Below are 72,089 nucleotides of genomic sequence, written 5' to 3' on the forward strand. Positions count from 1 at the left end.
CTGTACCTAGGGAAGCATTGAGATATCATGGGGCTGTACCTAGGGGAAGCATTGAGATATCATGGGGCTGTACCTAGGGAAGCATTGAGATATCATGGGGCTGTACCTAGGGAAGCATTGAGATATCATGAGCGCTGTACCTAGAGGAAGCATTGAGATATCATGAGGCTGTACCTAGGGAAGCATTGAGATATCATGGGCTGTACCTAGGGAAGCATTGAGATATCATGGGGCTGTACCTAGGGAAGCATTGAGATATCATTAACCTGTACCTAGGGAATCATTGAGATATCATGAAGCTGTACAAAGGGGAAGCATTGAGATATCATGAGGCTGTACCTAGGGAAGCATTGAGATATCATTAACCTGTACCTAGGGAAGCATTGAGATATCATTAACCTGTACCTAGGGAAGCATTGAGATATCATTAACCTGTACCTAGGGAAGCATTGAGATATCATTAACCTGTACCTAGGGAAGCATTGAGATATCATTAACCTGTACCGAGGAAGCATTGAGAATATCATTAACCTGTACGAGGAAGCATTGAGATATCATGAGGCTGTACCTAGAAGCATTGAATATCATTAACCTGTACCTAGGGAAGCATTGAGATATCATGAGGGCTGTACCGAGGAAGCATTGAGATATCATGGGGCTGTACCTAGGGAAGCATTGAATATCATGGGGCTGTATACCTAGAGAGCATTGAGATATCATTCTGTACCTAGGGAAGCATTGAGCTGTACCTAGAAGCATTGAGATATCATAGGGCTGTACCTAGGGAAGCATTGAGATATCATGAGGCTGTACCTAGGGAAGCATTGAATATCATTAACCTGTACCTAGGGGAAGCATTGAGATATCATTAACCTGTACCTAGGGAAGCATTGAGATATCATTAACCTGTACCAAGGAAGCGTGAGATATCATTAACCTGTACCAAGGAAGCATTGAGATATCATGGGGCTGTACCAAGCATTGAGATATCATAGAGGCTGTACCTAAGGAAAGCATTAGAGATATCATGGGGCTGTACCAGGAAGCATTGAATATCATTAACCTGTACCTCATTAATCATGAGGCTGTACCGAGGAAGCATTGAGATATCATTAACCTGTACCTAGGGAAGCATTGAGATATCATTAACCTGTACCTAGGAAGCATTGAGATATCATTAACCTGTACCTAGGGGAAGCATTGATATCATTCACCAAGGGCATTGAGATATCAAAACACCTAGGGAAGCATTGAGATATCATTAACCTGTACCTAGAAGCATTGAGATATCATTAACCTGTAGAGGGAAGCATTGAGATATCATTAACCTGTACCTAGGGGAAGCGTGAGATATCATTAACCTGTACCTAGGAAGCATTGAGATATCATTAACCACCGAGGAAGCATTGAGATATCATTAACCTGTACCTAGGGAAGCATTGAGATATCATTAACCTGTACCTAGGGGAAGCATTGAGATATCATTAACCTGTACCTAGGGAAGCATTGAGATATCATTAACCTGTACCTAGGGAAGCATTGAGATATCATGGGGCTGTACCTAGGGGAAATTGAGCATTGAGATATCATTAACCTGTACCTAAGGGAAGCATTGAGATATAACAACCTGTACCTAGGGAAGCATTGAGATATCATTAACCTGTACCTAGGGAAGCATTGAGATATCATTAACCTGTACCTAGGGGAAGCATTGAGATATCATGAGGCTGTACCAGGGGAAGCATTGAGATATCATTAACCTGTACCTAGGGAAGCATTGAGATATCATTAACCTGTACCTAGGGGAAGCATTGAGATATCATTAACCTGTACCTAGGGAAGCATTGAGATATCATTAACCTGTACCTAAGGGAAGCATTGAGATATCATTAACCTGTACCTAGGGAAGCGTGAGATATCATTAACCTGTACCTAGGGGAAGCATTGAGATATCATTAACCTGTACCTAGGGAAGCATTGAGATATCATTAACCTGTACCTAGGGAAGCATTGAGATATCATTAACCTGTACCTAAGAAGCATTGAGATATCATTAACCTGTACCTAGGGAAGCATTGAGATATCATTAACCTGTACCGAGGGAAGCATTGAGATATCATGGGGCTGTACCTAGGAAGCATTGAGATATCATTAACCTGTACCTAGGGGAAGCATTGAGATATCATTAACCTGTACCTAGGGGAAGCATTGAAGCATTGAGATATCATTAACCTGTACCTAGGGAAGCATTGAGATATCATTAACCTGTACCTAGGGAAGCATTGAGATATCATGGGGGCTGTACCTAGGGAAGCATTGAGATATCATTAACCTGTACCTAGGGAAGCATTGAGATATCATTAACCTGTACCTTGGGAAGCATTTGAGATATCATGGGGCTGTACCTAGGGAAGCATTGAGATATCATTAACCTGTACCTAGGGGGAAGCATTGAGATATCATTAACCTGTACCTAGGGAAGCATTGAGATATCATGGGGGCTGTACCTAGGGAAGCATTGAGATATCATTAATCATTGAGATATCATTAACCTGTACCCTAGGGAAGCATTGAGATATCATTAACCTGTACCTAGGGAAGCATTGAGATATCATTAACCTGTACCTAGGGGAAGCATTGAGATATCATTAACCTGTACCTAGGGGAAGCATTGAGATATCATTAACCTGTACCTAGGGGAAGCATTGAGATATCATGGGGCTGTACCTAGGGGAAGCATTGAGATATCATTAACCTGTACCTAGGGGAAGCATTGAGATATCATTAACCTGTACCTAGGGGAAGCATTGAGATATCATTAACCTGTACCTAGGGGAAGCATTGAGATATCATTAACCTGTACCTAGGGGAAGCATTGAGATATCATGGGGCTGTACCTAGGGGAAGCATTGAGATATCATTAACCTGTACCTAGGGGAAGCATTGAGATATCATTAACCTGTACCTAGGGAAGCATTGAGATATCATGGGGCTGTACCTAGGGAAGCATTGAGATATCATTAACCTGTACCTAAGGGAAGCATTGAGATATCATTAACCTGTACCTAGGGAAGCATTGAGATATCATTAACCTGTACCTAGGGAAGCATTGAGATATCATTAACCTGTACCTAGGGAAGCATTGAGATATCATTAACCTGTACCAAGGGAAGCATTGAGATATCATGGGCTGTACCTAGGGAAGCATTGAGATATATTCATGGGGCATTGAGATACATTAACCTGTACCGAGGAAGCATTGAGATATCATGGGGCTGTACCTAGGGAAGCATTGAGATATCATTAACCTGTACCTAGGGAAGCATTGAGATATCATTAACCTGTACCTAGGGAAGCATTGAGATATCATTAACCTGTACCTAGGAAGCATTGAATATCATTAACCTGTACCTAGGGAAGCATTGAATATCATTAACCTGTACCTAGGGAAGCATTGAGATATCATTAACCTGTACCTAGGGAAGCATTGAGATATCATTAACCTGTACCTAGGGGAAGCATTGAGATATCATTAACCTGTACCTAGGGGAAGCATTGAGATATCATTAACCTGTACCTAGGGAAGCATTGAGATATCATTAACCTGTGCCTAGGGGAAGCATTGAATATCATTAACCTGTACCTAGGGGAAGCATTGAGATATCATTAACCTGTACCTAGGGAAGCATTGAGATATCATTAACCTGTACCTAGGGGAAGCATTGAGATATCATGGGGCTGTACCTAGGGAAGCATTGAGATATCATTAACTAGGGCTGTACCTAGGGAAGCATTGAGATATCATTAACCTGTACCTAGGGGAAGCATTGAGATATATACAAAGGGAAGCATTGAGATATCATGGGCTGTACCTAGGGGGAAGCATTGAGATATCATTAGGCTGTACCTAGGGGAAGCATTGAGATATCATGGGGCTGTACCTAGGGAAGCATTGAGATATCATTAACCTGTACCTAAGGGGAAGCATTGAGATATCATTAACCTGTACCAGGAAGCATTGAGATATCATTAACCTGTACCTAAGCATTGAGATATCATGGGGCTGTACCTAGGGGAAGCATTGAGATATCATTAACCTGTACCTGGGGAAGCATTGAGATATCATTAACCTGTACCTAGGGAAGCATTGAGATATCATTAACCTGTACCCTAGGGGAAGCATTGAGATATCATTAACCTGTACCTAGGGAAGCATTGAGATATCATTAAGGGCTGTACCTGGGAAGCATTGAGATATCATGGGGCTGTACCGAGGGGAAGCATTGAGATATCATGGGCTGTACCTAGGGGAAGCATTGAGATATCATTAACCTGTACCTAGGGAAGCATTGAGATATCATTAACCTGTACCTAGGGAAGCATTTGAGATATCATTAACCTGTACCTAGGGAAGCATTGAGATATCATTAACCTGTACCTTGGGAAGCATTGAGATATCATTAACCTGTACCTAGAGGAAGCATTGAGATATCATTAACCTGTACCTAGGGGAAGCATTGAGATATCATTAACCTGTACCTAGAAGCATTGAGATATCATTAACCTGTACCTAGGGAAGCATTGAGATATCATTAACCTGTACCTAGGGAAGCATTGAGATATCATTAACCTGTACCTAGGGAAGCATTGAGATATCATTAACCTGTACCTGCATTGAGATATCATTAACCTGTACCTAGGGAAGCATTGAAATATCATTAACCTGTACCTAGAAGCATTGAGATATCATGGGAGCTGTACCTGAGGAAGCATTGAGATATCATTAACCTGTACCTAGGGAAGCATTGAATATCATTAACCTGTACCTAGGGAAGCATTGAGATATCATGGGGCTGTACCTAGGGGAAGCATTGAGATATCATGGGGGCTGTACCTTGGGAAGCATTGAATATCATAGAAACATTGAAGATATCTGTGGGGCTGTACCTAGGGAAGCATTGAGATATCATTAACCTGTACCTAGGGAAGCATTGTGATATCATTAACCTGTACCTAGGGAAGCATTGAGATATCATTAACCTGTACCTAGGGAAGCATTGAGATATCATTAACCTGTACCTAGGGAAGCATTGAGATATCATGGGGCTGTAACCTAGGGGAAGCATTGAGATATCATTAACCTGTCTAGAAGCATTGAGATATCATTAACCTGTACCTAGAAGCATTGAGATATCATTAACCTGTACCTAGGGAAGCATTGAATATCATTAACCTGTACCGAGGGGAAGCATTGAGATATCATGGGGCTGTACCTAGGGAAACATTGAATATCATTAACCTGTACCTAGGGAAGCATTGAGATATCATTAACCTGTACCTAGGGGAAGCATTGAGATATCATTAACCTGTACCTAGGGAAGCATTGAATATCATTAACCTGTACCTAGGGAAGCATTGAGATATCATTAACCTGTACCCATTGAGATATTGGGGAGGAAGCATTGAGATATCATTAACCTGTACCTAGGGAAGCATTGAGATATCATGGGGCTGTACCGAGGGAAGCATTGAGATATCATTAACCTGTACCTAGGGGAAGCATTGAGATATCACCTGTACCGAGGGAAGCATTGGATATCATTAACCTGTACCTAGGGAAGCATTGAATATCATTAACCTGTACCTAGGGAAGCATTGAGATATCATTAACCTGTACCTAGGGAAGCATTGAGATATCATGGGGTTCCATGTTGAACACACATTGTTTTGTTTATTTTCCAAACAAATATTTCCATTTACACTTTCAACAATAATAACTGATATTTATACAAAGGATGTTGTCAAACTGTAAAACTGAACATGCTTCTAAAAGTACATTTGCACATTTTCTTCCACGGTATCGTCGTTCTGAAACATTTTGGGGAAGAAACCCGATTTGGGTCCCTCTTCTATCTCACACTAAGCTTGAAGGTGATGAATGGAGCTGGTTGGTTTATGTACAGACATTACTTCCATACAGCTGATGACCTCTGACCTGTTAATGAACGATTCATTCATTATTCTCCCAAAATGTGGTTGAGATGTTGGCATGAACAAAGGTCCTGGACAATATACAGAAAGAATAACCAGCCTCGTTGTATTGAACTGGACTGTTAGCCCGCTGAGCTCATTCAATGTTTCAGTGAAGCAGGGTTAGGGGTCAATTTTAGCCTTAATCAATTCAGGAGAGGTGGATTCAAACTCAAATCAGGAATAGAAAATTGTTCATTGTTTTCAAAAAACAACTGGATCCTTGAAGAAGTCACAGCACACAGGACAGAAGAGATCCATCCGCCGAGGAGATGGAAGATTTAGAGATTATTCCACTTCCTGATCTGATTGAAGTGAAGAGGAATCGAGCTGTTAACATCAAGTGTTTTCTAGGAGAACAGAATGAAAGCCAAGTAGACTAGAGAAGGATAACAAAGAGATGAAGTCTGTCTCTTCAGGTTACATAATGTCCTCGTGTCATAGCAGACGTTTGTTTGTCATTGGAGCACCCTAATTATTATGTATCAAAGCCATTTGGGTCAAAGGGAACAGGAGAGGAGTAGACCTTACTCCAGCCACTGATGATTTACCAATGATATGTTGTCATGGCTCCCAGATCAGTCAGGTGAAGTGACATCAATATGGTTCTGTCCTAACGTGCACTCTATTCCCTATGGGCCCTTGTCAAAAAGTAGTGCACTACATAGGGAACTAGGGTGCCATTTGGGTCACACTATGTCAACAAATACAACAGGATCGTGGGTTTTATAGAAAACAGCTTCATGACTTCCTCTGCTGGACATGTTTTTAAAAACACAACAAAAACATTAGTTCTCTGTACGGAAACACCGCTAATATATCCCAAAACGCCTCCCACCCCGTCCCCAACCCAGCTCGCCGTCCCCCAGATACAAAAAGACCATACAACATCCTGAAGCAGCCACAGTTATCCAGTGCAGGTAGAAGGCCCTGAAACTACAGGTACCACCTCGGTATTAGGACCTAAACAGAGCAGGTAGAAGGCCCTGAAACTACCAGGTACCACCTCGGTATTAGGACCTAAACAGAGAGCAGGTAGCAGGTAGAAGCCTGAAACTACCAGGTACCACCTCGGTATTAGGACCTAAACAGAGAGCAGGTAGAAGGCCCTGAAACTACCAGGTACCACCTCGGTATTAGGACCTAAACAGAGAGCAGGTAGCAGGTAGAAGCCCTGAAACTACCAGGTACCACCTCGGTATTAGGACCTAAACAGAGAGCAGGTAGAAGGCCTGAAACTACCAGGTACCACCTCGGTATTAGGGACCCTAAACACAGAGAGCAGGTAGCAGGTAGAGGCCCTGAAACACCAGGTACCACCTCGGTATTAGGACCTAAACACAGAGAGCAGGTAGCAGGTAGAAGCCCCCTGAAACTACCAGGTACCACCTCGGTATTAGGACCTAAACACAGAGAGCAGGTAGACAGCCCTGGAGAGAGCGATGTAGAGAGAGAGAGAACATACTCTGACATGTAGAGTAAGGAATCATGACAAATCCATTTCTAGCAGCAGCGTTCAGTATGCAGTGCCCTCCTGGAATTGCAGTGACGTCTCTGTAATGCTTACGAAGAGGTTCTGCATCGCTAGTGACTATATCAGATACATTTATACATACCCCCTATACTAACATGTTACCAACAAATTCACAGACAGAGAGAGAGAGAGAGAGAGAGAGAGAGAGAGAGAGAGAGAGAGAGAGGTGTAGAGAGCGAGAGAGAGAGAGATGTAGAGAGCGAGAGAGAGAGATGTAGAGAGCGAGATGTAGAGATGGAGAGAGGAGAGTGTAGAGAGAGGTGTAGAGAGGCAGTAGAGAGAAAGATATGTAGAGAGATGTAGAGAGAGATGAGATGAGAGAAAGATGTAGAGATAGAGTAGAGAGAGAGAGATGTAGAGAGAGAGAGATGTAGAGAGAGAGAGAGAGATGTAGAGAGATGTAGAGAGAGAGATGTAGAGAGAGAGATGTAGAGAGAGAGAGATGTAGAGAGAGATGTAGAGAGAGATGTAGAGAGAGATGTGGTCTACCCCCAGGTGAACTCCAGGCGGTCTACCCCCAGGTGTACTCCAGGTGGTCTACCCCCCCAGGTGTACTCCAGGTGGTCTACCCCCAGGTGTGCTCCAGGTGGTCTACCCCCAGGTGTGCTCCAGGTGGTCTACCCCCCCCAGGTGTACTCCAGGCGGTCTACCTCCCCAGGTGTACTCCAGGCGGTCTACCCCCAGGTGTACTCCAGGTGGTCTACCCCCTAGGTGTGCTCAGGTGTGCTACCCCCAGGTGTACTCCAGGCGGTCTACCCCCAGGTGTACTTCAGGCTGTCTACCCCCAGGTGTACTCAGGCGGTCTATCCCCCAGGTGTACTCCAGGCGGTCTACCCCCCCAGGTGTACTCCAGGCGGTCTACCCCCCAGGTGTACTCCAGGCGGTCTACCCCCAGGTGTACTCCAGGCGGTCTACCCCCCCAGGTGTACTCCAGGCGGTCTACCCCCCCAGGTGTACTCCAGGCGGTCTACCCCCCCAGGTGTACTCCAGGCGGTCTACCCCCCCAGGTGTACTCCAGGCGGTCTACCCCCCCAGGTGTACTCCAGGCGGTCTACCCCCCCAGGTGTACTCCAGGCGGTCTACCCCCCCAGGTGTACTCCAGGCGGTCTACCCCCCAGGTGTACTCCAGGCGGTCTACCCCCAGGTGTACTCAGGCGGTCTACCCCCAGGTGTACTCCAGGCGGTCTACCCCCCAGGTGTACTTCAGGCGGTCTATCCCCAGGTGTACTCCAGGCGGTCTACCCCCAGGTGTACTCCAGGCGGTCTACCCCCAGGTGTACTCCCAGGCGGTCTACCCCCAGGTGTACTCCAGGCGGTCTACCCCCAGGTGTACTCAGGCGGTCTACCCCCAGGTGTACTCCCAGGCGGTCTACCCCCAGGTGTACTCCAGGCGGTCTACCCCCCAGGTGTACTCAGGCGGTCTACCCCCAGGTGTACTCAGGCGGTCTACCCCCCAGGTGTACTCCAGGCGGTCTACCCCCAGGTGTACTCCAGGCGGTCTACCCCCAGGTGTACTCCAGGCGGTCTACCCCAGGTGTACTCCAGGCGGTCTACCCCCAGGTGTACTCCAGGCGGTCTACCCCCAGGTGTACTCCAGGCGGTCTACCCCCAGGTGTACTCCAGGCGGTCTACCCCCAGGTGTACTCCAGGCGGTCTACCCCCAGGTGTACTCCAGGCGGTCTACCCCCAGGTGTACTCAGGCGGTCTACCCCCAGGTGTACTCCAGGCGGTCTACCCCCAGGTGTACTCCAGGCGGGCTACCCCCAGGTGTACTCCAGGCGGTCTACCCCCAGGTGTACTCCCAGGCCCGGGCTACCCCCAGGTGTACTCCAGGCGGTCTACCCCCGGTGTACTCAGGCGGTCTACCCCCAGGTGTACTCCAGGCGGTCTACCCCCAGGTGTACTCAGGCGGTCTACCCCCAGGTGTACTCCAGGCGGTCTACCCCCCAGGTGTACTCCAGGCAGTCTACCCCCCAGGCGGTCTACCCCCAGGTGTACTCCAGGCAGTCTACCCCCCCAGCCAGTCTACCCCCCAGGTGTACTCCAGGCAGTCTACCCCCCAGCCAGTCTACCCCCCAGGTGTACTCCAGACGGGCTACCCCCAGTGTGTACTCAGGCGGTCTACCCCCAGGTGTACTCCAGGCGGTCTACCCCCAGGTGTACTCCAGGCGGTCTACCCCCCAGGTGTACTCCAGGCAGTCTACCCCCAGGTGTACTCCAGGCGGTCTACCCCCCAGCCAGTCTACCCCCCAGGTGTACTCCAGGCGGTCTACCCCCCCAGGTGTACTCCAGACGGGCTACCCCCAGGTGTACTCAGGCGGTCTACCCCCAGGTGTACTCCAGGCGGTCTACCCCAGGTGTACTCCAGGCGGTCTACTTGTGCTCCTTGGTGGGGGCGAAGTACAGCTCCATGGGTTTGTTCACCTTCCAGTACTTCTCACTGACAAGCTCCAGAGAGAAAGACCCGTTCAGCACCTAGAGGACCGACAGAGAGCAGATGATTGGTTGACAGGGAGCAGATGATTGGTTGACAGAGAGCAGATGATTGGTTGACAGAGAGCAGATGATTGGTTGACAGAGAGCAGATGATTGGTTGACAGAGAGCAGATGATTGGTTGACAGAGAGCAGATGATTGGTTGACAGGGAGCAGATGATTGGTTGACAGAGAGCAGATGATTGGTTGACAGAGAGCAGATGATTGGTTGACAGAGAGCAGATGATTGGTTGACAGAGAGCAGATGATTGGTTGACAGAGAGCAGATGATTGGTTGACAGAGAGCAGATGATTGGTTGACAGAGAGCAGATGATTGTGATAATAGTGGTGATAGTGGCAGTAATAATAGTGGTAGTAATAGTAATAGTGGTAGTAATAGTAGTGGTAGTAATAGTGGTAGTAATAGTGGTGGTAGTAATAGTGGTAGAAATAGTAATAATAGTGGTAGTAATAGTGGTAGTAATAGTAGTGGTAGTAATAGTAATAATAGTGGTAGTAGTAATAGTAGTGGTAGTAATAGTGGTGGTAGTAATAGTGGTGGTAGTAATAGTAGTGGTAGTAATAGTGGTGGTAGTAATAGTAATAGTGGTAGTAGTGGTGGTAGTAATAGTAATAGTGGTAGTAGTAGTAGTGGTAGTAATAGTGGTAGTAATAGTGGTGGTAGTAGTAGTAGTGGAAGTAATAGTGGTAGAAATAGTAATAATAGTGGTAGTAATAGTGGTGGTAGTAATAGTAATAGTGGTAGTAGTGGTAGTGGTGGTAGTAATAGTGGTAGTAATAGTAATAATAGTGGTAGTAATAGTAGTAGTGATAGTGGTAGTAATAGTGGCAGTAATAGTGGTAGTAATAGTGGTAGTAATAGTGGTAGTAATAGTAGTAGTGATAGTGGTAGTAATAGTGGCAGTAATAGTGGTAGTAATAGTACTAGTGGTAGTAATCGTAGTAATAGTGGTAGCAATAGTGGTAGTATTAATAGGGGTAGTGGTAGTGGTAGTATTAATAGGGGTAGTGGTAGTAGTAATAGTGGTAGTAGTAATAGTGGTAGTAGTAATAGTGGTAGTAAATAGTAGTAATAGTGGTAGTAATAGTGGTAGTAATAGTGGTAGTAATAGTGGTGGTAGTAGTAGTGGTGGAAGTAATAGTGGTAGAAATAGTAATAATAGTGGTAGTAATAGTGGTAGTAATAGTAATAGTGGTAGTAATAGTAGTGGTAGTAATAGTGGTAGTAATAGTGGTGGTAGTAGTAGTGGTGGAAGTAATAGTGGTAGAAATAGTAATAATAGTGGTAGTAATAGTAATAGTGGTAATAATAGTGGTAGTAATAGTAGTAGTAATAGTGGTAGTAATAGTGGCAGTAATAGTGGTAGTAATAGTGGTAGTAGTGGTAGTGGTGGGAGTAATAGTGGAGTAATAGTAATAATAGTGGTAGTAATAGTAATAGTGGTAGTAGTGGTGGTAGTAATCGTAGTAATAGTAATAGTGGTAGTAATAGTAATAGTGGTAGTAATAGTGGTGGTAGTAATAGTGGTGGGAGTAATAGTGGAAGTAATAGTAATAATAGTGGTAGTAATAGTGGTAGTAATAGTGGTGGTAGTAATAGTAATAATAGTGGTAGTAATAGTAACAGTAATAGTAATAATAGTGGTAGTAATAGTGGTAGTAGTAGTGATAGTGGTAGTAATAGTGGTAGTAATAGTGGTGGTAGTGGTAGTAATAGTGGTGGTAGTGGTAGTAATAGTGGTAATAGTGGTAGTAATAGTGGTGGTAGTGGTAGTAATAGTGGTGGTAGTGGTAGTAATAGTGGTGGTAGTGGTAGTAATAGTGGTAGTAATAGTGGTAGTAATAGTGGTGGTAGTGGTAGTGGTGGTAGTAGTAGTGGAAGTAATAGTAATAATAGTAGTAGTAATAGTGGTAGTAATAGTGGTAGTAATAGTGGTGGTAGTAATAGTAATAATAGTGGTAGTAGTGGTACGTATAGTAATAATAGTGGTAGTAATAGTGGAGTAATAGTAATAATAGTGGTAGTAATGGTGGAGTAGTAGTAGTGATAGTGGTAGTAATAATGGTAGTAATAGTGGAGTAATAGTAATAGTGGTAGTAATAGTGGAGTAATAGTAATAGTGGTAGTAGTGGTAGTAGTGGTAGTAATAGTAGTAGTAGTAATAGTAATAGTGGTAGTAGTGGTAGTAGTGGTAGTAATAGTGGAAGTAATAGTAATAATAGTGGTAGTAATAGTAATAGTGGTAGTAGTGGTAGTAGTGGTAGTGGTGGTAGTAATAGTGGAAGTAATAGTAATAGTGGTGGTAATAGTAGTGGTAGTAATAGTAATAAGTGGTAGTAGTGGTAGTGGTGGTAGTAATAGTAATAGTGGTAGTAGTGGTAGTGGTGGTAGTAATGGTAGAGTAATAGTAATAGTAGTGGTAGTAATAGTAGTGGTAGTAATAGTAATAGTGGTAGTAGTGGTAGTAATAGTGGAAGTAATAGTAATAATAGTGGTAGTAATAGTAATAGTGGTAGTAGTGGTAGTAGTGGTAGTAATAGTGGAGTAATAGTAATAATAGTGGTAGTAATAGTAGTGGTAGTAATAGTAATAGTGGTAGTAGTGGTAGTGGTGGTAGTAGTGGTGGTGTAGTAGTGGTAGTAGTGGTAGTGGTGGTAGTAATAGTGGTAGTAATAGTAATAATAGTGGTAGTAGTAGTAGTGGTAGTAATAGTAATAGTGGTAGTAGTGGTAGTGGTGGTAGTAATAGTGGAGTAATAGTAATAATAGTGGTAGTAGTAGTGGTAGTAGTAGTGATAGTGGTAGTAATAGTGGCAGTAATAGTGGTAGTAATAGTACTAGTGGTAGTAATCGTAGTAATAGTGGTAGCAATAGTGGTAGTATTAATAGGGGTAGTGGTAGTGGTAGTATTAATAGGGGTAGTGGTAGTAGTAATAGTGGTAGTAGTAATAGTGGTAGTAGTAATAGTGGTAGTAAATGGTAGTAATAGTAGTAATAGTGGTAGTGGTAGTAATAGTAGTATTAGTGGTAGTGGTAGTAATAGTGGTAGTAATAGTAGTACTAGTGGTAATAATAGTGGTAGTGGTAGTAATAGTGGTAGTGGTAGTAGTAATAGTGGTAGTAATAGTGGTGGTAGTAGTAATAGTGGTAGTGGTAGTAATAGTGGTAGTGGTAGTAGTAATAGTGGTAGTAATAGTGGTAGTGGTAGTAATAGTGGTAGTAGTAATAGTAGTACTAGTGGTAGTAATAGTGGTAGTGGTAGTAATAGTGGTAGTAATAGTAGTAATAGTGGTAGTAATAGTGGTGGTAGTAATAGTGGTAAGTGGTAGTAGTAGTGTAGTAGTGGTAGTAGTAATAGTGGTAGTAATAGTGGTAGTGGTAGTAATAGTGGTAGTGTAATAGTAGTAGTAGTGGTAATAATAATAGTGGTAGTGGTAGTAGTAGTGGTAGTGGTAGTAGTAATAGTGGTAGTGGTAGTGGTGGTAGTAGTAGTAGTGGTAGTAGTAGTATGGTAGTGGTAAGTGGTAGTAGTAATAGTGGTAAGTAATAGTGGTAGTGGTAGTAGTAGTGGTAGTAGTAATAGTAGTACTAGTGGTAAGTAGTAATGGTAGTGGTAGTAATAGTGGTAGTAATAGTAGTAATAGTGGTAATAGTGGTAGTAATAGTGGTAGTGGTAGTAGTAATAGTGGTAGTAATAGTAGTAATAGTGGTAATAGTGGTAGTAATAGTAATAGTGGTAGTAGTAATAGTAGTAGTAGTGGTAGTAATAGTGGTAGTGGTAGTAATAGTGGTAGTAATAGTAGTAATAGTAGTATAGTGGTAGTAATAGTGGTAGTGGTAGTAATAAGTGGTAGTAATAGTAAGTAATAGTGGTAATAGTGGTAGTAATAGTGGTAGTGGTAGTAGTAATAGTGGTAGTAGTAAAGTGGCAATAATAGTAGTAGTAGCAGTAAGTAGTAATAGTATTAATAGTAGTGGTAGTGATAGTAGTAATAGTGGTAGTGGTAGTGATAGTAATAATAGTAGTAGTGGTAGTGACAGTAGTAATAGTAGTGGTAGTGATAGTAGTGAGTAGTAAAGTAGTGGTAGTGATGTAGTAATGTAGTAGTAATAGTAGTGGTAGTGGTAGTGGTAGTAGTGATAGTGATAGTAATAGTAGTGGTAGTGATAGTGGTGGTAGTAGTAATAGTAGTGGTAGTGATAGTAGTGACAGTAGTAATAGTAGTGGGTGAGTAGTAATAATAGCAGTAGTAAGTAGTAGTGGTAGTGGTGTAGTAAGTAGTAGTAGTGGTAGTAATAGTAGTGGTAGTGATAGTGGTAATTAGTAGTAGTGATAGTGGTAGTAGTGGTAGTGATAGTAATAGTAGTGGTAGTGGTAGTAGTAATAGCAGTAGTAATAGTAGTGGTAGTGGTAGTGATAGTAGTTTTTATGTAGTAATAGTAGTGGTAGTGATAGTAATAATAGTAGTAGTAATAGGTGGTGGTGGTAGTAGTAATAATAGTAGTAGTAATAGTAGTGGTAGTGATAGTAATAATAGCAGTAGTAATAATAGTGGTAGTGATGAGTGGTAATAGTAAGTAGTAATAGTAGTGGTAGTGATAGTAATGGTAGTGATAGTAATAGTAGTGGTAGTGATAGTAGTATTAGTAGTAGTAATAGTAAGTGGTAGTGATAGTAGTAGTAGTAATGGTGGTGATAGTAGTTAAGTAGTAGTGGTAAGTGGTAGTGATAGTAGTAATAGCAGTAGTAATAGTAGTGGTAGTGTAGTAGTGGTAGTAGTAATAGTAGTGGTAGTGGTAGTAATATAGCAGTAGTAATAGTAGTGGTAGTAATAGTAGTGGTAGTGATAGTAATAATAGTAGTAGTACGGTGGTAGTGGTAGTGATAGTAGTGATAGTAGTAGTAGTGGTGGTGATAGTAGTGGTAGGATGGTAGTAATAGTAGTGGTAGTGTAGTAGTAATAGTAGTGGTAGTGATAGTAGTAATAGTAGTAGTAGTGATGAGTAGTAATAGTAGTGGTAGTGATAGTAGTAATAGTAGTGGTAGTAATAGTAGTAATAGTGAGTGGTAGTAATAGTAGTGGTAGTAATAGTAGTAATAGTAGTGGTAGTGATAGTAGTGGTAGTAGTGAGTGGTAGTTGGTAATAGTGAGTAGTAATGGTAGTGATAGTAGTGATGTAGTGGTAGTGATAGTAGTAATAGTAGTGGTAGTGATAGTAGTAATAGTAGTGGTAGTGATAGTAGTAATAGTAGTGGTAGTGATAGTGTATTAGTAGTGGTAGTGATAGTAGTAATGATGAGTGGTAGTGATAGTAGTAATAGTAGTGGTAGTAATAGTAGTGGTAGTAAGTAGTAGTAATAGTAGTGTTAGTGATAGTAGTGATAGTGATAGTAGTGATAGTAGTGATAGTGATAGTGATAGTAGTAAGTAATCGATAGTGATAATAGTAGTAATGGTAGTAGGTAGTAGTGGTGGTAGTGATAGTAGTAATAGTAGTGGTAGTAATAGTAGTGGTAGTGATAGTAGTAATAGTAGTGGTAGTGATAGTAGTAATAGTAGTGGTAGTGATAGTAATAGTAGTAATAGTAGTGGTAGTGATAGTAGTAATAGTAGTGGTAGTGATAGTAGTAATAGTAGTGGTAGTGATAGTAGTAATAGTAGTGGTAGTGATAGTAGTAATAGTAGTAGTAATAGTAGTAATAGTAGTGGTAGTGATAGTAGTAATAGTAGTGGTAGTGATAGTAGTAGTGGTAGTGATAGTAGTAGTGGTAGTGATAGTAGTGGTAGTGGTAGTGATAGTAGTGGTAGTAGTGGTAGTGATAGTAGTGGTAGTGGTGGTAGTGATAGTAGTAATGGTATGTGGTAGTGATAGTAGTAATAGTAGTAGTAGTAATAGTAGTAATAGTAGTAAGTGATAGTAGTAATAGTAGTGGAAGTGATAGTAGTAATAGTAGTGGTAGTGATGATGATGTAGTAATAGTAGTGTAGTAGTAGTAATAGTAGTGGTAGTAGTGGTAGTGATGGTAGTGGTAGTAATAGTAGTAATAGTAGTGTGGTAGTGATAGTAGTGATAGTAGTGATAGTAATAATAGCAGTAGTAGTGATAGTAGTAATAGTAGTAGTAATAGTAGTAGTAGTAATGGTAGTAATAGTGAGTGGTAGTGATAGTAGTAGATAGTAGTGATAGTAATAGTAGTAGTAGTAATAGTATGGTAGTGATAGTAGTAGTAGTAGTAGTAGTGATAGTAGTAGTAATAGTAGTGGTAGTGATAGTAGTAATAGTAGTAGTAGTGATAGTAGTGGTAGTAATAGTAGTAATAGTAGTGGTAGTGATAGTAGTGGTAGTAATAGTAGTAATAGTAGTGGTAGTGATAGTAGTGATAGTAGTGAAGTAGTAATAATAGCAGTAGTAATAGTAGTGGTAGTGATAGTAGTAATAGTAGTAGTAATAGTAGTAATAGTAGTGGTAGTGATAGTAGTGGTAGTAATAGTAGTAATAGTAGTGGTAGTGATAGTAGTGATAGTAGTAGTGGTAATAATATGGTAGTAATAGTAGTGGTAGTGATAGTAGTAATAGTAGTAGTAATAGTAGTGGTAGTGATAGTAGTAATAGTAGTGGTAGTGATAGTAGTAATAGTAGTAGTAGTGATAGTAGTAATAGTAGTGGTAGTGATAGTAGTAATAGTAGTGGTAGTAATAGTAGTGGTAGTAATAGTAGTAATAGTAGTGGTAGTGATAGTAGTGATAGTAGTGATAGTGATAGTAATAATAGCAGTAGTAATCGTAGTGATAGTAGTGATAGTAATAATAGCGGTAGTAATAGTAGTGGTAGTGATAGTAGTAATAGTAGTGGTAGTGATAGTAGTAATAGTAGTGATAGTAGTAATAGTAGTGGTAGTGATAGTAGTAATAGCAGTAGTAATAGTAGTGGTAGTAATAGTAGTGGTAGTGATAGTAGTAGTATAGTAGTGGTAGTGATAGTAGTAATAGTAGTGGTAGTAATAGTAGTGGTAGTAATAGTAGTAATAGTAGTGTTAGTGATAGTAGTGATAGTGATAGTAGTGATAGTAGTGATAGTGATAGTAATAATAGCAGAAGTAATCGTAGTGATAGTAATAATAGCGGTAGTAATAGTAGTGGTAGTGATAGTAGTAATAGTAGTGGTAGTAATAGTAGTGGTAGTGATAGTAGTAATAGTAGTGGTAGTGATAGTAGTAATAGTAGTGGTAGTGATAGTAATAGTAGTAATAGTAGTGGTAGTGATATTAGTAATAGTAGTGGTAGTGATAGTAGTAATAGTAGTGGTAGTGATAGTAGTAATAGTAGTGGTAGTGATAGTAGTGATAGTAGTGGTAGTGATAGTAGTAATAGTAGTGGTAGTGATAGTAGTAATAGTAGTGGTAGTGATAGTAGTAATAGTAGTAGTAATGGTAGTAATAGTAGTAGTAGTAATAGTAGTAATAGTAGTGGTAGTAATAGTAGTAGTAATAGTAATAAGTGATAGTAGTAATAGTAGTGGTAGTGATAGTAGTAATAGTAGTGGTAGTGATAGTAGTAATAGTAGTAGTAATAGTAGTGGTAGTGATAGTAGTGGTAGTGGTGGTAGTAGTAATATTAGTGGTAGTGATAGTAGTGATAGTAATAATAGCAGTAGTAATAGTAGTGGTAGTGATAGTAGTAATAGTAGTAGTAATAGTAGTGGTAGTAATAGTAGTAATAGTAGTGGTAGTGATAGTAGTGATAGTAGTGATGTAATGGTAGCGGTAGTAATAGTAGTGGTAGTGACGGTAGTAATAGTAGTGGTAGTGATAGTAGTAATAGTAGTGGTAGTGATAGTAGTAATAGTAGTGGTAGTGATAGTAGTGGTAGTAATAGTAGTAATAGTAGTGGTAGTGATAGTAGTGGTAGTAATAGTAGTAATAGTAAGTGTAGTGATAGTAGTGATAGTAGTGATAGTAATAGTAAAAGTAGTAGTAATAGTAGTGGTAGTGATAGTAGTAATAGTAGTAGTAATAGTAGTAATAGTAGTGGTAGTGATAGTAGTGGTAGTAATAGTAGTAATAGTAGTGTGATAGTAGTGATAGTAATAGTAGTGGTAGTGATAGTAGTAATAGTAGTAGTAATAGTAGTGGTAGTAATAGTAGTGGTAGTGATAGTAGTAATAGTAGTAATAGTAGTGGTAGTGATAGTAATAATAGCAGTAGTAATAGTAGTGGTAGTGATAGTAATAATAGCAGTAGTAATAGTAGTGGTAGTGATAGTAGTGAAGTAGTAATAGTAAGTGGTAGTGATAGTAATAATAGCAGTAGTAATAGTAGTGGTAGTGATAGTAATAGTAGTGGTAGTGATAGTAATAATAGCAGTAGTAGTAGTAGTGGTAGTGATAGTAGTGATAGTAATAGTAGTGGTAGTAATAATAGCAGTAGTAATAGTAGTGGTAGTGATAGTAATAATAGCAGTAGTAATAGTAGTGGTAGTGATAGTAATAAAGCAGTAGTAATAGTAGTGGTAGTAATAATAGTGGTAGTGATAGTAATAGTAGTGGTAGTGATAGTAATAATAGCAGTAGTAATAGTAAGTGGTAGTGATGTAGTGGTAGTGATAGTAGTGATAGTAATAATAGCAGTAGTAATAGTAGTGGTAGTGATAGTAGTGATAGTAATAGTAGTGGTAGTGATAGTAATGATAGCAGTAGTAATAGTAGTAGTAGTAATAGTAGTGGTAGTGATAGTAATAGTAGTGGTAGTGATAGTAATAATAGGTGATAGTAAGTAGTAGTGGTATGGTAGTAATAGTAGTGGTAGTGATAGTAATGGTAGTGGTAGTGATAGTAATAATAGCAGTTGTAATAGTAGTGGTAGTGGTAGTAATACTAGTGGTAGTGATAGTAATAGTAGTGGTAGTGATAGTAGTAATAGTAGTGGTAGTGATAGTAGTAATAGTAGTGGTAGTGATAGTAGTGAGTAGTGATAGTAGTGGTAGTGAAGTAGTAATAGTAGTGATAGTAGTGATAGTAATAATAGTAAGTAGTAATAGTAGTGATAGTGATAGTAGTAATAGTAGTGGTAGTGATAGTAATAATGGTAGTAGTGGTAGTGATAGTAGTAATAGTAGTGGTAGTGATAGTAGTAATAGTAGTGGTAGTGATAGTAGTAATAGTAGTGGTAGTGATAGTAGTAATAGTAGTGGTAGTGATAGTAGTAATAGTAGTGGTAGTGATAGTAGTAATAGTAGTGGTAGTGACAATAGTAGTAGTAGTAGTGGTAGTGATAGTAGTAATAGTAGTGGTAGTGATAGTAGTAATAGTAGTGGTAGTGATAGTAGTAATAGTAGTGGTAGTGATAGTAGTAATAGTAGTGGTAGTGATAGTAGTAATAGTAGTAATAGTAGCAATAGTGATAGTAGTGGTAGTAATAGTAGTAATAGTAAGTAGTGATTGATAGTAATAATAGCAGTAGTAATAGTAGTAGTAGTGATAGTAGTAATAGTAGTAGTAATAGTAGTGGTAGTGATAGTAGTAATAGTAGTGGTAGTGATAGTAGTGGTAGTAATAGTAGTAATAGTAGTGGTAGTGATAGTAATAGTAGTGGTAGTGAGTAGTGACAGTAGTAATAGTAGTGGTAGTGATAGTAATAATAGCAGTAGTAATAGTAGTGGTAGTGGTAGTAATAGTAGTGGTAGTGATAGTAATAGTAGTGGTAGTGATAGTAATAATAGCAGTAGTAATAGTAGTGGTAGTGATAGTAATAATAGCAGTAGTAATAGTAGTAATGTGGTAGTGGTAGTGATAGTAGTGGTAGTAATAGTAGTAATAGTAGTGGTAGTGATAGTAATAGTAGTGGTAGTGATAGTAGTGACAGTAGTAATAGTAGTGGTAGTGATAGTAATAATAGCAGTAGTAATAGTAGTGTGGTAGTGGTAGTAATAGTAGTGGTAGTGATAGTAATAGTAGTGATAGTAATAATAGCAGTAGTAATAGTAGTGGTAGTGATAGTAATAATAGCAGTAGGAATAGTAGTGGTAGTGATAGTAATAATAGCAGTAGTAAAATAGTAGTGGTAGTAATAATAGTGGTAGTGATAGTAATAGTAGTGGTAGTGATAGTAATAATAGCAGTAGTAATAGTAGTGGTAGTGATAGTAGTGATAGTAATAATAGCAGTAGTAATAGTAGTGGTAGTGATAGTAGTGATAGTAATAGTAGTGGTAGTGATAGTAATGATAGCAGTAGTAATAGTAGTGGTAGTGGTAGTAATAGTAGTGGTAGTGATAGTAATAATAGCAGTAGTAATAGTAGTGGTAGTGGTAGTAGTGATAGTAATAGTAGTGGTAGTGATAGTAATGATAGCAGTAGTAATAGTAGTGGTAGTGATAGTAGTGATAGTAATAGTAGTGGTAGTGATAGTAGTAATAGTAGTGGTAGTGATAGTAGTAATAGTAGTGGTAGTGATAGTAGTAATGAGTAGTGGTAGTGATAATAAGTAATAGTAGTGGTAGTAATGGTAATAGTAGTAGTAATGTAATAGTGGTGGTAGTGATAGTAATAATAGCAGTAGTAATAGTAGTGGTAGTGATAGTAGTGGTAGTGATAGTAGTGATAGTAATAATAGCAGTAGTAATAGTAGTGGTAGTGATAGTGGTGATAGTAATAGTAGTGGTAGTGATAGTAATGATAGTAAGTAGTAATAGTAGTGGTAGTAATAGTAGTGGTAGTGATAGTAATAGTAGTGGTAGTGGTAGTAATAATAGCAGTAGTAATAGTAGTGGTAGTGGTAGTAATATAGTGGTAGTGATAGTAATGGTAGTGGTAGTGATAGTAATAATAGCAGTTGTAATAGTAGTGGTAGTAATACTAGTGGTAGTGATAGTAATAGTAGTGGTAGTGATAGTAGTAATAGTAGTGGTAGTGATAGTAGTGATAGTAATAGTAGTGGTAGTGATAGTAGTAATAGTAGTGGTAGTGATAGTAGTGATAGTAATAGTAGTGGTAGTAATAGTAATAATAGCAGCAGTAATATAGTGGTAGTGATGTAATAATGGCAGCAGTAATAGTAGTGGTAGTAATAGTAGTAAGTGATAGTAGTGATAGTAGTGATAGTAATAATAGCAGTAGTAATAGTAGTGGTAGTGATAGTAGTAATAGTAGTGGTAGTGATAGTAGTAATAGTAGTGGTAGTAATAGTAGTAATAGTAGTGGTAGTGAGTAGTAATAGTAGTAGTAATAGTAGTGGTAGTAATAGTAGTGGTAGTGATAGTAGTGATATGTACAGTAGTGATAGTAATAATAGCAGTAGTAATAGTAGTGATAGTAGTAATAGTAGCAGTAGTAATAGTAGTGATAGTAGTGGTAGTAAAATAGTAGTGATAGTAGTGGTAGTAATAGTAGTGATAGTAGTAATAGTAGCAGTAGTAATAGTGGTAATGGTAGTAATAGTAGTGGTAGTGATAGTAGTAATAGTAGTGGTAGTGTAGTAATAATAGTAGTGGTAGTGATAGTAGTAATGGTAGTGGTAGTGATAGTAGTGATAGTAATAGTAGTGGTAGTGATAGTAATAATGGCAGTAGTAATAGTAGTGGTAGTGATAGTAGTAATAGTAGTGGTAGTGATAGTAGTAATAGTAGTGGTAGTGATAGTAGTAATAGTAGTGGTAGTGATAGTAGTGAGTAGTGATAGTAGTGGTAGTGATAGTAGTAATAGTAGTGATAGTAGTGATAGTAATAATAGCAGTAGTAATAGTAGTGATAGTAATAGTAGTGGTAGTGATAGTAATAATAGCAGTAGTAATAGTAGTGGTAGTAATAGTAGTAATAGTAGTGGTAGTAATAGTAGTAATAGTAGTGGTAGTAATAGTAGTAATAGTAGTGGTAGTGATAGTAGTGATAGTAGTGATAGTGATAGTAATAATAGCAGTAGTAATCGTAGTGATAGTAGTGATAGTAATAATAGCGGTAGTAATAGTAGTGGTAGTGATAGTAGTAATAGTAGTGGTAGTGATAGTAGTAATAGTAGTGGTAGTGATAGTAGTAATAGTAGTGGTAGTGATAGTAGTAATAGTAGTGGTAGTGATAGTAGTAATAGTAGTGGTAGTAATAGTAGTGGTAGTAATAGTAGTAATAGTAGTGTTAGTGATAGTAGTGATAGTGATAGTAGTGATAGTAGTGATAGTGATAGTAATAATAGCAGAAGTAATCGTAGTGATAGTAATAGTAGTAATAGTAGTGGTAGTGATAGTAGTAATAGTAGTGGTAGTGATAGTAGTGGTAGTAATAGTAGTAATAGTAGTGGTAGTGATAGTAATAGTAGTGGTAGTGATAGTAGTGACAGTAGTAATAGTAGTGGTAGTGATAGTAATAGTAGTGGTAGTGATAGTAATAGTAGTGGTAGTGATAGTAATAATAGCAGTAGTAATAGTAGTGGTAGTGATAGTAATAATAGCAGTAGTAATAGTAGTGGTAGTGATAGTAATAATAGCAGTAGTAATAGTAGTGGTAGTGATAGTAATAATAGCAGTAGTAATAGTAGTAATAGTAGTGGTAGTGATAGTAGTGGTAGTAATAGTAGTAATAGTAGTGGTAGTGATAGTAATAGTAGTGGTAGTGATAGTAGTGACAGTAGTAATAGTAGTGGTAGTGATAGTAATAATAGCAGTAGTAATCGTAGTGATAGTAGTGATAGTAATAATAGCGGTAGTAATAGTAGTGGTAGTGATAGTAGTAATAGTAGTGGTAGTGATAGTAGTAATAGTAGTGATAGTAGTAATAGTAGTGGTAGTGATAGTAGTAATAGCAGTAGTAATAGTAGTGGTAGTAATAATAGTGGTAGTGATAGTAATAGTAGTGGTAGTGATAGTAATAATAGCAGTAGTAATAGTAGTGGTAGTGATAGTAGTGATAGTAATAATAGCAGTAGTAATAGTAGTGGTAGTGATAGTAGTGATAGTAATAGTAGTGGTAGTGATAGTAATGATAGCAGTAGTAATAGTAGTGGTAGTAATAGTAGTGATAGTGATAGTAGTAATAGTAGTGGTAGTGATAGTAATAATAGCAGTAGTAATAGTAGTGGTAGTGGTAGTAATAGTAGTGGTAGTGATAGTAGTAATAGTAGTAATAGTAGTGGTAGTGATAGTAGTGGTAGTAATAGTAGTAATAGTAGTGGTAGTGATAGTAGTAATAGTAGTAATAGTAGTAATAGTAGTGGTAGTGATAGTAGTAATAGTAGTGGTAGTGATAGTAGTAATAGTAGTGGTAGTGATAGTAGTAATAGTAGTGGTAGTGATAGTAGTAATAGTAGTGGTAGTGATAGTAGTAGTAGTAGTAGTAATAGTAGTAATAGTAGTGGTAGTGATAGTAGTAATAGTAGTGGTAGTGATAGTAGTAATAGTAGTGGTAGTGATAGTAGTAATAGTAGTGGTAGTGATAGTAGTAATAGTAGTGGTAGTGATAGTAGTAATAGTAGTGGTAGTGATAGTAGTAATAGTAGTGGTAGTAATAGTAGTAATAGTAGTGTTAATGATAGTAGTGGTAGTGATAGTAGTAATAGTAGTAATAGTAGTGGTAGTGATAGTAATAATAGTGGTAGTGATAGTAGTGGTAGTGGTAGTAATAGTAGTGGTAGTGATAGTAGTGATAGTAATAGTAGTGGTAGTGATAGTAGTAATAGTAGTAATAGTAGTGGTAGTGATAGTAATAATAGCAGTAGTAATAGTAGTGGTAGTGATAGTAGTGATAGTAATAGTAGTGGTAGTGATAGTAGTGGTAGTGGTAGTAATAGTAGTGGTAGTGATAGTAATAATAGCAGTAGTAATAGTAGTAATAGTGTGACTCCAAATCCAGACCTCCATGGGTTGATAAATTTGATTTCCATTGATCATTTTTGTGTGATTTTGTTGTCAGCACATTCAACTATAATAATAATAATAATAATAATAATAATAATAATAATAATAATAAACTATGTAAAGTAAAAAGTATTTCATAAGAATATTTCATTCATTCAGATCTAGGATGTGTTATTTTAGTGTTCCCTTTATTTTTTTGAGCAGTGTACATTGTATTATTACCATGGCTGTAGGGATATAAATGGTGTATTGTAGTAGTATTTGTGGTAATATATTGTATTATTACCGTGAACTGGCCGTTGTCTGTAGGGATGTAAATGGTGTATTGTAGTAGTATTTGTGGTAATATATTGTATTATTACCGTGAACTGGCCGTTGTCTGTAGGGATATAAATGGTGTATTGTAGTAGTATTTGTGGTAATATATTGTATTATTACCGTGAACTGGCCGTTGTCTGTAGGGATATAAATGGTGTATTGTAGTAGTATTTGTAGTAATATATTGTATCATTACCGTGAACTGGCCGTTGTCTGTAGGGATATAAATGGTGTATTGTAGTAGTATTTGTGGTAATATATTGTATCATTACCGTGAACTGGCCGTTGTCTGTAGGGATATAAATGGTGTATTGTAGTAGTATTTGTGGTAATATATTGTATTATTACCGTGAACTGGCCGTTGGCTGTAGGGATATAAATGGTGTATTGTAGTAGTATTTGTAGTAATATATTGTATTATTACCGTGAACTGGCCGTTGTCTGTAGGGATATAAATGGTGTATTGTAGTAGTATTTGTAGTAATATATTGTATTATTACCGTGAACTGGCCGTTGGCTGTAGGGATATAAATGGTGTATTGTAGTAGTATTTGTAGTAATATATTGTATTATTACCGTGAACTGGCCGTTGGCTGTAGGGATATAAATGGTGTATTGTAGTAGTATTTGTGGTAATATATTGTATTATTACCGTGAACTGGCCGTTGTCTGTAGGGATATAAATGGTGTATTGTAGTAGTATTTGTGGTAATATATTGTATCATTACCGTGAACTGGCCGTTGGCTGTAGGGATGTAAATGGTGTATTGTAGTAGTATTTGTGGTAATATATTGTATTATTACCGTGAACTGGCCGTTGTCTGTAGGGATATAAATGGTGTATTGTAGTAGTATTTGTGGTAATATATTGTATCATTACCGTGAACTGGCCGTTGGCTGTAGGGATGTAAATGGTGTATTGTAGTAGTATTTGTGGTAATATATTGTATTATTACCGTGAACTGGCCGTTGTCTGTAGGGATATAAATGGTGTATTGTAGTAGTATTTGTGGTAATATATTGTATTATTACCGTGAACTGGCCGTTGTCTGTAGGGATATAAATGGTGTATTGTAGTAGTATTTGTAGTAATATATTGTATCATTACCGTGAACTGGCCGTTGTCTGTAGGGATATAAATGGTGTATTGTAGTAGTATTTGTAGTAATATATTGTATTATTACCGTGAACTGGCCGTTGGCTGTAGGGATGTAAATGGTGTATTGTTTCTCTGAGGCAGCGTCTACATTGACAGGACTGGCCTCTCCGTTCTTCCTCAGTTCCTCCAGAGCCAGACGCACAGCCAGGTACTTAGACAGGTGGTCCACTGTGGCGTTACCCGACGTCTTGATGTACCTGGGAACAAACTCAACACTACCACACACAAGTGTTACTTAATGCCTTCAGCCAGGGGCCTTGGACCAGACACTTAGACAACAACACACAAGTATCCCCTCCCACACATTAACCCCTCCCCCCTCCCAAGCGTTAACCCCTCCCCTCCCTCACACGCGGTAACCCCTCCCTCCTCGCGGTATCCCCTCCCTCCCTCCCTCCCACGCACGCGGTATCCCCTCCCTCCCTCCCTCCCTCCCTCCCTCCCTCCCTCCCTCCCTCCCTCCCTCCCTCGCACGCGGTATCCCCTCCCACGCACGCGGTATCCCCTCCCTCCCTCGCACGCGGTATCCCCTCCCTCCCTCGCACGCGGTATCCCCTCCCTCCCTCCCTCCCTCGACGCACGCGGTATCCCCTCCCCTCCCTCCCTCGCACGCGGTATCCCCTCCCTCCCTCCCTCCCTCCCCTCGCACGCACGCACGCGGTATCCCTCACTCACTCACTCACTCACTCACTCACTCACTCACTCACTCACTCACGGTATCCTCCCTCCCTCGCACGCACGCACGCACGCACACACACATACACACACACTATCCCCTCACGTTAACCCCCTCCCTCCCTCCCACACGTTAACCCCTCCTCCCTCCCACACATTAACCCCTCCCTCCCTCCCACACATTAACCCCTCCCCTCCCTCCCACACATTAACCCCTCCCTCCCTCCCACACATTAACCCCTCCCTCCCACACATTAACCCCTCCCACAAAGCCACCTGGTCTGCACGTTGTCCTCCTTGTCCATGAGCGTAGGATGAGGACAGAACACCAGTTCTATCTCGCTGGCTCCGTCCATGGCCACGTCCCCTCCCCTCCGTTCTCTGTAGCGTTGTCCATGTCCAGACCAGAGTCATCTGACGTCTTGGTACGCTTGATGCTCGGCCCCGCCTCCTGCTTTACATTTATTGGGGGAAAAAGACTCGCTGAGTACAACCCAGGGGATAACATGTAACAGCAGGAAGAGAGGAGAATGTTCCTGGTGTCACGTTCCTGGTGTCACGTTCCTGGTGGGATTGATCTTTACTCAACAAAATGTATATTTGTCTGCATACATTTTTACCGCGTCATAATAACAGAGTACATTACATTGCACGCTAACCCATCCCATGTCACACACGTCTCATATAGCCACATACATAACATATCCCACCCTTACACATTATGTCAGAGGCGTACTAACACAGCTCAACTTTACTGATTGCCGTTTAGGTATTTGATAGATGTGATTAGGGTTGAACCCCCCGGCTCCTTTAATCAAGAGTCCCAGTGAGAGGTTTCCAGCTCCCTCCCTCTTGATCCTGGGAATTTTCCAACCGGGATTTCCGATAAACCTGGGAATTTGGGGGAAGTTACAGGAATTTTGCAACCCTACACGGGAATGAAGGTATCCTTGTACCTGGTTAGAGTGGACGGAGGCGTTGCTGCAGTGGGAGGAGTCACCGTTGTCCTCCAGCCCACTCCCGTTCTCCAGCTGGTGCTTCTTCCCTCGCTGCAGCCTGGAGGGAGGTGGGGACCACCCAGTGGTGGGAGGAGGGAAGAGCAGAGAGGATTTTGATAAAGTAACATTCAAGAACATAGTTCCAGAAACATATTCTGCATCATAGTTTCTGTTGGTGAGGAGACACTCATAGTTTCTGTTGGTGAGGAGACACTCATAGTTTCTGTTGGTGAGGAGACACTCATAGTTTCTGTTGGTGAGGAGACACTCATAGTTTCTGTTGGTGAGGAGACACTCATAGTTTCTGTTGGTGAGGAGACACTCATAGTTTCTGTTGGTGAGGAGACACTCATAGTTTCTGTTGGTGAGGAGACACTCATAGTTTCTGTTGGTGAGGAGACACTCATAGTTTCTGTTGGTGAGGAGACACTCATAGTTTCTGTTGGTGAGGAGACACTCAGTTTCTGTTGGTGAGGAGACACTCATAGTTTCTGTTGGTGAGGAGACACTCATAGTTTCTGTTGGTGAGGAGGCACCGAAATGGGAAATAGTGAGGAGCAGGACAGTCATGGCCTGTATCTTGAGGCCCTCCTCGATGCTGTGGGACAGGGGTTAAAGGTCAGGGTACAGTACCTGTTCATGGCCTGTATCTTGAGGATCTCCTCGATGCTGTGGGACAGAGGTTAAAGGTCAGGGTATAGTACCTGTTCATAGCCTGTATCTTGAGGCCCTCCTCGATGCTGTGAGACAGGGCCTGCTGGTTGTTGTGTTTGGAGATGCGGGCCAGAACCCTCTCCTGGTGGGCCTCGTACTCATCTCTGCTGGGGTAGATCTTACTGATGAGGGCATCAAAGTTAGGGTCCGGCCGCAGGGACCGCTTAGACACCAGCTTCTTCCTGCACGTAGGGCATTCCTTGTTGCTAGGGGGAACAGACAGAGATAGACCGATCGATTCCTTTTCAGTTGTTCTTTACCAGGTAGGTCAATAAAGAACTCATTGAGAGCCTGACCCCCTTGTTATACAGGACATCAACCCTGTGGTGGTGGTGGTGGTGATGTCCTGTGTAACAAAAGATATCTGCCGTCAATCAGGACTTTGATAAATACAACAAAAAGAACCACAGAGTGATCCGTGTCTGAGACCAAACGAATAGATTAGTGTCAACAGTGTGGCATGTCGTGTTGCTTTCTGCTCAAACTGAGGAGCATCACGTGAACATGGTTTAGCTACATAACAAATCTTTATCATAACCTTTACCCTGATCTGAATGCAATGATGATGCAGCCAGCACAAGACTAGTTAGAGGTAGTTAGGTTACTTTAGGTCAGGCTGGGTTACTTTAGGTCAGGCTAGCGGTACATACCCTGATCGGAGGGTGGTGATGAAGGGTAGGTGTGGTTACTTTAGGGTAGGTGAGGGTAGGGGTAGATACCCTGATTGGAGGGCGGTGATGATGGGTAGGTATGGTTACTTTAGGGTAGGTTACTTTAGGGTAGGTTACTTTAGGGTAGGTGTGGTTACTTTAGGGTAGGTTACTTTAGGGTAGGTTACTTTAGGGTAGGTTACTTTAGGGTAGGTGTGGTTACTTTAGGGTAGGTATGGTTACTTTAGGGTAGGTATGGTTACTTTAGGGTAGGTTACTTTAGGGTAGGTCAGGGTAGGTGTGGTTACTTTAGGGTAGGTATGGTTACTTTAGGGTAGGTTACTTTAGGGTAGGTGAGGGTAGGGGTACATACCCTGATCGGAGGGCGGTGATGATGGGTAGGTATGGTTACTTTAGGGTAGGTTACTTTAGGGTAGGTATGGTTACTTTAGGGTAGGTATGGTTACTTTAGGGTAGGTATGATTACTTTAGGGTAGGTATGGTTACTTTAGGGTAGGTATGGTTACTTTAGGGTAGGTTACTTTAAGGTAGGTCAGGGTAGGTGTGGTTACTTTAGGGTAGGTATGATTACTTTAGGGTAGGTGTGGTTACTTTAGGGTAGGTATGATTACTTTAGGGTAGGTATGGTTACTTTAGGGTAGGTATGGTTACTTTAGGGTAGGTTACTTTAGGGTAGGTATGGTTACTTTAGGGTAGGTTACTTTAGGGTAGGTTACTTTAGGGTAGGTTACTTTAGGGTAGGTCAGGGTAGGTGTGGTTACTTTAGGGTAGGTTACTTTAGGGTAGGTATGATTACTTTAGGGTAGGTGTGGTTACTTTAGGGTAGGTATGATTACTTTAGGGTAGGTATGGTTACTTTAGGGTAGGTATGGTTACTTTAGGGTAGGTTACTTTAGGGTAGGTATGGTTACTTTAGGTAGGTATGGTTACTTTAGGGTAGGTGTGGTTACTTTAGGGTAGGTATGGTTACTTTAGGGTAGGTGTGGTTACTTTAGGGTAGGTTACTTTAGGGTAGGTCAGGGGAGGTACATACCCTGATCGGAGGGCGGTGATGATGGGTAGGTATGGTTACTTTAGGGTAGGTTACTTTAGGGTAGGTCAGGGTAGGGGTACATACCCTGATCGGAGGGGGGTGATGAAGGGTAGGTATGGTTACTTTAGGGTAGGTGTGGTTACTTTAGGGTAGGTTACTTTAGGGTAGGTCAGGGGAGGGGTACATACCCTGATCGGAGGGTGGTGATGATGGATAGGTATGGTTACTTTAGGGTAGGTATGGTTACTTTAGGGTAGGTTACTTTAGGGTAGGTTACTTTAGGGTAGGTTACTTTAGGGTAGGTGTGGTTACTTTAGGGTAGGTTACTTTAGGGTAGGTATGGTTACTTTAGGGTAGGTTACTTTAGGGTAGGTTACTTTAGGGTAGGTCAGGGTAGGTGTGGTTACTTTAGGGTAGGTTACTTTAGGGTAGGTCAGGGGAGGGGTACATACCCTGATCGAGGGCGGTGATGATGCAGTCGGCACAGAAGCGGTGCAGACATTCCTTGGTTGTCATGGTGTTCTTCAGCATGTCCAGACAGATGGGACACATCAGCTCACTGTGGAGGCTCCTGGGAGACACGGCTATCTCCAGCCCATCAGTGATGGCCTCCTGGGTGGACACACAGAGGAAAACATATACCTAACCCTGGTCCTATATATTGTATACCCTATATAGCCTCCTGCACAGGGGAGGGGTATTCAGACCCCTTGACTTTTTGTTACTTCACAGTCTTATTCTAAAATGGATTTCATTGTTCCCCCTCAATCTACACACAATACCTCATATTGACAAAGCAAAAACAAAGCTAATGTATAGGAAAAAAAAAGAAACAAAATGAAATATCACATAAGTATTCAGATCCTTTACTCAGTACTTTGTTGAAGCACCTTTGGCAGCGATTACAGCCTTGAGTCTTCTTGGGTATGACGCTACCAGCTTGGCACACCTGTATTTGGGGAGTTTCTCCCATTCTTCTCTGCAGATCCTCTCCAGCTCTGTCAGGTTGGATGTGGAGTGTTTCTGCACAGGTATTTTCAGCTCTCTCCAAGTCCAGGCTCTGGCTGGGCCACTCAAAGACATTCAGAGACTTGTCCCGAAGCCACTCCTGCGTTATCTTGGCTGTGAGCTTTGGGTCGTTGTCCTGTTGGAAGGTGAACCTTCACCCCAATCTGAGATCCTGAGCGCTCCAGAGCAGGTTTTCATCAAGGATCTCTCTGCACTTTGCTCCGTTCATCTTTACCTCGATCCTGACTAGTCTCCCAGTCCCTGCCGCTGAAAAACATCCCCACAGCATGATGCTGCCACCACCATGCTTCACCGTAGGGATGGTGCCAGGTTTCCTCCAGATCATGGTCAGACACAAGAGGTATGTGGCAGGGTCTACAGTCAATCACGGATTACAAAAAGAAAACCAGCACAGTCACGGACCAGGATGTCTTGCTCCCAGGCAGACTAAATAACTTTTTTGCCCGCTTTGAGGACAATACAGTGCCACTGACATGGCCTGCAACGGAAACATGCGGTCTCTCCTTCACTGCAGCCGAGGTGAGTAAGACATTTAAACGTGTTAACCCTCGCAAAGCTGCAGGCCCAGACGGCATCCCCAGCCGCGCCCTCAGAGCATGTGCAGACCAGCTGGTTGGTGTGTTTACGGACATATTCAATCAATCCTTATCGCAGTCTGTTGTTCCCACATGCTTCAAGAGGGGTAACTGAGCTAAACGACTACCGCCCCGTAGCACTCACTTCCGTCATCATGAAGTGCTTTGAGAGACTAGTCAAGGACCATATCACCTCCACCCTACGTGACACCCTAGACCCACTCCAATTTGCTTACCGCCCAAATAGGTCCACAGACGATGCAATCTCAACCACACCGCACACTGCCCTAACCCATCTGGACAAGAGGAATACCTATGTGAGAATGCTGTTCATCGACTACAGCTCGGCATTTAACACCATAGTGCCCTCCAAGCTCGTCATCAAGCTCGAGACCCTGGTCTCGACCCCGCCCTGTGCAACTGGGTACTGGACTTCCTGACGGGCCGCCCCCAGGTGGTGAGGGTAGGCAACAACATCTCCACCCCGCTGATCCTCAACACTGGGGCCCCACAAGGGTGCGTTCTGAGCCCTCTCCTGTACTCCCTGTTCACCCACGACTGCGTGGCCACGCACGCCTCCAACTCAATCATCAACTCAATCATCAAGTTTGCGGACGACACAACAGTGGTAGGCTTGATTACCAACAACGAGAGACGGCCTACAGGGAGGAGGTGAGGGCCCTCGGAGTGTGGTGTCAGGAAAATAACCTCACACTTAACGTCAACAAAACTAAGGAGATGATTGTGGACTTCAGGAAACAGCAGAGGGAACACCCCCTATCCACATCGATGGAAAAGTAGTGGAGAGGGTAGTAAGTTTTAAGTTCCTCGGCGTACACATCACAGACAAACTGAATTGGTCCACCCACACAGACAGCATCGTGAAGAAGGCGCAGCAGCGCCTCTTCAACCTCAGGAGGCTGAAGAAATTTGGCTTGTCACCAAAAGCACTCACAAACTTCTACAGATGCACAATCGAGGGCATCCTGTCGGGCTGTATCACCGCCTGGTACGGCAACTGCTCCGCCTTCAACCGTAAGGCTCTCCAGAGGGTAGTGAGGTCTGCACAACGCATCACCGGGGCAAACTACCTGCCCTCCAGGACACCTACACCGCCCGATGTTACAGGAAGGCCATAAAGATCATCGAGGACATCAACCACCCGAACCACTGCCTGTTCACCCCGCTATCATCCAGAAGGCGAGGTCAGTACAGGTGCATCAAAGCTGGGACCGAGAGACTGAAAAACAGCGTCTATCTCAAGGCCATCAGACTGTTAAACAGCCACCACTAAAATTGAGTGGCTGCTGCCAACATACTGACACTGACTCAACTCCAGCCACTTTAATAATGGGAATTGATGGGAAATGATGTAAAATATATCACTAGCCACTTTAAACAATGCTACCTTATATAATGTTACATACCCTACATTATTCATCTCATATGCATACGTATATACTGTACTCTATATCATCTACTGCATCCTTATGTAATACATGTGCCACTTTAACTATGCCACTTTGTTTACTTTGTCTACATACTCATCTCATATGTATATACTGTACTCGATACCATCTACTGTATCTTGCCTATGCTGCTCTGTACCATCACTCATTCATATATCTTTATGTACATATTCTTTATCCCCTTACACTTGTGTCTATAAGGTAGTAGTTTTGGAATTGTTAGCTAGATTACTTGTTGGTTATTACTGCATTGTCGGAACTAGAAGCACAAGCATTTCGCGACACTAACATCTGCTAACCATGTGTATGTGACAAATCAAATTTGATTTGAGTCTTTTGGCAAACTCCATGTGGGTTGTCATGTGCATTTTACTGAGGTGTGGCTTCCATCTGACCACTCTACCATAAAGGCCTGATTGGTGGAGTGCTGCAGAGATGGTTGTTCTTCTGGAAGGTTCTGCCATCTCCACAGAGGAACTCTGGAGCTCTGTCAGAGTGACCATTGGGTACTTGGTCACCTCCTGACCAAGGTCCTTCTCCCCTGATTGCTCAGTTTGGGCAGGCCAGCAGATCTAGGAAGAGTCTTGGTGGTTCCAAACTTCTTCCATTTATGAATGATGGAGGCCACTGTGTTCTTGGGGACCTTCAATGCTGCAGACATTTGTTGGTACCCTTCCGCAGATCTGTGCCTCGACACAATCCTGTCTCTGAGCTCTACGGACAATTCCTTCGACCTCATGGCTTGGTTTTTGCTCTGACACCCACTATCAACTGTGGAACCTTATATAGACAGGTGTGCCTTTCCAAATCATGTCCAATCAATTGAATTTACCACAGGTGGAGCCCAATCAAGTTGTAGAAACATCTCAAGGATGATCAATGGAAACAGGATGCACCTGAGCTCAATTTCGAGTCTCATAGCAAAGGGTCTGAATACTTATGTAAATAAGGCATTTCTGTTTTTTATTCTACAAAAAATGTAAAACTATTTGTCGTTATGTGGTATTACGTGTAGAGATGGATTAAATCAACATTTCCCTCATACATTTCAGAATAAGGCTGTAACGTAACAAAATGTGGAAAAAGTCAAGGGGTCTGAATACTTTCCGAAGGCACGGTATGATGTCGGAAGACACACACCACCACAAAAGGAAACTAGGGAGATTCACCAAGGGTTACAATTTCTTCTTTTTACATTTTTAGATTCATACAGCGCCTCGTCATCCACCTAAAGAAACCACTGGGTTTTATTCCACTAAAAAGCCGATTCACACAGAAGTTCATGTTGGAAACAGTGACGCATTTGAGGAGTCTCGGTTAACGTAATGTCTTCAGAACTCCGTTTTACAAAGGAATCCATGAGGAGCCTTCCTGTAATATCTGAACTGATTGGCTAGCCTATGCCGTGATCAATACCGTATATTATAAACTGGGTGGTTCGAGCCCTGAATGCTGATTGGCTGAAAGCAATGGTATTTGAGACAGTATACCACGGGTATGACAAAACACTACATTAGTAACCAGTTTATAACAGCAATAAGGCACCTCAAGGGTTTGTTGTATATAGCCAATATACCACGGCTAAGGGCTGTATCCAGGCACTCCGCGTTGTGTCGTGCTTTAGGACAGCCCTTAGCCGTGGTAAATTGGCCATATCCCACACCCCTCAGACCTTATAACTTAAACAGAGCTGCTCCCCTCCTCACAGAAGTCCTCCACCTGCCAATCCAAGGACATTACTGTGCTTCCACTGTGGATGTGGTACCTTTATCTGCGTTACCATTTCTCCTGACGGTGCGCTGCGTGGGAGAGGTGGGTTTCAGCCGCAACGCTCAGAAAAGGGCTGCCAAACTATCGCCAAAAAAGTCTGAGGAGGCACACTCTACGGCACCAGGCGGCTCCGCTCTACGGCACCAGGCGGCTCCGCCTCCGCTCTACGGCACCAGACGGCTCCGCCTCCTCTCTACGGCACCAGACGGCTCCGCCTCCTCTCTACGGTAGCAGGCGGGTGAACTAGGGCTAAGTCTAATGCAGCTAGTGATGGGTTCGGTGTCTGCAGCCATGTCTGGACATATAGACGAACCCTGATCTGTGAAACACGGAAAGCTACGTAATAACACTTTAAATCTAAAAGTGAAAAACAACCCTACCTGCGGAGTCCTCTGTAGCTCAGAGACAGAGAGGTGTTACAGTAAATGTGCTCCCCTACCTGCGGAGTCCTCTGTAGCTCAGAGACAGAGAGGTGTTACAGTAAATGTGCTCCCCTAACTGCGGAGTCCTCTGTAGCTCAGAGACAGAGAGGTGTTACAGTAAATGTGCTCCCCTACCTGCGGAGTCCTCTGTAGCTCAGAGACAGAGAGGTGTTACAGTAAATGTGCTCCCCTACCTGCGGAGTCCTCTGTAGCTCAGAGACAGAGAGGTGTTACAGTAAATGTGCTCCCTAACTGCGGAGTCCTCTGTAGCTCAGAGACAGAGGTGTTACAGTAAATGTGCTCCCCTACCTGCGGAGTCCTCTGTAGCTCAGAGACAGAGAGGTGTTACAGTAAAATGTGCTCCCCTACCTGTGGAGTCCTCTGTAGCTCATACAGACTGAGTTCCCATGTCTTACTGAGGGGTTGCACCCCATTCGTCTGCACTGTCTGTGTCATACTCCCAACCTGGAATAAAAACATTAGCATCATTAAAATGGACCAAACACACAGGCACACAGTTTCCTGTTGTTCAGCACCAGAAAAATACAGACTTGATGTACCATTGGCTGAAAGCCATGGTATATCAGACCGTATACCACGGGTATGACAAAACATGTTCTTTACTGTTCTAGTTACGTTAGTAACCAGTATACAACAGCAATAAGGCACCTCAGGGGTTTGTGGTACAGTTAAAGTCGGAAGTTTACACACTTAGGTTGGAGTCATTAAAACTCGTTTTTCAACCACTCCACAAATTTCTTGTTAACAAACTATAGTTTTGGCAAGTAATATAATAATAATATATAATAATAATAATAATATATGTGTGTGTAGCCTTGGAGTGATTATCTTAATTCACTGAGGTTCGCTAGCCAGCTATTTGTCGTCCTTAACGTAGGAGACTCTGCTAGCTAGCCAACAGCTAACAGCTAGCCAACGTCTACTGAATAGAACCCAACAACCCGGTCGCATTCACAGGTAGTATCACATTTTCATTTCATTACAGTACAACGGTTTGATTTGTTTGATCGTAGCTAGCTACATAGCTAGCTACATAGCCGTCTTTGTTTCAAAGATAATTGTGTAGTCTAGACCGATTTCCTAGGTTAGCTAGCCAGCTATTGTCGTTCTTTTAACTCAACGTAACGTAAACAACACTGCTAGCTAGCCAGCTAGCCCCGAACAGCAGCACTGTAGAAATTATTACACTCAACGGAACGACTTGATTAGTGTAGTGTCAACAACGCAGCTACTGCCAGCTAGCCTACTTTAGCAGTACTGTATCATTTGAATCATTTTAGTCAATAAGATTCTTGCTACGTAAGCTTAACTTTCTGAACATTCGAGACGTGTAGTCCGCTTGTCATTCCAATTTCCTTGCATTAGCGTAGCCTTTTCTGTAGCCTGTCAACTATGTGTCTGTCTATCCCTGTTCTCTCCTCTCTGCACAGACCATACAAACGCTCCACACCGCGTGGCCGCGACCACCCTAACCTGGTGGTCCCAGCGCGTACGACCCACGTGGAGTTCCAGGTCTCTGGTAGCCTCTGGAACTGCCAATCTGCGGCCAACAAGGCAGAGTTCATCTCAGCCTATGCCTCCCTCCAGTCCCTTGACTTCTTGGCACTGACGGAAACATGGATCACCACAGATAACACTGCTACTCCTACTGCTCTCTCCTCGTCCGCCCACGTGTTCTCGCACACCCCGAGAGCTTCTGGTCAGCGGGGTGGTGGCACCGGGATCCTCATCTCTCCCAAGTGGTCTTTCTCTCTTTCTCCCCTTACCCATCTGTCTATTGCCTCCTTTGAATTCCATGCTGTCACAGTTACCAGCCCTTTCAAGCTTAACATCCTTATCATTTATCGCCCTCCAGGTTCCCTCGGAGAGTTCATCAATGAGCTTGATGCCTTGATAAGCTCCTTTCCTGAGGACGGCTCACCTCTCACAGTTCTGGGCGACTTTAACCTCCCCACGTCTACCTTTGACTCATTCCTCTCTGCCTCCTTCTTTCCACTCCTCTCCTCTTTTGACCTCACCCTCTCACCTTCCCCCTACTCACAAGGCAGGCAATACGCTTGACCTCATCTTTACTAGATGCTGTTCTTCCACTAACCTCATTGCAACTCCCCTCCAAGTCTCCGACCACTACCTTGTATCCTTTTCCCTCTCGCTCTCATCCAACACTTCCCACTGCCCCTACTCGGATGGTATCGCGCCGTCCCAACCTTCGCTCTCTCTCCCCCTACTCTCTCCTCTTCCATCCTATCTTCTCTTCCCTCTGCTCAAACTTTCTCCAACCTATCTCCTGATTCTGCCTCCTCAACCCTCCTCTCCTCCCTTACTGCATCCTTTGACTCCCTATGTCCCCTATCCTCCAGGCCGGCTCGGTCCTCCCCTCCCCGCTCCGTGGCTCGACGACTCATTGCGAGCTCACAGAACAGGGCTCCGGGCAGCCGAGCGGAAATGGAGGAAAACTCGCCTCCCTGCGGACCTGGCATCCTTTCACTCCCTCCTCTCTACATTTTCCTCCTCTGTCTCTGCTGCTAAAGCCACTTTCTACCACTCTAAATTCCAAGCATCTGCCTCTAACCCTAGGAAGCTCTTTGCCACCTTCTCCTCCCTCCTGAATCCTCCCCCCTCCCTCCTCCCTCTCTGCAGATGACTTCGTCAACCATTTTGAAAAGAAGGTCGATGACATCCGATCCTCGTTTGCTAAGTCAAACGACACTGCTGGTTCTGCCCACACTGCCCTACCCTATGCTCTGACCTCTTTCTCCCTCTCTCTCCAGATGAAATCTCGCGTCTTGTGACGGCCGGCCGCCCAACAACCTGCCCGCTTGACCCTATCCCCTCCTCTCTTCTCCAGACCATTTCCGGAGACCTTCTCCCTTACCTCACCTCGCTCATCAACTCATCCCTGACCGCTGGCTACGTCCCTCCCGTCTTCAAGAGAGCGAGAGTTGCACCCCTTCTGAAAAAACCTACACTCGATCCCTCCGATGTCAACAACTACAGACCAGTATCCCTTCTCTCTTTTCTCTCCAAAACTCTTGAGCGTGCCGTCCTTGGCCAGCTCTACCGCTATCTCTCTCAGAATGACCTTCTTGATCCAAATCAGTCAGGTTTCAAGACTAGTCATTCAACTGAGACTGCTCTTCTCTGTATCACGGAGGCGCTCCGCACTGCTAAAGCTAACTCTCTCTCCTCTGCTCTCATCCTTCTAGACCTATCGGCTGCCTTCGATACTGTGAACCATCAGATCCTCCTCTCCACCCTCTCCGAGTTGGGCATCTCCGCGCGGCCCACGCTTGGATTGCGTCCTACCTGACAGGTCGCTCCTACCAGGTGGCGTGGCGAGAATCTGTCTCCTCACCACGCGCTCTCACCACTGGTGTCCCCCAGGGCTCTGTTCTAGGCCCTCTCTTATTCTCGCTATACACCAAGTCACTTGGCTCTGTCATAACCTCACATGGTCTCTCCTATCATTGCTATGCAGACGACACACAATTAATCTTCTCCTTTCCCCCTTCTGATGACCAGGTGGCGAATCGCATCTCTGCATGTCTGGCAGACATATCAGTGTGGATGACGGATCACCACCTCAAGCTGAACCTCAGCAAGACGGAGCTCCTCTTCCTCCCGGGGAAGGACTGCCCGTTCCATGATCTCGCCATCACGGTTGACAACTCCATTGTGTCCTCCTCCCAGAGCGCTAAGAACCTTGGCGTGATCCTGGACAACACCCTGACGTTCTCAACTAACATCAAGGCGGTGTCCGTTCCTGTAGGTTCATGCTCTACAACATCCGCAGAGTACGACCCTGCCTCACACAGGAAGCGGCGCAGGTCCTAATCCAGGCACTTGTCATCTCCCGTCTTGATTACTGCAACTCGCTGTTGGCTGGGCTCCCTGCCTGTGCCATTAAACCCCTACAACTCATCCAGAACGCCGCAGCCCGTCTGGTGTTCAACCTTCCCAAGTTCTCTCACGTCACCCCGCTCCTCCGCTCTCTCCACTGGCTTCCAGTTGAAGCTCGCATCCGCTACAAGACCATGGTGCTCGCCTACGGAGCTGTGAGGGGAACGGCACCTCAGTACCTCCAGGCTCTGATCAGGCCCTACACCCAAACAAGGGCACTGCGTTCATCCACCTCTGGCCTGCTCGCCTCCCTACCACTGAGGAAGTACAGTTCCCGCTCAGCCCAGTCAAAACTGTTCGCTGCTCTGGCCCCCAATGGTGGAACAAACTCCCTCACGACGCGCCAGGACAGCGGAGTCAATCACCACCTTCCGGAGACACCTGAAACCCCACCTCTTCAAGGAATACCTAGGATAGGGTAAGTAAGGGTAAGTAATCCTTCTCACCCCCCCCCCCTTCTCACCCCCCCAACAAGATTTAGATGCAAGTGGCTGTTCCACTGGTTGTCATAAGGTGTATGCACCAATTTGTAAGTCGCTCTGGATAAGAGCGTCTGCTAAATGACTTAAATGTAAATGTAAATTTAGCAGACGCTTTTATCCAAAGCGACTTACAGTCATGTGTGCATACATTCTACGTATGGGTGGTCCCGGGAATCGAACCCACTACCCTGGCGTTACAAGCGCCATGCTCTACCAACTGAGCTACAGAAGGACCAGATTGATATGTTACAGCCTTATTCTGAAATGTATGAGGGAAATGTCGATTTAATCCATCTCTACACGTAATACCACATAACGACAAATAGTTTTTACATTTTTTGTAGAATAAAAAAACAGAAATGCCTTATTTACATAAGTATTCAGACCCTTTGCTATGAGACTCGAAATTGAGCTCAGGTGCATCCTGTTTCCATTGATCATCCTTGAGATGTTTCTACAACTTGATTGGTCTCCACCTGTGGTAAATTCAATTGATTGGACATGATTTGGAAAGGCACACCTGTGTATATAAGGTTCCACAGTTGATAGTGGATGTCAGAGCAAAAACCAAGCCATGAGGTCGAAGGAATTGTCCGTAGAGCTCAGAGACAGGATTGTGTCGAGGCACAGATCTGCGGAAGGGTACCAACAAATGTCTGCAGCATTGAAGGTCCCCAAGAACACAGTGGCCTGGGCGGTAGTTACAGAGAAGATGAAGGGGGTGAATGAGCCAATTGGAAGCTGGGGAAGATTAGGTGGTCATGATGGTATGAGGGCCAGATTGGGAATTTAGCCAGGACACCAGGGTTAACATCCCTACTCTTACGATAAGTGGCATGGGATCTTTTAGTGACCACAGAGTTAGGTCAGCCGTTTAACATAACATCCAAGAGACAGAACCCTACACAGGGCAATGTTCCCAATCACTGCCCTGGGGCATTTGGATATTTTTTTTTGACCAAAGAGTGCTTCCTACTGACCCGCCAACACCACTTCCAGCAGCATCTCCCATCCTGGGACTGACCAGGACCAACCCTGTTTACCTTCAGAGGCAGGGTGGTATGCTGTCATTGTGATCATTACACAGGTGCACCTTGTACTGGAGACAATAAAATGTGCAGTTGTCACAACACATTGCCACAGATGTCTCAAATGTTGAGGGAATGGGCAATTGGCATGCTGACTGCAGGAATGTCCACCAGAGCAGTCACCAGATAATTGCATGTTTATTTCTCTACCATAAGCCGCATCCACGTCATTTTAAAGAATTTGTCAGTCCGTCCAACCGGCCTCACAACCGCAGTCCATGTATAACCACGCCAGCCCAGGACCTCCACATCCTGCTTCTTCACCTGAGGGATTGTCTGAGACGAGCCACCCTGACAGCTGATGAATCTGAGGAGTATTTATGTCTGTAATAACACCCCTGAGGGGGAAAACTAATTCTGATTGGCTGGGCCCCAGTGGGTGAGCATAAGCCCTCCCAGGCCCATCAATGGCTGTGTTCCTCCCCAGTCATGTGAAATCCATAGATTAGGGCATTATTTATTTATTTCACTTGACTGATTTCCTTATATGAAATATAAAACTCGAGGTAGATAAATGAATACTGTAGCTACATCATCAGGGAACATCTGGACAACAAAAAAAAATAACCTCAACATGGTAATAGTTGTCAAAATCAATCTGGTGGTTTGACAGGTAACTACCGTGGGGTTAATGTCCTGCCTCAAAAGCACATGAATTAACTAGTTACCCCGAATAACGTTACATTCACACCAATGAATACTGAACACTATGTTGGGAGGAAACTGGCGAACTGTATTTTATATTTCCAGGTTCACGTCCCAGACATTGAAACAACAGCACATTATTAAGTAACGTTAGTTTAACGGAGCTTCTTTGTGTCGGATCCTGCGTGCTACAGATGTGCAAATACTGAATCGCCTTTGATAAAATCTGATTTAGCCTTTTACATGGTCAATTGTAATCGTATTTAGAAATAATGGTGTCTGTGCATCAATATAAAACCGCTTTATGTGCATATCATTGTGCGATGTCACTAGAAAAAAGGACAGGCTCGCGAGCTAGATTGCTAACGTTAGAGATGTGACGAAGCCTCACGACCAATCAACGATGCACTAAAATAGACGGAGATATATGTTCTTCAATGTACCTTTAGACGGTCAACCCTTGTCTTATCGTTACTGTGTGAGTCTAGATGAAAAACAATCAAATATATGACCAAAGCGTGTTTGTTTATGTACTTACGTGTTGTGGATACAGACGAACCAGACGAGTAATTCTGCCAGCAGCACAAACACTGACGTCACCCTGTATGGTAATGAGGGATTCATTCAAAATAAAAGCCCGCGTTTTAAAAAAAAAAACAGAAATGTGGATATCTAATTCAAAAGTACATTACATTTTAATCAATGTCCATTTTTATTGTGCTTGAAAGCAAATGCAAGAAAGACTTTATGGAAACAATTACAAATATGCTTCTAAAAACATTTTTTTAAACCCCTATTCGAGAAAAAAATACAATGTCCAGAATGTTCACAACATGAGACCCGGTATTTAACTTTTTTGTTTGTTTAATTCACCTTTATTTAGCCAGGTAGGCCAGTTGAGAACAAGTTCTGATGTACAACTGCAACCTGGCCGAAGATAAAGAAAATGTATATTTAGATGTCAAATAGAGGTAAAAGTGAGGTTGAAAAGACGCAGTGGGGTCAACAGCATCGATCAGTGGAGGCGGGCCATAAAAATGTCTGGAATTGAGTCAATGGAGCGGTATCTGACCGCAAGGCACTACAGAGGGTAGTGGGTACAGCCCAGTACATCACTGGGACCAAGCTTCCTGCCATCCAGGACCTCTATACCAGGCGGTATCCGACCGTAAGGCACTACAGAGGGTAGTGGGTACGGCCCAGTACATCACTGGGACCAAGCTTCCTGCCATCCAGGACCTCTATACCAGGCGGTATCTGACCGCAAGGCACTACAGAGGGTAGTGGGTACAGCCCAGTACATCACTGGGACCAAGCTTCCTGCCATCCAGGACCTCTATACCAGGCGGTATCCGACCGCAAGGCACTACAGAGGGTAGTGGGTACAGCCCAGTACATCACTGGGACCAAGCTTCCTGCCATCCAGGACCTCTATACCAGGCGGTATCCGACCATAAGGCGCTACAGAGGGTAGTGGGTACAGCCCAGTACATCACTGGGACCAAGCTTCCTGCCATCCAGGACCTCTATACCAGGCGGTATCTGACCGTAAGGCACTATAGAGGGTAGTGGGTACAGCCCAGTACATCACTGGGACCAAGCTTCCTGCCATCCAGGACCTCTATACCAGACGGTATCCGACCGCAAGGCACTACAGAGGGTAGTGGGTACGGCCCAGTACATCACTGGGACCAAGCTTCCTGCCATCCAGGACCTCTATACCAGGCGGTATCTGACCGCAAGGCACTACAGAGGGTAGTGGGTATGGCCCAGTACATCACTGGGACCAAGCTTCCTGCCATCCAGGACCTCTATACCAGGCGGTATCCGACTGTAAGGCACTCTAGAGGGTAGTGGGTACAGCCCAGTACATCACTGGGACCAAGCTTCCTGCCATCCAGGACCTCTATACCAGGCGGTATCCGACCGCAAGGCACTACAGAGGGTAGTGGGTACAGCCCAGTACATCACTGGGACCAAGCTTCCTTCCATCCAGGACCTCTATACCAGACGGTATCCGACCGCAAGGCACTACAGAGGGTAGTGGGTACGGCCCAGTACATCACTGGGACCAAGCTTCCTGCCATCCAGGACCTCTATACCAGACGGTATCCGACCGCAAGGCACTACAGAGGGTAGTGGGTACGGCCCAGTACATCACTGGGACCAAGCTTCCTGCCATCCAGGACCTCTATACCAGGCGGTATCCGACTGTAAGGCACTCTAGAGGGTAGTGGGTACAGCCCAGTACATCACTGGGACCAAGCTTCCTGCCATCCAGGACCTCTATACCAGGCGGTATCCGACCGCAAGGCACTACAGAGGGTAGTGGGTACAGCCCAGTACATCACTGGGACCAAGCTTCCTGCCATCCAGGACCTCTATACCAGGCGGTATCCGACCATAAGGCGCTACAGAGGGTAGTGGGTACGGCCCAGTACATCACTGGGACCAAGCTTCCTGCCATCCAGGACCTCTATACCAGGCGGTATCCGACCGTAAGGCACTACAGAGGGTAGTGGGTACAGCCCAGTACATCACTGGGACCAAGCTTCCTGCCATCCAGGACCTCTATACCAGGCGGTATCCGACCGTAAGGCACTACAGAGGGTAGTGGGTACGGCCCAGTACATCACTGGGACCAAGCTTCCTGCCATCCAGGACCTCTATACCAGGCGGTATCCGACCGTAAGGCACTATAGAGGGTAGTGGGTACGGCCCAGTACATCACTGGGACCAAGCTTCCTGCCATCCAGGACCTCTATACCAGGCGGTATCTGACCGCAAGGCACTACAGAGGGTAGTGGGTATGGCCCAGTACATCACTGGGACCAAGCTTCCTGCCATCCAGGACCTCTATACCAGGCGGTATCCGACTGTAAGGCACTCTAGAGGGTAGTGGGTACAGCCCAGTACATCACTGGGACCAAGCTTCCTGCCATCCAGGACCTCTATACCAGGCGGTATCTGACCGCAAGGCACTACAGAGGGTAGTGGGTACAGCCCAGTACATCACTGGGACCAAGCTTCCTGCCATCCAGGACCTCTATACCAGGCGGTATCTGACCGCAAGGCACTACAGAGGGTAGTGGGTACGGCCCAGTACATCACTGGGACCAAGCTTCCTGCCATCCAGGACCTCTATACCAGACGGTATCTGACCGCAAGGCACTACAGAGGGTAGTGGGTACGGCCCAGTACATCACTGGGACCAAGCTTCCTGCCATCCAGGACCTCTATACCAGACGGTATCCGACCGCAAGGCACTACAGAGGGTAGTGGGTACGGCCCAGTACATCACTGGGACCAAGCTTCCTGCCATCCAGGACCTCTATACCAGGCGGTATCCGACTGTAAGGCACTCTAGAGGGTAGTGGGTACAGCCCAGTACATCACTGGGACCAAGCTTCCTGCCATCCAGGACCTCTATACCAGGCGGTATCCGACCGCAAGGCACTACAGAGGGTAGTGGGTACAGCCCAGTACATCACTGGGACCAAGCTTCCTGCCATCCAGGACCTCTATACCAGGCGGTATCCGACCATAAGGCGCTACAGAGGGTAGTGGGTACGGCCCAGTACATCACTGGGACCAAGCTTCCTGCCATCCAGGACCTCTATACCAGGCGGTATCCGACCGTAAGGCACTACAGAGGGTAGTGGGTACAGCCCAGTACATCACTGGGACCAAGCTTCCTGCCATCCAGGACCTCTATACCAGGCGGTATCCGACCGTAAGGCACTACAGAGGGTAGTGGGTACGGCCCAGTACATCACTGGGACCAAGCTTCCTGCCATCCAGGACCTCTATACCAGGCGGTATCCGACCGTAAGGCACTATAGAGGGTAGTGGGTACGGCCCAGTACATCACTGGGACCAAGCTTCCTGCCATCCAGGACCTCTATACCAGGCGGTATCTGACCGCAAGGCACTACAGAGGGTAGTGGGTATGGCCCAGTACATCACTGGGACCAAGCTTCCTGCCATCCAGGACCTCTATACCAGGCGGTATCCGACTGTAAGGCACTCTAGAGGGTAGTGGGTACAGCCCAGTACATCACTGGGACCAAGCTTCCTGCCATCCAGGACCTCTATACCAGGCGGTATCCGACCGCAAGGCACTACAGAGGGTAGTGGGTACAGCCCAGTACATCACTGGGACCAAGCTTCCTGCCATCCAGGACCTCTATACCAGACGGTATCCGACCGCAAGGCACTACAGAGGGTAGTGGGTACGGCCCAGTACATCACTGGGACCAAGCTTCCTGCCATCCAGGACCTCTATACCAGACGGTATCCGACCGCAAGGCACTACAGAGGGTAGTGGGTACGGCCCAGTACATCACTGGGACCAAGCTTCCTGCCATCCAGGACCTCTATACCAGGCGGTATCCGACTGTAAGGCACTCTAGAGGGTAGTGGGTACAGCCCAGTACATCACTGGGACCAAGCTTCCTGCCATCCAGGACCTCTATACCAGGCGGTATCCGACCGCAAGGCACTACAGAGGGTAGTGGGTACAGCCCAGTACATCACTGGGACCAAGCTTCCTGCCATCCAGGACCTCTATACCAGGCGGTATCCGACCATAAGGCGCTACAGAGGGTAGTGGGTACGGCCCAGTACATCACTGGGACCAAGCTTCCTGCCATCCAGGACCTCTATACCAGGCGGTATCCGACCGTAAGGCACTACAGAGGGTAGTGGGTACGGCCCAGTACATCACTGGGACCAAGCTTCCTGCCATCCAGGACCTCTATACCAGGCGGTATCCGACCGTAAGGCACTACAGAGGGTAGTGGGTACGGCCCAGTACATCACTGGGACCAAGCTTCCTGCCATCCAGGACCTCTATACCAGGCGGTATCCGACCGTAAGGCACTATAGAGGGTAGTGGGTACGGCCCAGTACATCACTGGGACCAAGCTTCCTGCCATCCAGGACCTCTATACCAGACGGTATCCGACCGCAAGGCACTACAGAGGGTAGTGGGTATGGCCCAGTACATCACTGGGACCAAGCTTCCTGCCATCCAGGACCTCTATACCAGGCGGTATCTGACCGCAAGGCACTACAGAGGGTAGTGGGTATGGCCCAGTACATCACTGGGACCAAGCTTCCTGCCATCCAGGACCTCTATACCAGGCGGTATCCGACTGTAAGGCACTCTAGAGGGTAGTGGGTACAGCTCAGTACATCACTGGGACCAAGCTTCCTGCCATCCAGGACCTCTATACCAGGCGGTATCCGACCGCAAGGCACTACAGAGGGTAGTGGGTACAGCCCAGTACATCACTGGGACCAAGCTTCCTGCCATCCAGGACCTCTATACCAGACGGTATCCGACCGCAAGGCACTACAGAGGGTAGTGGGTACGGCCCAGTACATCACTGGGACCAAGCTTCCTGCCATCCAGGACCTCTATACCAGGCGGTATCCGACCGCAAGGCACTACAGAGGGTAGTGGGTACAGCCCAGTACATCACTGGGACCAAGCTTCCTGCCATCCAGGACCTCTATACCAGGCGGTATCCGACTGTAAGGCACTCTAGAGGGTAGTGGGTACAGCCCAGTACATCACTGGGACCAAGCTTCCTGCCATCCAGGACCTCTATACCAGGCGGTATCCGACCGCAAGGCACTACAGAGGGTAGTGGGTACAGCCCAGTACATCACTGGGACCAAGCTTCCTGCCATCCAGGACCTCTATACCAGGCGGTATCCGACCATAAGGCGCTACAGAGGGTAGTGGGTACGGCCCAGTACATCACTGGGACCAAGCTTCCTGCCATCCAGGACCTCTATACCAGGCGGTATCCGACCGTAAGGCACTATAGAGGGTAGTGGGTACAGCCCAGTACATCACTGGGACCAAGCTTCCTGCCATCCAGGACCTCTATACCAGGCGGTATCCGACCGTAAGGCACTACAGAGGGTAGTGGGTACGGCCCAGTACATCACTGGGACCAAGCTTCCTGCCATCCAGGACCTCTATACCAGGAAGTGTCAGAGGAAGGCTCAAAAACACTCCAGCCACCTTGGTCATAGACTGTTCTCTCTGCTACCATACGGCAAGCAGTACCGGAGCGCCAAGTCTAGGTCCAAAAGGCTTCTCAACAGCTTCTACCCCCCAAGCCATAAGACTCCTGAACAGCTCATCAAATGGCTACCCAGACTATGTTAGTTTATGCTGCTGCTACTCTCTGTTTATTATTTATGCATAATCACTTTACCTCTACCTACATGTACATATTACCTCAATTACCTCGACTAACTTGTGCCCCCGCACATTGACTCTGTACTGGTACCCCCTGTATATAGCCTCCACATTGACTCTGTACAGGTACCCCCTGTATATAGCCTCCACATTGACTCTGTACCGGTACCCCCTGTATATAGCCTCCACATTGACTCTGTACCGGTACACCCTGTATATAGCCTCCACATTGACTCTGTACCGGTACACCCTGTATATAGCCTCCACATTGACTCTGTACCGGTACCCCCTGTATATAGCCTCCACATTGACTCTGTACCGGTACCCCCTGTATATAGCCTCCACATTGCCTCTGTACCGGTACACCCTGTATATAGCCTCCACATTGCCTCTGTACCGGTACACCCTGTATATAGCCTCCACATTGACTCTGTACCGGTACACCCTGTATATAGCCTCCACATTGACTCTGTACCGGTACCCCCTGTATATAGCCTCCACATTGACTCTGTACCGGTACACCCTGTATATAGCCTCCACATTGACTCTGTACCGGTACCCCCTGTATATAGCCTCCACATTGCCTCTGTACCGGTACACCCTGTATATAGCCTCCACATTGACTCTGTACCGGTACACCCTGTATATAGCCTCCACATTGACTCTGTACCGGTACACCCTGTATATAGCCTCCACATTGACTCTGTACCGGTACCCCCTGTATATAGCCTCCACATTGACTCTGTACCGGTACCCCCTGTATATAGCCTCCACATTGACTCTGTACCGGTACCCCCTGTATATAGCCTCCACATTGCCTCTGTACCGGTACCCCCTGTATATAGCCTCCACATTGACTCTGTACCGGTACCCCCTGTATATAACCTCCACATTGACTCTGGACCGGTACCCCCTGGTACCCCACTTACTGCATTGTTGGTTAAGGGCTTGTAAGTAAGCATTTCACTGTAAGGTCTACTACACCTGTTGTATTCAGCATTTCACTGTAAGGTCTACTACACCTGTTGTATTCAGCATTTCACTGTAAGGTCTACTCCACCTGTTGTATTCAGCATTTCACTGTGAGGTCTACTACACCTGTTGTATTCAGCATTTCACTGTGAGGTCTACTACACCTGTTGTATTCTGCATTTCACTGTAAGGTATACTACACCTGTTGTATTCAGCATTTCACTGTGAGGTCTACTACACCTGTTGTATTCAGCATTTCACTGTGAGGTCTACTACACCTGTTGTATTCAGCATTTCACTGTAAGGTCTACTACACCTGTTGTATTCAGCATTTCACTGTAAGGTCTACTACACCTGTTGTATTCATCATTTCACTGTGAGGTCTACTACACCTGTTGTATTCAGCATTTCACTGTAAGGTCTACTACACCTGTTGTATTCAGCATTTCACTGTAAGGTCTACTACACCTGTTGTATTCAGCATTTCACTGTCAGGTCTACTACACCTGTTGTATTCAGCATTTCACTGTAAGGTCTACTACACCTGTTGTATTCAGCATTTCACTGTAAGGTCTACTACACCTGTTGTATTCAGCATTTCACTGTAAGGTCTACTACACCTGTTGTATTCATCATTTCACTGTCAGGTCTACTACACCTGTTGTATTCAGCATTTCACTGTAAGGTCTACTACACTTGTTGTATTCAGTATTTCAGTGTGAGGTCTACTACACCTGTTGTATTCAGCATTTCACTGTGAGGTCTACTACACCTGTTGTATTCAGCATTTCACTGTGAGGTCTACTACACCTGTTGTATTCAGCATTTCACTGTGAGGTCTACTACACCTGTTGTATTCAGCATTTCACTGTGAGGTCTACCTACACCTGTTGTATTCAGCATTTCACTGTGAGGTCTACTACACCTGTTGTATTCAGCATTTCACAGCGAGGTCTACTACACCTGTTGTATTCAGCATTTCACTGTGAGGTCTACTACACCTGTTGTATTCAGCATTTCACTGTGAGGTCTACTACACCTGTTGTATTCCGCATTTCACAGCGAGGTCTACTACACCTGTTGTATTCAGCATTTCACTGTAAGGTCTACCTACACCTGTTGTATTCAGCATTTCACTGTAAGGTCTACTACACCTGTTGTATTCAGCATTTCACTGTGAGGTCTACTACACCTGTTGTATTCAGCATTTCACTGTGAGGTCTACTACACCTGTTGTATTCAGCATTTCACTGTGAGGTCTACTACACCTGTTGTATTCAGCATTTCACTGTGAGGTCTACTACACCTGTTGTATTCAGCATTTCACTGTGAGGTCTACTACACCTGTTGTATTCAGCATTTCACTGTGAGGTCTACTACACCTGTTGTATTCAACATTTCACTGTGAGGTCTACTACACCTGTTGTATTCAGCATTTCACTGTAAGGTCTACTACACCTGTTGTATTCAGCATTTCACTGTAAGGTCTACTACACCTGTTGTATTCAGCATTTCACTGTAAGGTCTACTACACCTGTTGTATTCAGCATTTCACTGTGAGGTCTACCTACACCTGTTGTCTTCCGCATTTCACTGTAAGGTCTACTACACCTGTTATATTCAGCATTTCACTGTGAGGTCTACTACACCTGTTGTATTCAGCATTTCACTGTGAGGTCTACTACACCTGTTGTATTCAGCATTTCACTGTAAGGTCTACTACACCTGTTGTATTCAGCATTTCACAGCGAGGTCTACTACACCTGTTGTATTCAGCATTTCACTGTAAGGTCTACCTACACCTGTTGTATTCAGCATTTCACTGTGATGTCTACTACATCTGTTGTATTCAGCATTTCACTGTGAGGTCTACTACACCTGTTGTATTCAGCATTTCACTGTGAGGTCTACTACACCTGTTGTATTCAGCATTTCACTGTGAGGTCTACTACACCTGTTGTATTCAGCATTTCACTGTGAGGTCTACTACACCTGTTGTATTCAGCATTTCACTGTGAGGTCTACTACACCTGTTGTATTCAGCATTTCACTGTAAGGTCTACTACACCTGTTGTATTCAGCATTTCACTGTAAGGTCTACTACACCTGTTGTATTCAGCATTTCACTGTGAGGTCTACTACACCTGTTGTATTCAGCATTTCACTGTGAGGTCTACTACACCTGTTGTATTCAGCATTTCACTGTGAGGTCTACTACACCTGTTGTATTCAGCATTTCACTGTAAGGTCTACTACACCTGTTGTATTCAGCATTTCACTGTGAGGTCTACTACACCTGTTGTATTCAGCATTTCACTGTGAGGTCTACTACACCTGTTGTATTCAGCATTTCACTGTAAGGTCTACTACACCTGTTGTATTCAGCATTTCACTGTAAGGTCTACTACACCTGTTGTATTCAGCATTTCACTGTAAGGTCTACTACACCTGTTGTATTCAGCATTTCACTGTAAGGTCTACTACACCTGTTGTATTCAGTATTTCACTGTGATGTCTACTACACCTGTTGTATTCAGCATTTCACTGTAAGGTCTACTACACCTGTTGTATTCAGCATTTCACTGTAAGGTCTACTACACCTGTTGTATTCAGCATTTCACTGTAAGGTCTACTACACCTGTTGTATTCAGCATTTCACTGTGAGGTCTACTACACCTGTTGTATTCAGCATTTCACTGTAAGGTCTACTACACCTGTTGTATTCAGCATTTCACTGTGAGGTCTACTACACCTGTTGTATTCAGCATTTCACTGTAAGGTCTACTACACCTGTTGTATTCAGCATTTCACTGTAAGGTCTACTACACCTGTTGTATTCAGCATTTCACTGTCAGGTCTACTACACCTGTTGTATTCAGCATTTCACTGTGAGGTCTACTACACCTGTTGTATTCAGCATTTCACTGTGAGGTCTACTACACCTGTTGTATTCAGCATTTCACTGTAAGGTCTACTACACCTGTTGTGACAAATAACATTTGATTTGATGAACCACATGGAAACAGGCCCTTTCTACTCCACCCATTCCATTGACTGAGCCTTCTTCCCCTCAGCTGGAATCTATATATGCTGTTATTTCATAGAGGACAGGTCTATATATCCACAGGCCCTTTCTACTCCACCCATTCCATTAACTGAGCCTTCTTCCCCTCAGCAGCCTTCACTGGAATCTATATATGCTGTTATTTCATAGAGGACAGGTCTATATATCCACAGGCCCTTTCTACTCCACCCATTCCATTAACTGAGCCTTCTTCCCCTCAGCAGCCTTCACTGGAATCTATATATGCTGTTATTTCATAGAGGACAGGTCTATATATCCACAGGCACTTTCTACTCCACCCATTCCATTCACTGCAATGCAATCCATTGTAGGCCTATACATGACATACTGGCAAATAGATACACAACGATACGTCTAGTGGTTAGATTTCAGCGCTCTCACCACCACGGCCCTGGTTCAATTCCCGGTCAGGGAACAGATCTACAGGGGGGGCAGGTAGCCTAGTGGTTAGAGTGTAGAGGAGGCAGGTGGCCTAGTGGTTAGAGTGTAGAGGAGGCAGGTGGCCTAGTGGTTAGAGTGTAGAGGAGGCAGGGTGGCCTAGTGGTTAGAGTGTAGAGGAGGCAGGTGGACTAGTGGTTAGAGTGTAGAGGAGGCAGGTGGCCTAGTGGTTAGAGTGTAGAGGAGGCAGGTGGCCTAGTGGTTAGAGTGTAGAGGAGGCAGGTGGCCTAGTGGTTAGAGTGTAGAGGAGGCAGGTGGCCTAGTGGTTAGAGTGTAGAGGAGGCAGGTGGCCTAGTGGTTAGAGTGTAGAGGCGGCAGTAACCGGAAGGTTACTCGATCAAATTCCTGAACTGACAAGGTAAAAATCTGTCGTTCTGCCCTTGAACAAGGCAGTTAACCCACTGTTCCTCGGCTGTCATTGTAAGTGAGAATTTGTTCACAGACAGAATTGCTGGAGCTTGGATGACAAGCATTTTGCTAAACCTGCAATAACATCTGCTAAATCTGTGTATGTGACCAATATAATTTGATTTGATGTTCTGACGTTAAAGTGTGGTTAAATGTAAATGTAAATGTAATTCTACTTCCTGTCTGTAGAATCAATATATGGTGTCATTTCATAAGGGCAGTTGGTCTAAATTCCCTCTAGGCCTTGATCATGACTAGTTCCATTACAGTCACAAGAGTCATTGGACGAAGGCATCTTCTGTACTGGGGAGTTTTGTAGGATTGTACCCTTATGTATTTATGTTTTGCCTAAAATGACACAGCAAAATCTAACTGCCTGCAGCTCAGGACCTGAAGTAAGGATAGGCATATTCTTGGTACCATTTGAAAGGAAACACTTTGAAGTTTGTGGAAATGTGAAATTAAAGTTGGAGAATATAGGAGATAAGATCTGCTAAAGGATAATCCATCATCATTGAAATGCAAGAGAAAGGCCATACTTTCAGAAAGGAGTCGATTTACATTTTGGCCACCAGATGGCAGCAGTGTGTTTGCAAAGTTTCAGACTGATCCAGTGAAGAATTACATTGCTGCACAATATTTTGTGTCAAGTCTGCCAGGAGTTTGCCCAAATGTGCCGATATTGGTCAATTGATACATTTTCAAGTACATAACTATAGAGAACATACAATCATGCTATTCCTGGTACACACTACCAGGAATGTCATCCATGATGGATCATTAGCGTATACACAAACATTCCCACATCTAGATGGCTGGGCGGGGTGGGTGTGGAGCCAGAGACAGCAGGGGTTCAAACTGGAGAACCCAGTTACTACCAGGAATGTCATCCATGATGGATCATTAGCTTATACACAAACAAAATGTTTAAACATTGGTAAATATTTTTTTTAACAATACAAAACATACACGTACAAACAACAGCATAAAGATGCTCACAAACATACACATGGCCCAGAACCACCTGCCCCCCCCCCCCCCCCCAGCGCCCACATCACTCTCCGCCACATGGCCTCACACTGCACCATGTAGTTTCTCTCTGCCCCCCTCCAGCGCCCACATCACTCTCCTCCACATGGCCTCAAACGGCACCATGTAGTTTCTCTCTGCCCCCCAGCGCCCACATCACTCTCCACCACATGGCCTCAGACTGCACCATGTAGTTTCTCTCTGCCCACCCCCCTCCAGCGCCCACATCACTCTCCGCCACATGGCCTCAGACTGCACCATGTAGCTTCTCTCTGCCCCCCACCCCCCCACCCCCTCCAGCGCCCACATCACTCTCCGCCACATGGCCTCAAACGGCACCATGTAGTTTCTCTCTGCCCCCCACACACGTTCAACATTTAGATAAGAAACCAGTTCACCTTTCCGTTGTGTTAATGATGGAGGATTGGTTGCTTTCCAGTTGAGTATACGTTATTTTTTTTCATGATGATTGAGGAGAAAAGTATTGTCCAACCCACTGGGTATCTCCCTGCACCCTCTTATGTTAGGGATCCTGAGTGGTGCAGCGGTCTAAGGCACTGCATCGTCACTACAGACCCAGGTTCGATCCTGGGCTGTATCACAAACGGCCGTGATATGGAGTCCCATAGGGCGGAGCACAATTGGCCCAGGGTCGTCCGGGTTAGGGGAGGGTTTGGCCCAGCGTCGTCCGGGTTAGGGGAGGGTTTGGCCCAGCGTCGTCCGGGTTAGGGGAGGGTTTGGCCCAGCGTCGTCCGGGTTAGGGGAGGGTTTGGCCCAGCGTCGTCCGGGTTAGGGGAGGGTTTGGCCCAGCGTCGTCCGGGTTAGGGGAGGGTTTGGCCCAGCGTCGTCCGGGTTAGGGGAGGGTTTGGCCAAGGTAGGCCATTATTGTAAAATAAGAATTTGTTCTTAACTGCCAAACCTAGTTAAATAAAGTTCAAATGAAAAACATTTCTGGAGATATGAAGACAGATGGATTAAAAGTACAATTACATTGTAAAACCCCCTGACAGCAAAATATATAACTCTGCCCATAACTTTTGGACTTTACATTTTACATGTTGGGACACTTTTAAGTTGCATGTATTTTAAAATATCTCCATTGTTCAAAATGTTTTTTTTAATTCTGTCATGTAAATAAATGTATTTCCTATTACCAAGCCATTTATGGTTTCTATGCTTTTAGTTTTCCATGTGGACCAATTTATCGAGGAATTCTGAAAAGCTACCCAAGGATTTCAGGGTTGTGTTTTAAGGGAGTGTTATTGGTTCGTTGAGAATGTTTCATTGTTCTTCCATGTTGTTGTGTTCTTAACTATTGCGTTTTTAATGTTATTAGCTGTAATGAGTTTCCTCCTCTTCTTCCGAAGAGGAGAGGCGAAACGGATCAGAGGACCAATACGCGGCGTGGTAATTTTCCATGGTACTTTTTAATGCTTTAAGGTACACATGAACAAACTAACAAAACAAGAAATGTGAAAACTCAAAAACAGTCCTATCTGGTGCACACACAGAGACAGGAAACAATCACCCACAAACACACAGTGAAACCCAGGCCACCTAAGTATGATTCTCAATCAGAGACAACTAATGACACCTGCCTCTGATTGAGAACCATACTAGGCCGAAACATAGAAATTCCCAAAACCTAGACAAACAAACATAGACTGCCCACCCAACTCACGCCCTGACCATACCAACTAAATACAAAAACACAGAAAATAAAGGTCAGAACGTGACAGTACCCCCCCAAAGGTGCGGACTCCGGCCGCAAAACCTTGACCTATAGGGAGGGTCTGGGTGGGCGTCTGTCCGCGGTGGCGGTTCTGGCGCGGGACGCGGACCCCACTTCACCATTGTTTTAGTCCGCCTCATTTTCCGCCTCCGTGGCTTTCTCACCATGGCAACCCCTCTCAATGACCCCACTGGACAGAGGGGCAGCTCGGGACAGAGGGGCAGAAGCTCTGGACAGAGGGGCAGGGGCTCTGGCGCCTCTGGGCTGAGGGGCTCTGGCGCCTCTGGGCTGAGGGGCTCTGGCGCCTCTGGGCTGAGGGGCTCTGGCGCCTCTGGGCTGAGGGGCTCTGGCGCCTCTGGGCTGAGGGGCTCCGGCAGCGGCGCCGGACAGGCGGGACGCTCCGGCAGCGGCGCCGGACAGGCGGGAGGCTCCGGCAGCGGCGCCGGACAGGCGGGAGGCTCCGGCAGCGGCGCCGGACAGGCGGGAGGCTCCGGCAGCGGCGCCGGACAGGCGGGAGGCTCCGGCAGCGGCGCCGGACAGGCGGGAGGCTCCGGCAGCGGCGCCCGGACAGGCGGGACGCTCCGGCAGCGGCGCAGGACAGGCGGGACGCTCCGGCAGCGGCGCAGGACAGGCGGGACGCTCCGGCAGCGGCGCAGGACAGGCGGGACGCTCCGGCAGCGGCGCCGGACAGGCGGGACGCTCCGCAGCGGCGCCGGACAGGCGGGACGCTCCGGCAGCGGCGCCGGATGGGCGGGACGCTCCGGCAGCGGCGCCGGACAGGCGGGAGCACCTGCAGAGAGGAGACAGAGAGACAGCCTGGTGCGTGGAGCTGCTACAGGAGGCAGCGGCGCCGGACAGGCGGGACGCCCGGCAGCGGCGCCGGACAGGCGGGAGGCTCCGGCAGCGGCGCCGGACAGGCGGGAGGCTCCGGCAGCGGCGCCGGACAGGCGGGAGGCTCCGGCAGCGGCGCCGGACAGGCGGGAGGCTCCGGACAGGCGGGAGGCTCCGGCAGCGGCGCCGGACAGGCGGGAGGCTCCGGCAGCGGCGCCGGACAGGCGGGAGGCTCCGCAGCGGCGCCGGACAGGCGGGAGGCTCCGGCAGCGGCGCCGGACAGGCGGGACGCTCCCGGCGGCGCCGGACAGGCGGGAGCACCTGCAGGGAGGAGACTGAGAGACAGCCTGGTGCGTGGGGCTGCCACAGGAACTACCAGGCTGGGGAGACTTTCAGGAGGCTTGGTGTTAGGAGGAGCCTGAAAGACCGGGCTGTGGGGGAGCACTGGAGCTCTGGTGCGCAACCTTGGCACCACTTCCCCAGGCTGGACAACTACTCGAGCCCGGACCCTCCAGAGTGCAGGCACAGGTTGAACCGGGCTGTGGGTAAGCACGGGAGATCTAGTGCTTACTACACGCACCTCTCCCCTAGGCTCCACTCCCACAGTTGCCCGGTACGAGCGGAGCGCAGGCAGAGGACGCACTGCACCCTCCCAGCGCCCCGGAGACACAGCACGCAGAGCCGGCGCAGGATAACCTGGACCAAGACTGCGTACCGGCGACCAGACCCGCTGAGCAGGCACCATACGCCCTGGCTCAATGCCCACACTCGCATGGCACTCTCGGGGCTGCCCTATAGCGCACCGGGCTATGGACACGCACTGGCGACACCGTGCGCTCAACCGCATAACACGGTGCCTGACCAGTAATGCGCTGCTTATCATAAGCACGAGGAGTGAGCTCAGGTCTGCTACCTGGCTTAGTACCACACCTCGTGTGCCCCCCAAAAAAATTTGGGGCTGCCTCTCGTACCTGTCGCACTGCCGTGCTGGCTTCGCCAACCTCATTCTCCTGTAACCTTCCTTGCATTGCTCCATCGAATCCCAGGCGGGCTCCGGCACTCTCCTGGGTCGACCGCCCACCTATCTATCTCCTCCCAAGTTGTGTAGTCCAGATTCAGCTCTGATGCTGGCCGTTGTTGTTGCTGCTGCTGCTGCTGTCGTCGCTGTCCTTTACCACGCCGCTTGGTCCGATTGTGGTGGGTGATTCTGTAATGAGTTTCCTCCTCTTCTTCCGAAGAGGAGAGGCGAAACGGATCAGAGGACCAATACGCGGCGTGGTAATTTTCCATGGTACTTTTTAATGCTTTAAGGTACACATGAACAAACTAACAAAACAAGAAATGTGAAAACTCAAAAACAGTCCTATCTGGTGCACACACAGAGACAGGAAACAATCACCCACAAACACACAGTGAAACCCAGGCCACCTAAGTATGATTCTCAATCAGAGACAACTAATGACACCTGCCTCTGATTGAGAACCATACTAGGCCGAAACATAGAAATTCCCAAAACCTAGACAAACAAACATAGACTGCCCACCCAACTCACGCCCCTGACCATACCAACTAAATACAAAAACACAGAAAATAAAGGTCAGAACGTGACATTAGCTTTATCCTTTGAAAATAGAAACGTGAAAAGGATTCTGGGGATGATCTTTAATATGTACCCATTATTCCTCTTTGGTGCGTTTAACTATATGGGTCGTAAGTAAAAACCCCCTGGGTAGCAAGTTGACACAACTCCAAGTCTGGAAGGTTACAACCCACCCTCAGACTAATAAGACGATCTAAAACCTTTCCTTTTTATTCTATTTGTTTTATTTGCCCATATAAAGGTCTGTAAAGAATGTCTTCGGTAATTAGTAGTACTGAGAATAAATGTAGAAACTTTGGGCGCCATTTTGTAGTTCTGAAGAAGTTTATTCTACCTGTGATAGTTATGGGATTGTTCCATTTAATTAGATCTGCGTTCATATTGTTGAGTAATGGGATTAAGTTATCTTTATATACTTCTTGTCTTTCGTCACTTATTAAGAATCGTAAGTATTTTATATATTTTTGTGGTTCACTTAATGCATTGCTTTAGATCATAGGTTATGCAAACTGAGTACTTTGCTGAAGCACCTTTGTCTGAGATTACAGCCTCGAGTCTTCTTGGGTATGACGCTACAAGCTTGGCGCACCTGTATTTGGGGGGTTTCTCCCATTCTTCTCTGCAGATCCTCTTAAGCTCTGTCAGGTTGGATGGGGAGCGTCGGTGCACAGCTATTTTTAGGTCTACAGAGATGTTCGATCGGGTTCAAGTCCGGGCACTGGCTAGGCCACTCAAGGACATTCAGAGACTTGTCCTGAAGCCACTCCTGCATTGTCTTGGCTGTGTGTTTAGGGTTGTTGTCCTGTTGGAAGGTGAACCTCCACCCCAGTCTGAGGTCCTGAGCGCTCTGGAGCAGGTTTTCATCAAGGATTTCTCTGTACTTGCCTCCGTTCATCTTTCCCTCGATCCAGACTAGTCTCCCAATCCCTGCCGCTGAAAAACATCCCCACAGCATGATGCTGCCACCACCATGCTTCACCGTAGGGATGGTGCCACCACCATGCTTCACCGTAGGGATGGTGCCATACATGACGCTTGGCATTCAGGCCAAAGAGTTTCATTTTGGTTTCATCAGACCAGAGAATGTTGTTTCTCATGGTCTGAGCGTCCTTTAGGCGCCTTTTACCCCAACCAGAAGCCATGAATTACTGTCAACATCCGCAATGAGCTAAAGGGTAGAGCTACTGCTTTCAAGGAGAGCTTATGAGAAATCCCTCTATGCCCTCCAACGAACCATCAAACAGGCAAAGCGTCAATACAGGACTAAGATTGAATCGTACCGCACCGGCAAACTATTACGGACTACAAAAGGAAGCACAAGCGTGAGCTTCCCAGTGACACGAGCCTACCAGACAAGCTAAATGACTTCAATGCATGCTTAGAGGCAAGCAACACTGAAACGTGCATTAGAGCACCAGCTGTTCCGGGCGGCTGTGTGATCACGCTCTCCGTAGCCGATGTGAGAAAGACCTTTAAACAGGTCAACATTCACAGACAGATTACCAGGACGTGTACTCAGAGGATGCGCTGACAAACTGCCAACTGACATTTTCAACCTGTCCCTGACTGAGCCTGTAGTACCAGCATGTTTCAAGCAGACCACCATAGTCCTTGTGTCCAAGAACACCAAGGTAACCTGCCTAAATGACTACCGACCCGTAGCACCCACGTCTGTAGTCGTGAAGTGCTTTAATTCCAGAAACGCTAGACCCACTCAAAATTTCATACCGCCCCAACAGATCCACAGATGCAATCTCTATTGCACTCCACATTGCCCTTTCCCACCTGGACTGAAGGAACACCTATGTGAGAATGCTGTTCATTGACTACAGCTCAGCGTACAACACCATAGTGCCCTCAAAGCTCATCACTAAGCTAAGGACCCTGGGACTAAACACCTCCCTCTGCAACTGAATCCTGGCCTTCCTGACGGGCCGCCCCCATGTGGTAAGGGTAGGTAACAACACATCTGCCACGCTGATCCTCAACATCCTCAGGGTTGCATGCTCAGTCCCCTCCTGTACTCCCTGTTCACTCATGACTGCATGGCCAGGCACGACTCCAACACCATCATTAAGATTGCCGACGACACAACAGTGGTAGGCCTGATCACCAACAAAGATGAGACAGCCTATAGGGAGGAGGTCAGAGACCTGGTCGTGTGGTGCCAGGACAACAATCTCTCCCTCAACGTGATCAAGACAAAGGAGATGATTGTGGACTAAAGGAAAATGAGGACCGAGCCACGCCCCCATTCTCATCAACGGGTCTGTAGTGGAGCAGGTTGAGAGCTTCAAGTTCCTTGGTGTCCACATCACCAACAAACTATCATGGTCCAAACACACCAAGACAGTCATGAAGAGGGCTCAACAATGCCTTTTCCCCCTCAAGAGACTACAAGGATTTGGGATGGGTCCTCGGATCCTCAAAAGTTCTACAGCTGCACCACCTGATATGGCAACTGCTCTGCCTCCAACCACAAGGCGCTACAGAGGGTAGTGTGTACAGCCCAGTACATCACTGGGGCTAAGCTTCCTGCCATCCAGGATATCTATACCAGGCGGTGTCAGAGGAAGACCCTAAAAATTGCCAAAGACTCCGGCCACCCTAGTCATAGACTGTTCTCTCTGCTACCGCACGGAAACGGTAATATCGGTGGAAAATTAGCCGGCTGGCTAAAACCGGCACTTTTACTGAAACGTTGATGAATGTGCATGTGACAACCCATAAGGGGTGCTATAGTGCATGTGAACTTGTGTTACTTTCAACAGTTATAGCCATAGATATGGACAGTTATAGCCATAGATATGGACAGTTATAGCCATAGATATGGACAGTTATAGCCATAGATATAGCCATAGATATGGACAGTTATAGCCATAGAAATGGACAGTTATAGCCATAGATATGGACAGTTATAGCCATAGATAGATATAGCCATAGATATGGACAGTTATAGCCATAGATATGGGCAGTTATAGCCATAGATATGGACAGTTATAGCCATAGATATGGACAGTTATAGCCATAGATATGGACAGTTATAGCCATAGATATGGACAGTTATAGCCATAGATATGGACAGTTATAGCCATAGATATGGACAGTTATAGCCATATAGTTATAGCCATAGATATGACAGTTATAGCCATAGATATGGGCAGTTATAGCCATAGATATGGACAGTTATAGCCATAGATATGGACAGTTATAGCCATAGATATGGACAGTTATAGCCATAGATATGGACAGTTATGGGCAGCCATAGATATGGACAGTTATATCCATAGATATGGACAGTTATAGCCATAGATATGGACAGTTATAGCCATAGATATGGACAGTTATAGCCATAGATATGGGCAGTTATAGCCATAGATATGGACAGTTATAGCCATAGATATGGACAGTTATAGCCATAGATATGGACAGTTATAGCCATAGATATGGACAGTTATAGCCATAGATATGGACAGTTATAGCCATAGATATGGACAGTTATAGCCATAGATATGGACAGTTATAGCCATAGATATGGACAGTTATAGCCATAGATATGGACAGTATAACCATAGATAGCCATAGATATGGACAGTTATAGCCATAGATATGGACAGTTATAGCCATAGATATGGACAGTTATAGCCATAGATATGGACAGTTATAGCCATAGATATGGACAGTTATAGCCATAGATATGGACAGTTATAGCCATAGATATGGACAGTTATAGCCATATATGGGACAGTTATAGCCATAGATATGGACAGTTATAGCCATAGATATGGACAGTTATAGCCATAGATATGGACAGTTATAGCCATAGATATGGACAGTTATAGCCATAGATATGGACAGTTATAGCCATAGATATGGGACAGTTATAGCCATAGATATGGACAGTTATAGCCATAGATATGGCAGTTATAGCCATAGATATGGACAGTTATAGCCATAGATATAGATATGGACAGTTATAGCCATAGATATGGACAGTTATAGCCATAGATATGGACAGTTATAGCCATAGATATGGACAGTTATAGCCATAGATATGGACAGTTATAGCCATAGATATGGACAGTTATAGCCATAGATATGGACAGTTATAGCCATAGATATGGACAGTTATAGCCATAGATATGGACAGTTATAGCCATAGATATGGACAGTTATAGCCATAGATATGGACAGTTATAGCCATAGATATGGACAGTTATAGCCATAGATATGGACAGTTATAGCCATAGATATGGACAGTTATAGCCATAGATATGGACAGTTATAGCCATAGATATGGACAGTTATAGCCATAGATATGGACAGTTATAGCCATAGATATGGACAGTTATAGCCATAGATATGGACAGTTATAAGCCATAGATATGGACAGCCATAGATATGGACAGTTATAGCCATAGATATGGACAGTTATAGCCATAGATATGGACAGATTATAGCCATAGATATGGACAGTTATAACCATAGATATGGACAGTTATAGCCATAGATATGGACAGTTATAGCCATAGATATGGACAGTTATAGCCATAGATATGGACAGTTATAGCCATAGATATGGGCAGTTATAGCCATAGATATGGACAGTTATAGCCATAGATATAGCCATAGATATGGACAGTTATAGCCATAGATATGGGCAGTTATAGCCATAGATATGGACAGTTATAGCCATAGATATGGACATAGATATGGGCAGTTATAGCCATAGATATGGACAGATATGGACAGTTATAGCCATAGATATGGACAGTTATAATAGATATGGACAGTTATAGCCATAGATATGGACAGTTATAGCCATAGATATGGGCAGTTATAGCCATAGATATAGTTATATAGATATGGGACAGTTATAGCCATAGATAGATATGCCATAGATACAGTTATAGCCATAGATATGGACAGTTATAGCCATAGATATGGACAGTTATAGCCATAGATATGGACAGTTGTAGCTATAGATATGGACAGTTATAGCCATAGATATGGACAGTTATAGCCATAGATATGGACAGTTATAACCATAGATATGGACAGTTATAGCCATAGATATGGACAGTTATAGCCATAGATATGGACAGTTATAGCCATAGATATGGACAGTTATAGCCATAGATATGGACAGTTATAGCCATAGATATGGGCAGTTATAGCCATAGATATGGACAGTTAGTTGTAGCCATAGATATGGGGACAGTTATAGCCATAGATATGGAGAGTTATAGCCATAGATATGGACAGTTATAGCCATAGATATGGACAGTTATAGCCATAGATATGGAGAGTTATAACCATAGATATGGACAGTTATAATAGATATGGGACAGTTATAGCCATAGATATGGACAGTTATAGCCATAGATATGGACAGTTATAGCCATAGATATGGACAGTTATAGCCATAGATATGGACAGTTATAGCCATAGATATAGCCATAGATATGGGCAGTTATAGCCATAGATATGGACAGTTATAGCCATAGATATGGACAGTTGTAGTTATAACCATAGATATGGGACAGTTATAGCCATAGATATGGACAGTTATAGCCATAGATAGATATGGACAGTTGTAGCCATAGATATGGGCAGTTATAGCCATAGATATGGACATTATAGCCATAGATATGGACAGTTATAGCCATAGATATGGACAGTTATAGCCATAGATATGGACAGTTATAGCCATAGATATGGGACAGTTATAGCCATAGATATGGACAGTTATAGCCATAGATATGGAGAGTTATAGCCATAGATATGGACAGTTATAGCCATAGATATGGACAGTTATATCCATAGATATGGACAGTTATAGCCATAGATATGGACAGTTATAGCCATAGATATGGGCAGTTTATAGCCATAGATATGGACAGCCATAGATATGGACAGTTATAGCCATAGATATGTTATACAGTTATAGCCATAGATATAGCAGTTGTAGCCATAGATATGGACAGTTATAGCCATAGATATGGACAGAGCCATAGATATGGACAGTTATAGCCATAGATATGGACAGTTATAGCCATAGATATGGACAGTTATAGCCATAGATATGGCAGTTATAGCCATAGATATGGACAGTTATAGCCATAGATATGGACAGTTATAGCCATAGATATGGACAGTTATAGCCATAGATATGGACAGTTATAGCCATAGATATGGACAGTTATAGCCATAGGATATGGAGCAGTTATAGCCATAGATATGGACAGTTATAGCCATAGATATGGACAGTTATAGCCATAGATATGGACAGTTATAACCATAGATATGGACAGTTATAGCCATAGATATGGACAGTTATAACCATAGATATGGACAGTTATAGCCATAGATATGGACAGTTATAACCATAGATATGGACAGTTATAGCCATAGATATGGACAGTTATAGCCATAGATATGGACAGTTATAGCCATAGATATGGGCAGTTATAGCCATAGATATGGACAGTTATAGCCATAGATGGACAGTTATAGCCATAGATATGGACAGTTATAGCCATAGATATGGACAGTTATAGCCAGTTATAGCCATAGATATGGACAGTTATAGCCATAGATATGGACAGTTATAGCCATAGATATGGACAGTTATAGCCATAGATATGGGCAGTTATAACCATAGATATGGACAGTTATAGCCATAGATATGGACAGTTATAGCCATAGATATGGACAGTTATAGCCATAGATATGGACAGTTATAGCCATAGATATGGACAGTTATAGCCATAGATATGGACAGTTATACCATAGATATGGACAGTTATAGCCATAGATATAGACAGTTATAGCCATAGATATGGACAGTTATAGCCCATAGATATGGACAGTTATAGCCATAGATATGGACAGTTATAGCCATAGGACAGTTATAGCCATAGATATGGACAGTTATAGCCATAGATATGGACAGTTATATCATAGATATGGGCAGTTACAGATATGGACAGTTATAGCCATAGATATGGACGGTTGGGCAGTTATAGCCATAGATATGGACAGTTATAGCCATAGATATGACAGTTATATAGCCATAGATATGGACAGTTATAATATAGATATGGACAGTTATAGCCATAGATATGGACAGTTATAGCCATAGATATGGACAGTTATAGCCATAGATATGGGCAGTTATAGCCATTATATGCTGAACAGTTATAGCCATAGATATGGGCAGTTATAGCCATAGATATGGACAGTTTATATAGATATGAACAGTTATAGCCATAGATATGGACAGTTATAGCCATAGATATGGACAGTTATAGCCATAGATATGGACAGTTATAGCCATAGATATGGACAGTTATAGCCATAGATATGGACAGTTATAACCATAGATATGGACAGTTATAACCATAGATATGGACAGTTATAGCCATAGATATGGACAGTTATAGCCATAGATATGACAGTTATAGCCATAGATATGGACAGTTATAGCCATAGATATGGACATAGATATGGACAGTTATAGCCATAGATATGGGAAGTTATAGCCATAGATATGGACAGTTATAGCCATAGATATAGCCATAGATATGGGCAGTTATAGCCATAGATATGCAGTTATAGCTATAGATATAGCCATAGATATGGACAGTTATAGCCATAGATATGGGCAGTTATAGCCATAGATGTGCCATAGATATCAGTTATAGCCATAGATATGGACAGTTATAGCCATAGATATGGACAGTTATAGCCATAGATATGGACAGTTATAGCCATAGATATATGATATAGCCATAGATACAAAGCTATATAGCCATAGATATGGACAGTTATAGCCATAGATATGGACAGTTATAGCCATAGATATGGACAGTTATAGCCATAGATATGGACAGCTGTAGCCATAGATATGGCCTATAGATATGGACATGTTATAGCCATAGATATGGGCAGTTATAGCCATAGATATGGACAGTTATAGCCATAGACATGGACAGTTATAGCCATAGATATGGACAGTTATAGCCATAGATATGGCAGTTATAGCCATAGATATGGACAGTTATAGCCATAGATATGGACAGTTGTAGCTATAGATATGGACAGTTATAGCCATAGATATGGACAGTTGTAGCCATAGATATGGACAGTTGTAGCCATAGATATGGACAGTTATAGCCATAGATATGGAGAGTTATAGCCATAGATATGGACAGTTATAGCCATAGATATGGGACAGTTATAGCCATAGATATGGGCAGTTATAGCCATAGATATGGACAGTTATAGCCATAGATATGGACAGTTATAGCCATAGATATGGGCAGGCAGTTATAGCCATAGATATGGACAGTTATAGCCATAGATATGGGCAGTTATAGCCATAGATATGGACAGTTATAGCCATAGATATGCACAGTTATAGCCATAGATATGGACAGTTATAGCCATAGATATGGGACAGTTATAGCATAGATATAAGAAGTTATAGCATAGATATGGACAGTTATAGCCATAGATATGGACAGTACAGATATAGCCATAGATATGGACAGTTATAGCCATAGATATGGACAGTTATTATAGCCATAGATATGGGCAGTTATAGCTATAGATATGGACAGTTATTAGATAGCTATAGATATGGACAGTTATAGCCATAGATATGGACAGTTATAGCCAGTAGCCATAGCCACAGATATGGACAGTTGTAGCCATAGATATGGACACAGCTAGAAAGATATGGACAGTTATGGGTAGATGTGGCAGTTGTAGCCATAGATATGGACAGTTGTAGCCATAGATATGGGATGTGTAGCCATAGATATGGATGTTATAGCCATAGATATGGACAGTTATAGCCATAGATATGGACAGCTACAGATAAGGGCAGTTATAGCCAGGATATGGGCAGACAGTTATAGCCATAGATATGGACAGTTATAGCCATAGATATGGTTATAGAGTATATAGCCATAGATATGACAGACATAGATATGGAGAGTTATAGCCATAGATATGGACAGTTATGACAGATTGACATAGCCATAGATATGGACATACAGATATGGGTTATAGCCATAGATATGGTTATAGCCATAGATATGGACAGTTATAGCCATAGATATGGACAGTTATATAGCCATAGATATGGACAGTTGTAGTTATATCCATAGATATGGACATAGTTATAGCTATAGATATGGACAGTTATAGCCATAGATATGGACAGTTGTAGCCATAGATATGGGACAGTTATAGCCATAGATATGGACAGTTATAGCCATAGATATGGAGTTATAGCCATAGATATGGGCAGTTATAGCCATAGATATGGACAGTTATAGCCATAGATATGGCAGTTATAGCCATAGATATGGACAGTTATAGCCATAGATATGGACAGTTATAGCCATAGATATGGACAGTTATAGCCATAGATATGCAGTTACAGTTATAGCTATATCCATAGATATGGAGAGTTATAGCCATAGGACAGTTATAGCCATAGATATGGACAGTTATAGCCATAGATATGGACAGTTATAGCCAGCCATAGATATGGACAGTTATATCCATAGATATGGACAGTTATAGCCATAGATATGGACAGTTATAGCCATAGATATAGTTATAGCCATAGATATGGACAGTTATAGCCATAGATATGGACAGCCATAGATATGGACAGTTATAGCCATAGATATGGGCAGTTATATCCATAGATATGGACAGTTATAGCCATAGATATGGGCAGTTATAGCCATAGATATGGACAGTTATAGCCATAGATATGGACAGTTATAGCCATAGATATGGACAGTTATAGCCATAGATATGGACAGTATAGCCATACAGATATGGACAGTTATAGCCATAGATATGGACAGTTATAGCCATAGATATGGACAGTTATAGCCATAGATATGGACAGGCCAGATATATAGCCATAGATATGGACAGTTATAGCCATAGATATGGACAGTTGTTTACCATAGATATAGCCATAGATATGGACAGTTATAGCCATAGATATGGACAGTTATAGCCATAGATATGGACAGTTATAGCCATAGATATGGACAGTTATAGCCATAGATATGGACAGTTATAGCCATAGATATGGACAGTTATAGCCATAGATATGGACAGTTATAGCCATAGATATGGACAGTTATAGCCATAGATATGGGAAGTTATAGCCATAGATATGGACAGTTATAGCCATAGATATGGACAGTTATAGCCATAGATATGGACAGTTATAGCCATAGATATGGACAGTTATAGCCATAGATATGGACAGTTATAGCCATAGATATGGACAGTTATAGCCATAGATATGGACAGTTAGATATGGACAGTTAGCCATAGATATGGACAGTTATAGCCATAGATATGGGGACAGTTATAGACAGTTGTAGCTATAGATATGGACAGTTATAGCCATAGATATGGGCAGTTGTAGCCATAGATATGGACAGTTTATAGCCATAGATATGGACAGTTATAGCCATAGATATGGACAGTTATAGCCATAGATATGAACAGTTATAGCCATAGATATGGACAGTTATAGCCATAGATATGGGCAGTTATAGCCATAGATATGGGCAGTTATAGCCATAGATATAGCCATAGATATGGGCAGTTATAGCCATAGTTATAACCATAGATATAGATATGCAGTTATAATATAGATATGACAGTTATAGCCATAGATATGGACAGTTATAGCCATAGATATGGACAGTTATAGCCATAGATATGGACAGTTATAGCCATAGATATGGACAGTTATATCCATAGATATGGACAGTTATAGCCATAGATATGGACAGTTATAGCCATAGATATGGACAGTTATAGCCATAGATATGGACAGTTGTAGCCATAGATATGGACAGTTATAGCTATAGATATGGACAGTTAAATCCATGGGCATGATATGGACAGTTATAGCCATAGATATGGACAGTTATAGCCATAGATATGGACAGATATGGACAGTTATAGCCATAGATAGTTATATCCATAGAATGGACAGTTATAGCCATAGATATGGAGTTATAGCCATAGATATGGGCAGTTATAGCCATAGATATGGACAGTTATAGCCATAGATATATGGGCAGTTATAGCCATAGATATGGACAGTTATAGCCATAGATATGGACAGTTATAGCCATACAGATATGGACAGTTATAGCCATAGATATGGACAGTTATATCCATAGATATGGACAGTTATAGCCATAGATATGGACAGTTATAGCCATAGATATGGACAGTTATAGCCATAGATATGGACAGTTATAGCCATAGATATGGACAGTTATAGTTTCCATAGATATGGACAGTTATAGCCATAGATATGGACAGATATGGACAGTTATAGCCATAGATATATGGATATGGACAGTTATAGCCATAGATATGGACAGTTATAGCCATAGATATGGACAGTTATAGATAGATATGGACAGTTATAGCCATAGATATGGACAGTTATAGCCATAGATATGGACAGTTATAGCCATAGATATGGACAGTTATAGCCATAGATATGGACAGTTATAGCCATAGATATGGACAGTTATAGCCATAGATATGGACAGTTATAGCCATAGATATGGACAGTTATAGCCATAGATATGGACAGTTATAGCCATAGATATGGACAGTTATAGCTACAGATATGGACAGTTATAACCATAGATATGGACAGTTATAGCCATAGATATGGACAGTTATAGCCATAGATATGGACAGTTATAGCCATAGATATGGACAGTTATAGCCCATAGATATGGACCATAGATATGACAGTTATAGCCATAGATATGGACAGTTATAATATATAGATATGGACAGTTATAGCCATAGATATGGACAGTTATAGCCATAGATATGGACAGTTATAGCCATAGATATAGGCAGTTATAGCCATAGATATGGACAGTTATAGCCATAGATAGCGGACAGTTATAACCATAGATATGGACAGTTATAGCCATAGATATGGGTTATAGCATAGTTATAGCCATAGATATGGACAGTTATAGCCATAGATATGGACAGTTATAACCATAGATATGGACAGTTATAGCCATAGATATGGACAGTTATAACCATAGATATGGACAGTTATAGCCATAGATATATGGACAGTTATAGCCATAGATATGGACAGTTATAGCCATAGATATGGACAGTTATAGCCATAGATATGGACAGTTATAGCCATAGATATGGACAGTTATAGCCATAGATATGGACAGTTATATCCATAGACATACCATAGATATGGACAGCCATAGATATGGGCAGTTATAGCCATAGATATGGACAGTTATAGCCATAGATATGGACAGTTATAGCCATAGATATGGAGTTATAGCCATAGGAGAGTTATAGCCATAGATATGGACAGCCATAGATATGGACAGTTATATAGCCATAGATATGGGCAGTTATAGCCATAGATATAGATATGGACAGTTATAGCCATAGATATGGACAGTTATAGCCATAGATATGGACAGTTATAGCCATAGATATGGACAGTTATAGCCATAGATATGGACAGTTATAGCCATAGATATGGACAGTTATAGCCATAGATATGGACAGTTATAGCCCATAGATATGGACAGTTATAGCCAGTTATAGCCATAGATATGGACAGTTATACCATAGATATGGACAGTTATAGCCATAGATATGGACAGTTATAGCCATAGATATGGACAGTTATAGCCATAGGCCATAGATATGGACAGTTATAGCCATAGATATGGACAGTTATAGCCATAGATATGGACAGTTATAGCCATAGATATGACAGTTATAGCCATAGATATGGACAGTTATAGCCATAGATATGGACAGTTATAGCCATAGATATGGACAGTTATAGCCATAGATATGGACAGTTATAACCATAGATATGGACAGTTATAGCCATAGATATGGACAGTTATAGCCATAGATATGGACAGTTATAGCCATAGATATGGACAGTTATAGCCATAGATATGGACAGTTATAGCCATAGATATGGACAGTTATAGCCATAGATATGGACAGTTATAGCCATAGATATGGACAGTTATAGCCATAGATATGGGCATAGATATGGATAGTTATAGCCATAGATATGGACAGTTATAGCCATAGATATGGGACAGTTATAGCCATAGATAGATATAGATATGGGCAGTTATAGCCATAGATATGGACAGTTATAGCCATAGATATGGACAGTTATAGCCATAGATATGGACAGTTATAGCCATAGATATGGACAGTTATATAGCCATAGATATGGGGCCATAGATATGGACAGTTGTAGCCATAGATATGGACAGTTATAGCCATAGATATGGACAGTTATAGCCATAGATATGGACAGTTATAGCCATAGATATGGACAGTTATAGCCATAGATATGGACAGTTATAGCCATAGATATGGACAGTTAGCCATAGATATGGACAGTTATTATATGGCCAGTTATTATAGATATGGACAGTTATAGCCATAGATATGGACAGTTATAGCCATAGATATGGACAGTTATAGCCATAGATATGGACAGCCATAGATATTATATCCATAGATATGGACAGTTATAGCCATAGATATGGACAGTTATAGCCATAGATATGGACAGTTATAGCCATAGATATGACAGTTATAGCCATAGATATGGACAGTTATAGCCATAGATATGGGACAGTTATAGCCATAGATATGGACAGCCATAGATATGGGCAGTTATAGCCATAGATATGGACAGTTATAGCCATAGATATGGACAGTTATAGCCATAGATATGGACAGTTATAGCCATAGATATGGACAGTTATAGCCATAGATATGGACAGTTATAGCCATAGATATGGACAGTTATAGCCATAGATATGGACAGTTATAGCCATAGATATGGACAGTTATAGCCATAGATATGGACAGTTATAGCCATAGATATGGACAGTTATAGCCATAGATATGGACAGTTATAGCCATAGATATGGACAGTTATAGCCATAGATATGTTATAGCCATAGATATGGACAGTTGTTATAGATATGGACAGTTATAGCCATATGGGCAGTTATAGCCATAGATATAGCCATAGATATGGACAGTTGTAGCCATAGATATGGACAGTTATAGCCATAGATATGGACAGCTATAGCCATAGATATGGACAGTTATAGCCATAGATATGGACAGTTATAGCCATAGATATGGACAGTTATAGCCATAGATATGGACAGTTATAGCCATAGATATGGACAGTTATAGCCATAGATATGGACAGTTATAGCCATAGATATGGACAGTTATAGCCATAGAGTTATAACCATAGGACAGTTATAGCCATAGATATGGACAGTTATAGCCATAGATATGGACAGTTATAGCCATAGATATGGGCAGTTATAGCCATAGATATGGACAGTTATAGCCATAGATATGGACAGTTATAGCCATAGATATGGACAGTTATAGCCATAGATATGGACAGTTATAGCCATAGATATGGACAGTAGCCATATAGCCATAGATATGGACAGTTATAGCATAGATATGGACAGTTATAGCCATAGATATGGACAGTTATAGCCATAGATATGGACAGTTATAGCCATAGATATGGACAGTTATAGCCATAGATATGGACAGTTATAGCCATAGATATGGACAGTTATAGCCATAGATATGGACAGTTATAGCCATAGATATGGACAGTTATAGCCATAGATATGGGCAGTTATAGCCATAGATATGGACAGTTATAGCCATAGATATGGGCAGTTATAACCATATATGGACAGTTATAGCCATAGATATGGAGAGTTATAGCCATAGATATGGACAGTTATAGCCATAGATATGGA

General features: G+C 43.7%; 5 long non-coding RNA genes and 1 pseudogene across 10 annotated transcripts; 5 read left to right on the top strand and 1 right to left on the bottom strand.

Moving 5' to 3' along the window:
• The first annotated feature begins 6,684 nt into the window (after nt 1-6,684).
• On the top strand, nt 6,685-7,393 carry LOC127919895 (uncharacterized). The gene is made up of 3 exons (XR_008104369.1): nt 6,685-6,950; nt 7,007-7,275; nt 7,344-7,393. It is a non-coding gene; the product is annotated as an uncharacterized LOC127919895 (long non-coding RNA).
• A 972-nt stretch (nt 7,394-8,365) lies between these two features.
• On the top strand, nt 8,366-10,045 carry LOC127919892 (uncharacterized). Of its 6 annotated transcripts, none has more exons than XR_008104361.1 (4): nt 8,366-8,406; nt 8,460-8,682; nt 9,722-9,748; nt 9,922-10,045. It is a non-coding gene; the product is annotated as an uncharacterized LOC127919892 (long non-coding RNA). The 6 variants fall into 6 exon arrangements; XR_008104366.1 differs by lacking the exon at nt 9,722-9,748 and adding an exon at nt 9,818-9,845 and having other exon boundaries at nt 8,460-8,655; nt 9,922-10,040; XR_008104362.1 differs by lacking the exon at nt 9,722-9,748.
• LOC118378439 (E3 ubiquitin-protein ligase RING2-like) lies at nt 9,916-41,485 on the bottom strand (annotated as a pseudogene).
• Nucleotides 28,731-29,449, top strand: LOC127919894 (uncharacterized). The gene is made up of 3 exons (XR_008104368.1): nt 28,731-28,870; nt 29,016-29,126; nt 29,351-29,449. It is a non-coding gene; the product is annotated as an uncharacterized LOC127919894 (long non-coding RNA).
• LOC127919893 (uncharacterized) lies at nt 33,546-35,142 on the top strand. The gene is made up of 3 exons (XR_008104367.1): nt 33,546-34,782; nt 34,842-34,959; nt 35,016-35,142. It is a non-coding gene; the product is annotated as an uncharacterized LOC127919893 (long non-coding RNA).
• Nucleotides 41,486-48,239: 6,754 nt separating the features above from the next.
• On the top strand, nt 48,240-50,597 carry LOC127919896 (uncharacterized). Its single transcript, XR_008104370.1, has 3 exons — nt 48,240-48,324; nt 48,363-48,704; nt 50,077-50,597. It is a non-coding gene; the product is annotated as an uncharacterized LOC127919896 (long non-coding RNA).
• The last annotated feature ends 21,492 nt before the right edge of the window (nt 50,598-72,089 follow it).

Source organism: Oncorhynchus keta, unplaced genomic scaffold (assembly GCF_023373465.1).
Source record: "Oncorhynchus keta strain PuntledgeMale-10-30-2019 unplaced genomic scaffold, Oket_V2 Un_contig_17813_pilon_pilon, whole genome shotgun sequence".
NCBI lineage: Eukaryota > Metazoa > Chordata > Actinopteri > Salmoniformes > Salmonidae > Oncorhynchus > Oncorhynchus keta.